The following is a 60948-nucleotide window of genomic DNA, read 5'->3' on the forward strand; positions in this document are numbered from 1 at the left end:
GCAGTCCACGAAGGGACTAACCGTGGTCCTACAGAGGCCGTAACGCAAGAAGAAGAAGAAGAAGTATTCCAGGGCTTTGACGGGATTGTACGGTGTACACGAGAACTTCGTACGTAAAATTTCTTTTATTATTTTATAGTTGATGATTTACACGGGCAACGGTGATATTCATCATAAAACAGGGGAAACAGTAATTTTCTAGGCATCTTGCGCACGTTATAAAACCGGCATTTTTTACAATTGCATGGCTGTTTTGAAGTTTCTACAGAAAAACAGATTTGGTTTAAATGAAACAAAAAGTTCGCTGTTACCAGTCACCGTTTTATTTATTTCCACGACGCGTTTCGAAGGTTTAAACCTCCATCATCGGGTGGATTTACATTAGTAAGTATTACATTTGTGTGTGTGTTGTGTTACGATTTTTGGAGGAACTTGTGACACTGCCTGGTGGGGAAAACAAGACACTATGTCAGAATATGGTTTAGGATTACTTTTGACAAAAAAAAATTAAATTGATATCTAATGGTAAATATTAAATGAGTAAACTACAGTACCTTCAGTGGTCACAGGTTCCTTTTGCTGTCGTAACACATCACATGTATACTGCCACATTTGTAAACAAATATGGCGTCAGAAATCAGCTGGGTGTAAGGATCGTATAGCAGAAGAGAAGACATAATCGCAAAGTGCAAAGAGTATACATCGTAACAACATTATTACACAACAATTGCTTTAAGCATTTGGCGGTGTTTGTTTTGAGGTGTCAAATATATGTGTGTGTACTTCAGGTGGTATATAAATCCAATTCTGACAAGTTAAAACCGCTAAACATTTATACTCGTTATACAATCAGGTGAAATGTTAAAATGGCTTAAACTTCTACTATGGAGCTGTTACAACCATTTTCAATAGCTGTTTGTTTTATTATTTCAAATTCTTGATCACATTTATCTTCTGGGAGTGGTAGTTGGATAGCTCTATTAATCATGTACCGGAATGCTGCCATTTTGTGTGCTGCGGGGTGGCAAGAGGAGTTGTGGATTGTGGTATGTGTTGTGGTAGGCTTCCGATAAATTTCAAACTGGTGTCTGTTGTTCTTTATTCTAATGGTAAGGTCTAGGAAATTTATACTATCATCTTTTTGGTGCTCAACTGTGAATTTTATGTTTTCATGGGAGTTCTTGAAGAACTGATTCACCTCAGTGATGTCATCTTTAGTGCCTTTGATTAAAATGATGGTATCATCTACATATCTGTAGTAGTACATGATATTTTTGAGGAGGTGGTGATTGGAATTCAGGATTTTGTCTTCTAGGTTACTTATAAAGATTTCTGCTAGCAATCCGGAAAGATTTGAGCCCTTTGCCAGACCATCTGTTTGTTTGTAGATTTTATAGCCTCACTTGCCTCCGTTTTCAGCAACTGCCTACACTCTTAAAAATGCACACACACACACACACACACACACACACACACACACACACACACACACACACACACCTAATATTTACCATAAATATTGACAGCTACCAAGAGTACAAGAGATTGACCTTATTCACAGATAATTCAAGACACCAACAGCTTGTACCCCTTGTCAGCTTAAAACTGTATGTTCATCAACTACTGGCACAAGTGTATATCTTTCTGCATATTTTATAACATTAACCGATGTATTACCCCAACCTTTAGGCAGTTAATATATGCAACTCCTTGCCTTGTAAATATTTGCTCTCATAATCACTCCCCTCCCCCCCCCCTCTCTCTCTCTCTCTCTCTCTCTCTCTCTCTCTCTCTCTCTCTCTACCTCTCCTTCTGCCTCCAGCCCCCCACTTCACATCTGTTTATTAATCCGAATCAAAGAGTGTAATGTATGTACGACTTTACTGTTGTAGCCAATATGATCATTGTAATTTAAGTCTGTAACATTTCACCTAATTGTTATCAACAACTATAAAGTTTAAGCCATTTTAACATTTCACCTGATTGTATAAGAGTATGGATGTTTAGCGGTTTTAACTTGTCAGAATTGGATTTACATACCACCTGAAGTATACACACATATATTTGACACCTCAAAACAAACACTGCCAAATGCTTAAAGCAATTATTCTGTAATAATGTTGTTACGATGTATACTTTTTGCACTTCGCGATTATGTCTTCTCTTCTGCTATACGATCCTTACACCCAGCTGATTTCTGACGCCATATTTGTTTACAAATGTGGCAGTATACGTGTGATGTGTTACGACAGCAAAAGGAACCTGTGACCACTGAAGGTACTGTAGTTTACTTATTTAATGTTTACCATTAGATATCAATTTAATTATTTTTGTCAAAAGTAATCCTAAACCATATTCTGAAACAGTGTCTTGTTTTCCCCACCAGGCAGTGTCACAAGTTCCTCCAAAAATCGTAACACAACACACACACAAATGTAATACTTACTAATGTAAATCCATCCAATGATGGAGGTTTAAACCTTCGAAACGCGTCGTGGAAATAAATAAAACGGTGACTGGTAACAGTGAACTTTTTGTTTCATTTAATGTCAGTAACAGTCACGGTAAAGCCTAACCTAAAAATGTTCACATTTAAAGATTTGGTTTATGTTGTGTTTCATCGCACAGCTTGGCAGTACACGACACCTAACGTCAGATGTTTTTGCCGGAGATAGCTGGTGATGTACAATGGAATGTGTTTTGCCGCATTCTTATCGGTATGTGTTCCCTTTCATCTCTCGTTGAGATAAGAGTAGCTTTGAAACTTCCTGATCAAATACCTTACCTGGCCGTAAATATGGATATCGCAGGTTTTTATTAGCTGCCGTAGAAAGGTCATTAGAGATGGAGTACAAGCTTGGAACATTCCACCGATTGGGAAGGAAATCTTCCACGCACTTTCAAAGGTACATCCCGGCATTTACCTGGGGGCGATTTAGGGAAATTAATGAAAACGTAACTCTGGATGGCGGGACACGGATCTGAACCGTCATCTTCTCGCGCAGTGTCCTAACCACTGGACCACCTCGCTTGGTATTAGCTGCCAGAGACTGCTCGAAAGTCAAAATGAAGCTAACGGAATACGAAGTCCGCTTAAATTGCAGTCTGTTCTTGGAAAGTTGTTTGTAGAGTCCTCGTTGACGCTATAGCTACTTCTCAGAAATTTATTTGCACTCCCAGTTTTCCTTTGCCTTTCCGTTTAATACCTTTTATGAAAATAGTAAATACAATATATTGAGCTTTACTTAGTTTTATTGGCAGTATAAGCGGCGTAATAACTGAAAATAAAATACATTTTCATACAGGGACTCGAACACACGACCTTCGGATTCTTCAGTCTTCCCTCTGCGCCACACCGCTGACTGGAAATTACGCTAATATAGATGGCTCATGACTCGCCCGACCCGCACCTAGAAACACAACTTTCTTTTTACACTTGGCCGTTTGGAACTTCTACTTCTGTGACTTTCATTTCTGGCTAAGTCATGTTTGCACCATAAATTTGGTCGAAATCGGTGATGAGTAGGCGTGGTCCCATTGTCAGATTAGCAGTTTCACACAATGATCTCAATTATTTGAAGCATATGTTTCAGTCCGTCTTCATCAATCACTTTTTACTTCTACGGCTTACCCTTGGACCGTGGTAGTTATTCCCTGATATCCTGTCACCAACTTCGTCAGCGTTCTCCTCATATTCCTGTCCGGGTCGGTGGAAACAACATTTTAGTAGCTCTAAATTTTCATCAGTACTATACATCAGATACCGAGATTCCCTTCTCTTACGGTTTTACTATAGTTCGTGATTCACATTTATACACAGTTCTAATCTAACTCTGGGGTTTCAGAAATTTCTTTCCTGTGTTTGATACTAACATACTTCTCTTTGGCTGTGCTAGTCTACTTCGTCAGTCACCTGTTGTTTTACTTCCGAAGTAACAGAGTTCCTTCGTCTTTTCGGTGTGGTTCCCAATTTTGATGACACGTCTCCGCTAATCTCATTGCGACGAGTCGTTAAACACTAATCTTCCTACCTTCTTTTGTGCTAATCTCATTTATGCTATTCCTCAGTGATGTCAACTTTCTTTGGCATAGACCAAATTCGTAGTCTGCACTCATTAGACCACTGCGTTCAACAACAAGTCAAATTCTTCCTAATTTTCACAGAGGGTAGCAGTGTCATAAGCGAATCTTCTAGCTGTCTTCATCTCATCTTGAATTTTAATCTCATTTCTGAACCTTCTTTTATTTCCTTCATATCTTTTCTTAGAATTAGATGTGCAAGTTGAACAATAGAAGACAAGACTACACCAGCCTTACACCCCTTTTAATACGAGATCTCCTCTTTCGTCCTTTCGTCCTTACTGTTCTCCCATGATTATCTACAGCGCACATCTATCTTTCTGAGAATTTTAAGCTTCTTGCACGATTTTGCATTATGGAACGCTTTTTTTTTGTCGACGAACCCTCGTTTTGCTTCCATTACGAAAAGTAACACCAAGGCATCCTCACTGGTGCCTTTACTCTTCAAGTAGGCAGGCAAACTTGCGAGGTGCTGGGGCTAGCAGTGTATTTAACACTAAATTCTTCTAGAGTCTATATATGTAAATGATGCTCTAAGCCTACCCTATTCTAACTCCGACTTTTGCTGTTGCACATGGATTAAAAAGATACGCGAACTGACTGTAATCGACGCTGAAAGTGGAGTAGAAAAGAGTTTGGCACCTGCAATAATTTAATTTGATAAATAAGTTAAATAAAGGAAGGTTTCATTAAGGTAGTGAGAAATGATAGGGTTGTTCTACCGAATAACAGAATGAAAGTTCTGTCCAAAATAACAATATGGTTTATTAAGAATAAACACAAAATAATAAACAAAAACACATGAAACATTTACAATACATCAGATTGGCTCAAGTTGGATACTCGAATAAATGCTGTGAAGGTGAAGTTGTCCCTAAACTAGATTGTGACGTTTATGACGAAGTGGTATGTGGAGCCAATTCCTTGCAACTCAAATCTTAAGAGAGACACACATCTAACCCAACATTAATTGCTGCTACATTAGTGAGAACTCGGACAATGAACACCCAAGACAGAACAAAGTTAGAGAAGACAAACAGGCGCGCCCTGCTGAGCTCTGATTATCAGCTAGCAAAATTGCCTGCTTTGCCGGTGCTGCGGACGTACATTACCAAGCTGTCTTCTTAACTGCACGGACACGATCTGGCGTACTGGAGGCGATGGCTGGTTGCTTCGACATCCAGTCGTGGTGATGATAATGTCGCGAGTATAGTCCGAAACAAATTATCCTGGTCTGGTTGTTCCAGACTAAAGACTTCCAGCAATACAAATACGCCTCTGAGGGAGACGAAGAAGGCTCGCCACACCATCACTGCCGGTACAGTGATTGATTTTAACAAGCGAAGTCACAGAGTAACTCCGATACAGTCAACTTTAGCCAAAACTGCTCAAGACAGACAACATAGGCCGCTTGTACGCAGAACGCTCAATTGCAAACTGTACTCGGAAAGTTACGTTGAAGTCGAAACTTCAGCAACTTCGTTAAACAGTTAAAATCAAATAAAAGTATATTAGACAGCCAACGGAAGGGAGGCTGTCCAGAGCAGCGAGAGCTCAGTCTTGTAACCTACTCCGGGCGAAAGGGGAGAGCCGACTCTCTCAAGAGCACCCGTACAAGCCGAACACAGAACATTCCCGCCCCCATGACAGTGGCCGTGGTTAAACGTTCCAATCAGCAACTCTAAAACCGGTGGAAAATTCCACTCTATTGCCGAAGCACTACCATTCCACCAACGGAGATTCTTGGCGGCGATTTCTGCGCCGATTTTGCTACGTCACGCAGCTATGCCCTGAGCAAGCCAATCACAGTTAAGATTTTGCAGAAAACGGGGGAATTTGCCCGCCGAGACTGCTTGGGAACACAAGTCATTCCCACGCCTCGCTGGTAGCCCGCCAGAAAGAGTTTTCGCTGAGTTTCTGCGAAGTAACGGAATCTCTAGCTCCGCCGCTATTATATGTCGGCGTCTGGAAAGCATTCACTCGACTCCCTCACACCCGTCGGCTTAACCCTCTCAAGATCAGCAGAGCCCGCCTGTCACCGGGGTGACGAGAGACGCTGCATGGGAAGTCCGCGTGTGAAGGAATAGCAACTTTTCACGGCATGCAATTAGAGAGGAAAATCGAATTACTCAGAGTAAGATAGAAATATGAGAGGGGGCTTCTGCCACCTCTCAAACTAATCATCACTTACAGATTGTCAAATTTCTACACCATTCTTTTTGTATTGTTTGGGTCCTTAACTAGCATAAATGAGAGATTTCAAGTTGATTTAACAACAGGAGTCGCCGTTACCTTCGGATGAATTCCAGTGTTATTCACTGACGAAGTAGTTCACTTATCAAGCCCTCACTCGACCATTTCCTGACATTAATCTGACGTACTGCGGTTCTTATCAAGTTGTTCTAATGCGAGAGGTGACATTAAAAAGAGTCCTACGCATCAAATTGCTATTATTATTATTATTATTATTATTATTATTATTATTTTGACAATCCGAGAGCACACACAGAAATGCGCAGCAAACTCCGCTTGGAAACAAAACAAGAAAAACGGTGTGTATGGTGGATAACTTTGCCCACAGTACGTCTTCACCGTGTTTCGCGTGATTCCCAAGAAGAGAAAACTAAAGAAAACATGCATGCAACATAGGGTACTGACGATCTTTTCCAGCTAACCTACCGTGCATGTAACAGGAAAGGAGGGAGAGAGAGAGAGACGGGAGGGTGGGTAATGAATCTGTAACGACAAGTACACTCCACCAAACACCATGTATTTGATTGTGGCTTCCAAGTTCAGATGTGGTTGCAGTATTTGGCCATATTTAACGAGGGTCACTCTCTCCCGCCTATAAAATTTGGAAAATGGAGAGGACGTCATTAAACCGTTCAATAACTTTGGATGAGTTTCAGTTTCTGAAAAATCGTCCGAAACAATAACTCTCTCTCTCTCTCTCTTTGAAAACGACTGAAAAGGATTTTACCATTGGAAGGGGAAGTCCAGCACAAAGGCTTTAGTGTGGGAGGGGAACCCAAGGGTAACACAACAGCAAAGCAGTTAAAAATTTGTAACTGAAACTTTATTTTAACAATTGACAAGCTTTATTTTATGCAGCAACCTTAGCTAATCGCTTGTATTTATGATGTTTAAATCTGAAGGAGAAACTTTTTTTTTCCCTTCAGATCTCATTCAGCTTGAACAATCTCAGAAATATTTAAAATAATAATATCTTAAAAAAATAAAGGTAAAACTTAACTAAGACAAAAATTTGCTTAAAAACACTTTATCATGAATATCTTTAACAAATTCCAAGAAAATAGTCGGAATAATGGTATTTTAAGTAAGATGTCTGATTTGCATATTTAGCAATTATTAAGGCAGTCAACATCTTGACTCTACTGACTCCCTGACCTCATGCCAAACATTAAGGCTAACAAATACTGACGTTAAGAAAATGACTGATTCAATTTATAAACTTTGGAGTACCAATACAAAAATGGCCGTTAGTCACCTCATTTAAGAAAAAAAATGATTTTTCGAGACATACAATTGGTTAAAATCGTAAAAGCAACATTCAATAACTGGCTAATAATAATTTACAGACATTGAAACGTGATGAATTTCGTGCAAAGACAAAATACAATGTCACAGATATTAACACCATGTCTATAACAATCCAATTACGTTCTCTCCTTTCCCTGGTAAAATGGACTACCGAAAAGTATAGGTGTCGTGAGGAAGTACGATGAAGCATTTTTTCAGTCCTCAGTGTTACGAACGCCTTTCAACTGTTGCCTGTTTCTTAATATTCTGTGTCAATTATTTCATCTCTGTGCATCCTCGACAATTCGTTTAGTATATCCTAATGTACGTTGCTATCCAACCAGTGATTAGACCCTGCCCCTGGTTTCGAAACTTTCAGACGGTCAGGAGGCTGATAACTACCTGGGTAGAGCCTGCCCGGCTAGCCACGCAGTCCAACGCGCTGCTTCCCGAGCGGGAAGGTGTGCCGGTCCCCGGCACGAATCCGCCCGGCGGATTAGAGGTCTGGTGTGCCGTCCAGCCTATGGATGGTTTTTAACGCGGTTTTCCATCTGCCTCGGCGAATGCGGGCTGGTTCCCCTTATTCCGCCTCAGTTACACTATGTCAGCAATTGCTGCGCAAACACTGTCTCCACGTACGCCTACATCATAATTACCCTACCATGTAAACATTGGAGCTACACTCGTCTGGTATGAGACATTACCGGGGGGAGGGGGGGGGGGTCCACTGGAGCCCGAACTGCGCAATAATCCTGGATTCGGTGTGGGGCGGTGAGGTGGGTGGACTGCTATGGCCTGTTGTGGGGTTGGGAACCACTGAGGACTATGGCGGGACGAAGCCTCTCCGTCGTTTCTAGGTCCCCGGTTCAATGCACACATACACACACCTTGATAGAAATGCGTACCAATGGTGATCAGCTTCTTCATTCCTATGGATAACCCTTTCTGCTGCTGCAAGGAGAAAGAAAACAGAGATTGAAACTGCACTACAGGCCATTAAAATTGCTACACCAAGAAGAAATGCATATGTTAAACGGGTATTCATTGGAGTGATATATTATACTAGAACTGACATGTCATTACATTTTCAAGCAGTTTGGGTGCATTGATCCTGAGAAATCAGTACCCAGAACAACCACCTCTGGCCGTAATAACGGCCTTGATACGCCTGAGCATTAGGTCAAACAGAGCTTGGATGGCGTGTGTACAGGTCAGCTGCCCATGCAGCTTCAACACGATACCACAGTACATCAAGAGTAGGGACTGGCGTGTTGTGACGAGCCAGTTGCTCTTCCACCATTGACCAGACATTTTCAATTGATGAGAGATCTGAAGAATGTGCTGGCCAGGGCAGCAGTCGAACATTTTCTGTATCCAGAAAGGCCCGTACAGGACCTGTAACAGGCAGTCGTGCATTACCCTGCTGAAATGTAGGGTTTCCCAGGGACCGAATGAAGGGTAGAGCCACAGGTCGTAACACATCTGAAATATAACGTAAACTGTTCAAAGTACCATCAATGCGAACAAGAAGTGACCGAGACGTGTAACCAGTGTCACCCCATACCATCACGCCGGGTGATACGCCAGTATGACGATGACGAATACACGCTTCACGCTTCCAATGTGCGTTCACCGCGATGTCGCCAAACACGGATGGGACCATCATGATGCTGTAAACAGAACCTGGATTCATCCGAAAAAATGACGTTCTGCTATTCGTGCACCCAGGTTCGTCGTCGAGTACACCATCGCAGGCGCTCCTGTCTGTGATGCAGTGTCAAGGGTAATCGCGGCCATGATCTCCGAGCTGATAGTCCATGCTGCTGCAAACGTCATCGAACTGTTCGTGCAGATGGTTGTTGTCTTGCAAACGTCCCCATCTGTTGACTCATGGATCGAGACGTGGGTGCACGATCCGTTACAGACATGCGGATAAGATGCCTACAATATGATCCTTATCAAAGTCGGAAACGTGATGGTTCGCAATTCTCCTCCTTACACGAGGTATCACAACAACCATTCACCAGGCAGCGCCGGTCAACTTCTGTTTGTGAATGAGAAATCGGCTGGAAACTTTCCTCATGTCGCCACCGGCGCCATCCTTGTGTGAATGCTCTGAAAAGCTAATCATTTGCATATCACAGCATCTTCTTCCTGTCGGTTAAATTTCGCGTATGTAGCACGTCATCTTCGTGGTGTAGCAATTTAAATGGCCAGTAATGTATTTGACGTTTTTCTACAGTTTCTATGAAGCACAGAAAAACAGTTCACTACTAAATCATGAGAAATTGACGGTTCCCATTCCAACAAGTACTCCTATTTTATTGCGTCACAAGGACCCTCAAATACACGAACCATTTTTTAAAATTTTGTACGAAGTGCTAAAGCACGTGTATAAAATTTGATATTCTATTTGTGATTGAGTAAAACCTCTAATAGCTAGATGTATGATTTCCAGTCTCCTTTGAGTTATCATTTACATTCTATTTTCTCTACAATTGATACATTTTTGTTTGGTCATCAGTCTACTGACTGGTTTGATGCGGCCCGCCACGAATTCCTTTCCTGTGCTAACCTCTTCATCTCAGAGTAGCACTTGCAACCTACGTCCTCAATTATTTGCTTGACATATTCCAATCTCTGTATTCCTCTACAGTTTTTGCTCTCTACAGCTCCCTCTAGTACCATGGAAGTCATTCCCTCATGTCTTAGCAGATGTCCTATCATCCTGTCCCTTCTCCTTATCAGTGTTTTCCACATATTCCTTTCCTCTCCGATTCTGCGTAGAACCTCCTCATTCCTTACCTTATCAGTCCACCTAATTTTCAACATTCGTCTATAGCACCACATCTCAAATGCTTCGATTCTCTTCTGTTCCGGTTTTCCCACAGTCTATGTTTCACTACCATACAATGCCGTACTCCAGACGTACATCCTCAGAAATTTCTTCCTCAAATTAAGGCCGGTAATTGATATTAGTAGACTTCTCTTGGCCAGAAATGCCTTTTTTGCCATAGCGAGTCTGCTTTTGATGTCCTCCTTGCTCTGTCCGTCATTGGTTATTTTACTGCCTAGGTAGCAGAATTCCTTAACTTCATTGACTGCGTGACCATCAATCCTGATGTTAAGTTTCTAGCTGTTCTCATTTCTACTACTTCTCATTACCTTCGTCTTTCTCCGATTTACTCTCAAACTATTCTGTGTACTCATTAGACTGTTCATTCCGTTCAGCAGGTCATTTAATTCTTCTTCACTTTCACTCAGGATAGCAATGTCATCAGCGAATCGTATCATTGATATCGTTTCACCTTGTATTTTAATTCCACTCCTGAACCTTTCTTTTATTTCCATCTTTGCTTCCTGGATGTACAGATTGAAGAGTAGGGGCGAAAGGCTACAGCCTTGTCTTACTCCCTTCTTAATACGAGCACTTCGTTCTTGATCGTCCACTCTTATTATTCCCTCTTGGTTGTTGTACATATTGTATATGATCCGTCTCTCCCTTTAGCTTACCCCTACTTTTTTCAGAATCTTGAACAGCTTGCACCATTTTATATTGTCGAACGCTTTTTCCAGGTCGACAAATCCTATGAAAGTGTCTTGATTTTTCTTTAGCCTTGTTTCCATTATTAGCCGTAACGTCAGAATTGCCTCTCTCGTGACTTTACTTTTCCTAAAGCCAAACTGATCGTCACCTAGCGCATTCTCAATTTTATTTTCCATTCTTCTGTATATTATTCTTGTAAGTAGCTTCGATGCATGAGCTGTTAAGCGGATTGTGCGATAATTCTCGCACTTGTCAGCTCTTGCCGTCTTCGGAATTGTGTGGATGATGCTTTTCCGAAAGTCAGATAGTATGTCGCCAGACTCATATATTCTACACACCAACTTGAATAGTCGTTTTGTTGCCACTTCCCCTAATGATTTTAGAAATTCTGATGGAATGTTATCTATCCCTTCTGCCTTATTTGACCGTAAGTCCTCCAAAGCTCTTTTAAATTCCGATTCTAATATTGGATCCCCTATCTCTTCTAAATCGACTCCTGTTTCTCCTTCTATAACATCAGACATATCTTCACCCTCATAGAGGCTTTCAATGTATTCTTTCCACCTATCTGCTCTCTCCTCTGCATTTAACAGTGGAATTCCCGTTGCACTCTTGATACATATAGATTCATTATTTATAAACGTTGTACGCAAGTGGACATTGGAAAACAATCGGAAATTACTGTTCAAACTATTTATAATAGTGATTTATATGTGCATATAATCTCATATTTTTAAAGCGAATTATTGACTCAGTAAACCCAGTCTAGATAAAAACAATAACATCCAAAATTTTGTCTGCTGCTGCAACAGCTGCTGGAAGCAGACATCCAAATTATGTTTCAGACTGAAAATTTTGACAGTCCCTGACCGCAGCAGACTTGCATTAGATTCGTGATTCCAATACGTGTCCACAGGTGCCACCGCAGTCTGTTCCCTGACAGCAGACACGGAACCGCAGACAGCGACCTCTGCCCGCCCTTATCTCCCCTGTATAGGCGGACCTCGGTGACGCGCGCTGCGGCCGAGTTTCGTGAGGCTCTTGGCTGGTGACGTCACGGCTCCGGGAGACAGCACGTCTGCTGGCGTGCGTCTGGCTCACGCGCGGTGACTCACCTCATCACTCGTCGTGAATGAACTGTGCGACTAATCTGTTTACACCGAGAAATACTCCGTGACTCACCACGGTCGATCAGCTGAGTGTATAGTGTTATTAAGCTCTCCAAGGAGAAGGTCGCGCTATCCATTTTCGACGTATGTATGTTTTGTCTGCGGAGAACTACTTCACAGTGCTGACGTACACTGCTGTGCAAAATGTAAGGTCGAAACTAACTGGTGTCACACTACCAAGTAACATACATTGGTGAAACTTGGTCAATATACACTACTGGCCATTAAAATTGCTACACCAAGAAGAATGCAGATGATAAACGGGTATTTATTGGAGAAATATGTTATACTGGAACTGACATATCATTATATTTTCACGCAGTTTGGGTGCATAGATCCTGAGAAATCAGTACCCAGAACAACCACCTCTGGCCGTAATAACGGCCTTGATACGCCTGGGCATTGAGTCAAACAGAGCCTGGATGGCGTGTACAGGTTCAGCTGCCCATGCAGTTCCAACACGATACCACAGTTCATCAAGAGTAGAGACTGGTGTATTGTGACGAGTCAGTTGCTCGGTCACCATTGACCAGACGTTTTCAATCGGTGAGAGATCTGGAGAATATGCTGGCCAGGGCAGCAGTCGAACATTTTCTGTATCCAGAAAGGCCCGTACAGGACCTGCAACATGCGGTCGTGCATTATCCAGCTGAAATGTAGGGTTTCCCAGGGATCGAATGAAGGGTAGTGCCAAGGGGTGGTAACACATCTGAAATGTAACGTCCACTGTTCAAAGTGCCGTCAATGCGAAAAAGAAGTGACCGAGACGTGTAACCAATGGCACCCCATACCATCACGCCGAGTGATACACCAGTATGGCGAAGACGAATACATGCTTCCAACGTGCGTTCACCGCGATGTCGCCAAACACGGATGCGACCATCATGATGCTGTAAACGGAACCTGCATTCATCCGAAAAAATGACATTTTGCCATTCGTGCACCCCGGTTCGTCGTTGAGTGCACCATCGCAGGCGCTCCTGTCTGCTATGCTGCGTCAAGGGTAACCACAGCCATGATCTCCGAGCTGATAGTCCATGCGGCTTCAAACGTCGTCGAACTGTTCGTGCAGATAGTTGTTGTCTTGCAAACGTCGCCACCTGTTGACTCAGGGGTCGAGACGTGGCTGCACGATCCGTTACAGCCATGGCCGGCAGGGATGGCCGATCGGTTCTAGATGCTACAGTCTGGAACCGCACGACCGCTACGATGGCAGGTTCGAATCCTGCCTCGGACATGGATGTGTGTGATGTGCTTAGGTTAGTTAGGTTTTTGTAGTTCTAAGTTCTAGGGGACTGATGACCTCAGAAGTTAAGTCCCATAGTGCTCAGAGCGTTACTGCCATGCGGATATGATGCGTGTCAACTCGACTGCTAGTGATACGAGGCCGTTGAGATCCAGGACGGCGTTCCGTATTACCCTCCTGAACCCAGCGATTCCATATTCTGCTAACAGTCATTGGACCTCGACCAACGCGAGCAGCAACGTCGCGATACGATAAACCTCAAACGCTATAGGTTTCAATCCGACATTTATCAAAGTCGGAAACGTGATGGCACGGATTTCTCCTACTTACACGAGGCATCACAACAACGTTTCATCAGGCAACACCTGTCAACTGCAGTTTGTGCATGAGAAATCGGTTGGAAACTTTCCTCATGTCAGCACGTTGTAAGTGTCGCCACCGGCGCCATCCTTGTGTGATTGCTCTTAAAAGTTCGTCATTTGCATATCACAGCATCTTCTTCCTGTCGGTTAAATTTCGCGTCTGTATCACTTCATCTTCGTGGTGTAGCAATTTTAATGGCCAGTAGTGTATCTACGAACTGTTTCAGTATAGTACAGAAGGTAATTTAAACAAATACGCTATGAGACCAACAGATATGACCCTTTTGTTCAAAGACAATTATTACATTGAAGTCACCGAGACTTAGGAGACTTGTCCCCTGGACATTACAGAAGGTGGGTCGTGCTTCTTAATAGGGTGTGTGAATCACCACAGATGGCAATGGACGCCTTCCAACATGTTGCCATGCTTGCCATAGAGTTAGTAACCAGTACTTGTGGTTTCGTGTTCCATATCTCCACCAGCGCGGTTGAGAATCACCACAGATGGCAATGGACGCCTTCCAACATGTTGCCATGCTTGCCATAGAGTTAGTAACAAGTTCTTGTGGTTTTGCGTTCCATATCTCCACCAGCGCGGTTGAGAACTGGTGGATGGTGGGTGGAGCAAGTTTAGAAGCCGAAATGTCTCCCCATTGCATCTCAAACGCGTTCGATGGAATTTGATTCGGAGCAACTGGAAGGCCAGTCCGTTCGTCGAATATCCTTTTGTTCCGAGAGTTCTTCCGCCTGCGCTGTTCGATACGGTCGCGCATTGTCGTCCATAAAAATGAAGTCAGGCCCGAATTCAGCCCTGAAAAGACGCACGTGAGGAAGGAGTACAGCGTCACAGAACTGCTGACCGATGAGGGTACCGTATTCAAATGTACGCCCATGCAACATTATGCCTCCCCACACCACCTGGACCACCTAAACGATAATGTTGCTGGGTGAACTGCGAGTTGCCACCTCTCGCTCTCATCCGAACACCAGAGCCCACTCTTCGTCGGTTCAGTCCCTACGCTCTTGGCACCATCGCGAGCGTCGCAGTCCTGTTAAATGTGGTTGCAATTGCACCTGCTGTTTGAAATGAGTCCCTTCTTGTCTGTTGCACAATGTGGCGGCCATCCGCTGCTGTAGTAGACGCCGGCGCAGGGACTCCATAGGGGGTGGACTCTTTGCCTAACGACCAGCAAGTTGTGTTGTGTTGTGTTCCGTGACATCGTATACAGAAGTAGTACGTACCTTTTGCAGATCAGGCAGTACTTGGTGTTTGACTGTATCACAACGGAAATGCCGTGTGGCTAGGGCCTCCCGGCGGGTGGACCTTTCGCCTGGTGCAAGTTTTTCGAGTTGACGCCACTTCGGTTACTTGCGTGTCGATGGGGATGAAATGATAATAACGACAACACCCAGCTCCTGAGCGGAGAAAATCTCCGACCCAGTCCGAGAATCGAACCCCGGGCCGTTTGGAATGATATTCCATCGCGCTGACCACTCAGCTACCAGGGGCGGATTGTATTACAATACACTAAGGACATGTCGTGCATTCAGATGCAGGAGGAGAGCTCTCAGATGTTCGACAGGCGTTTAATCTATAATCGAACCAGCACCCTGTGCCGATCCGAATGCTTGTGAAGCGACTTACCTAAGGCCAAACTGATAAAGGTAATACAAGGAGGGAATGGTTTCGTTCGTATTTTCTTAAAACGCGTAACAGCACAGACGTCAAAGACAGGGAGTGTCTCGAGAGGAGTCGGACATACCTTATCAATCAGTCTACAAAACACTCGTGCGACCCGTCCTAGAATATTGGCGTGGGTCCCGTAACTACGAATACTGAAAAACCTATACTGGTAGACGCTTGAAGATCGGTGACAAGTATAGCCTTCTCTCTACTCAATACTTTAGAAATAAATAAGCCTCACGAACGATTTAGACAACCAGTACATACAAAAGGCTATTAAATGCAAGTATCATTAAAATTTGTGTTCAGTGGTAACACCTTTTGAGATTTATTAATACATGTTCTGTTATAAGCAGCACGTACAACACATAGTTTCAGCCACAAACTTGATTCAAGACCACACTCCAAGGGGTTCTATAAGAAATTCATGGAACAATTATTTCATATACGGAGCGTCATACTTCCATAACACTTTACAACAAATTAATGCACGTAAATAAAAAACGGCAAACTTAAATATTAATAAACAAATTTAAATATTAAATAATATCGCATGTGCGGTTGAGTGATGCAACATAGCCGTCATTTACACTTTGGTAGCGGCCGACCGCTGTGACCGAGCCGTTATAGGCATTTCAGTCCGGAACCGCACTTCTGCTACGGTCGCAGGTTCAAATCCTGCCTTAGCATGGATGTATGTGATGCCCTTAGGTTATTTAGGTTTAATTAGTTGTACGTCCAGGCGGCTGATGATTTCAGATGTTAAGTCCCATAGTGCTTAGAGCAATTTGAACTATTTGAACACTTTGGTAGCCTACCTACGAAGTTAGAGAACTAGAGTATTAGGTATAGGAATCTGAACAACTTCCTGACAAGATCAGACTAATTGCAGGGTGCAAACAGGCATTTTAGCAGTCGCCCTTCCAGCGCTAACGACACGAACGTGGCAAAGTGGGAAGCGCCCTCTGCCATCCAGTTTACAGAGGATTGTAGATGTTGATGGATCTGTAGTATAGGCTAATCTGAAAGGGAGGAATCCTATAACCACATGCACTGTTTTGAACAATTAGCGAGATATATCTCTTTAAAACTTACTGTGTTCGTAATTGTCTGGCAAAATCTGTTACTGAAGCACTCTGAGAATGGGATCTCGCCGGCCGGTGTAGCCGAGTGGTTCTAGGCGCTTCAGTCCGGAACCGCGCGACTGCTACTGTCGCAGGTTTGAATCCTGCCTCGGGCATGGATGTGTGTGATGTCCTTAGGTTAGTTAGATTTAAGTAGTTCTAAGTTCTAGGGGACTGATGACCTCAAATGTTAAGTCCCATAGTGCTCAGAGCCATTTGAACCATTTTTTTTGATGGGATCTCCCTTCGACTTCCAGCGCTGGAATGTTCTGGCGACACACAGAAACTACTGCGAGTTCCTCGTAACCAGTGCCACAGTACTTCAACCATACTTACGCTCAGCGAAGAACCATCACTACGTTATTTCTGCAAGGCGCCGATCTGACTAGAAAAAGTCATCATTTTTTTGTATAGTAAGTTAAAGAGCTCAGTATAAACAACAAATAACTGACGAACTGTACGGTAGCATTATAGGCATCTCAAATAAAAATATTATACATCAGTTCCGATTAACAACACAGCATCTGCCTGCAGCACGTGCCACACATCGTAAGTAGGCTGTGGAATTTTTGAACATGGGGAGCAAAAGGACGTTGACAACACGGCATACTACACACAACCCAGATTCCCGTACAAAATTAATGTTTTTGTTTCATTCTTCCTGCACATCAGCTATGATATTTTTGAACTGTAATGCGTTAATTTCAGTAGTATTAGGAGACGCGGGTAGTCACAAATTAAACGTCAGTGTAGCCCAAACTCACGAATCAAGTATTGGAGACTACAAAGTCTCTACAAAGAAATACTTATTTTTCATATTCCTTTGTCCCTCATCGGCACAGGATCGGCACGGTTAGTAATGTCGCTGTGGGCAATGGTCTAAATGTTCTGGTTCATCGATGTATCCGCGCCTTGCGGGTGTATGTGATCAGTGCTCTTGCTGTCTAGTGTTGTGTTCCTGTTGTGGAGAGAGAGCGAAATACACTGTGGACACTTAGCCAACTCTTACCGAACAGCAGTGACGGTACCACCAAGTTCAACAGCCACGATCATCCGACGGACGCATCATCATTAATGAGATACCGTGGAGAGGCTTTGAATTTAATTCGGGACACTGAGTGCAAAGTCTGGTGATCGTTAACTGTGCGCCTACGCACCTCCTCCGCCTGCCAGCCGAGAACTAGCGATGAAAATTTCTTCTACATACTAGTGTTATGAGCGGCTACCTCAAGGACGTGCGGTAGCGGCTATCAAGGCGGATTTCATGGACTTTAGGGAACCTAAAGATGACCAGTATGTTATTTTCTTATTGTTTCTGCAATTTATAGCATTACACACGTTCTTATAAGAAGTAGTATGCGAACCAATTCAACAATGCAGCCGGCATTTGCCAGGTGCCACAACAGACCACTTGGCGAGCTGCTGTCGCTGTAACAGAAATAAGGAGTTTCGTGGTTCAAAAGGCTCTGAGCACTATGGGACTCAACTGCTGTGGTCATCAGTCCCCTAGAACTTAGAACTACTTAAACCTAACTAACCTAAGGACATCACACACATCCATGCCCGAGGCAGGATTCGAACCTGCGACCGTAGCAGTCGCACGGTTCCGGACTGCGCGCCTAGAACCGCGAGACCACAGCGGCCGGCAAGGAGTTTCGTGCTTGTATGTGTTGTGACTATTATTGACAGTAAAATGAAACAAGGGACGAGGTCTTAAATCACTATCAACGCTAACATTTCATATCGGGCTCATTTGAAAACTACTGAAAGCACAGGGAAGTAGACTTTCTGTGGTTTTTCGGAGATGGTGACAACTGATACGCTTTTCAGTGGCAGCCGATGCAATCGTTAAGTCGCCTGGAAACTCGTTACACGTACCGCCTAGGTACAGAGTTTACAAAATTGTCATTCAGCAGTACGTCCAAAATTGGAAAATATTTGTCACGAAGTAGTTATTCTTTGCTAACAGATGCCGGACAGGAAGTATCCTGCTAATCTCAGTGAGGTGCAGATCTTTCGAAATCGAAACAGATACACGCGAATTGGCGTAAGCAGCCACGCTGTACGAATCTGCGTCACGTCACACAGATAAGATTAAGATTGGCAGCGAACAGGAAGATATATATTGACATTTATCTGGCCGAGCTGCATAGACTTCCACAGAGGCTGCAGTGAGATTTCACAGGTGAGTTCAGGAAGCTGCACTGCCTGCTTAGTCAGCTGATGAATGTAATCTACTTAGCTGTTACGATTCCTTCTCCCTCCTTCTCTCTGTCTGTCTTTTCTGCTTCGAATGCAAACGCCGAGAACGTAATTCTAAGTTACAAATTCCTTCTGGTACAGTTAGTACATGCAATAAAGTCATTTATAAATTTGTGTTTCTCACATACAATTCTGTTTCCTTTTGCAGATACCTACAAAATGGCAGGCGGACTCTCAAAGTTTCTAAGGAAATGCATATGCGTCGCCAAACTGAACGTAAGTGCTCTAACGTCATAATTACTTCTTACACCTTCATAATTTATGGAGAGCCTTTACGTAAGCTACTGCATGTATTCTCACTGAAATCAAAAGTGCCGCTTAATATTACTTTGTTTTGATGCGATATTTGACACATCTCAAATGAAGAAACTTATTATGTGCTTCTTACAAACTAGTACACATGTACACTCTGTTCAACGCTGTAGGGGTTCGTTACGTTACAGTTAATTACGGTAAATAGCGTAGAAAACTACTAGCAGTTTGCCGTTAATATCAGTTAACATCAAAATGCATCAGACGCAATAGAAAACTGATTCAAATGCTAGCGGGAGTTCCGGAAATAGTAATGATACAAAGCAGACTACACTTTGAAAGCATTGTTTACAGTGGTTCCAGTAAGATTATTAAATGCTGAAGCCGATCGACTACAGTGTTATTCTTTAACTCCTTCCGTGCGACAGTAAATGCAAGATGAACATATTGGTATTTCGTGTCAGGCAATAAAATATGTATGTGAATTTATATAAGAAACTCCGCACGTGTCCAAACTCGTTATAGCATATCTGAAAAAATTATCGTGTTAAACTACAGCCTGTTATATTAGGAATTTAAAGTTATGAGAGAACCTACTACTGAATGACACGAACAAGTAGCTAAACCTTTATATCTACGTTTATTGCTCTTACTCACTCCACTTTTTTACACTTTCTGCAATATTATAATTATGTAGCTTCTCGGAAAAACTATGCTGTTCATTTTACGTGTCGCGTTATTGATCAGATAACTGTTGTATGTTTGCTTGTCTTCGAGCCCTGAGTTTTTAGTAGTTGGTTATCCGCGGAAATGAAGTATAATGGTAAAACTTTGGTGAGGTGCCATCAAAGTTAATAATGTAGCAACCTGCTGTATTTTGACATATTTCTGGATTATTTCCAGTGCCTCGACCGTTTATTTGTCAATTTCCTGAAACCAGTTAAGTGGAGGATTATAAGGCTAGCTTTTACTTTCTTCTTCTGCCTCGTTATTATTTTCCGAGAGTTTTGTTTCCATCAATGAGTGTATAGCTTAGTGTAAGTGCAACTTTATGACCACTAGTCTATTCCATTCCTTGAAGAAATGTAGCATCGGTATAACCTTGAAATGAAAGTAGACGCACCAGAGTTCAGATGTTTTACACATGAGTACTAAAAAGAACCTCTCAAATCTCGGTTACACGAGACATAATACAAATTTAAAGGTTGTCGAAGCAACAAAATGCCTAGGGATTGCAAAAATGGCTCTGAGCACTATGGGACTTAACATCTGTGGTCATCAGTCCCCTAGAACATAGAACTACTTAGACCTAACTAATCTAAGACATCACACACATCCATGCCCAGGGCAGGATTCGAACCTGCGACCGCAGCGGTCACGCGATTCCAGACTGAAGCGCCTACAACCGCAAGGCCACACCGGCCGCCTCTAGGGATTGCAATTACGAACAATTTCAACTGGAAGCATCACATAGACAATGTTGTGGGAACGCAAACCAAAGCGTTTTATTGTCAAAGCACTTCGGAGGTGCAAGAAATCTACTAAAAGGTCTGCTTGTATTAAGCTTAATCTTTGTCTGATGGAGTATAGCTGCACGGTAGGGGATCCTTAACAGATACGATTGATGAAGAACATTGATAATGTTCAAAGGAAGGCAGCTCCTTTTCACTGTCGCTAAATGGAGGACAGAGTCACGGATGTATGTTGAGCTGGGGTGGCAATCACTAAAACATAGGCGTTTTATGTTACATGAGAACTTTTCGTATACTTTCAGTCATCAACTTCCTCTTCTGAATGCAAAATATTGTGTTAACTCTCACCTACATAGGGGTAAATGACGACCGTAATAAAATAAGGGAAATCAGAGATCACACGGAAAGATTTAGGGGCCATTTTTCCCATGCGCTACTCGAGAGTTGAATGGTCGTGAAAGAGTCTAAAACTGGTTGTATTAACGTTCCCGTCGACATCGAGGTAGAGCACTGACTAATCAACACATCGGTTATCCTGAACGAATTATTGTAGAACCATTTGTGCGAAGTGGTTACAGGATTCTAAATCACAACGGCGGCTTGCAACTTTCAACTCCACTTTTTCCAAAAGGAGTCCAATTTCGAAACTACTGCACCACTTACTGCAGAGGAGAAAATTAAAATTTGTAATGCTTCTGATAACTGCACTCTTTAATCGTCCCAGTTGTAGCCTTTGAAATCCTGACAGCATACTGCAAGACTGATTAATCCCAGTGCAGTTCTGGGAACATAGCAGCCAGAAAAGGTGCTTGCAGGAATAGGAGTCGCCTCCAATGACGCAACTATCCTGTTATAAGAAGCAATCGTGCCACAAAGGCATCACTGGAGAGATCCGGTGGCCAATGAGGGAGTGGCCCTGCAAGCAGCTCCTCACGTGTGTTGCATCATTGTACTGTTTACGTGTCTAATTATATCCTAAGAGTCTTTGATGATTTATTATAGGTTTAGTTTTGTAATTTCTGCTTAATGGAAGTCCCTGGCAGATTAAAGCTGTGTAGCCGATTGGGACTCGACCCTGGGACCTTTGTCTTTCGTGGGCAAGTGTTCTGCTGACTGATCTATCCAAGTACGACACACGACTCTCACTCACAGGTTCAATTGCGCTAGTATTTCGTTTAACCCCTTCCAAACTTGAACAGATTTTCCTCTGGTTACGCTGTGAGAGTGGCACTTCTATCGACAGGGTACTGCAGAGAAATGGTGTAAATGCGTAGGGGGCAGTTGTGGATATTGTTTGGACGCCTGTTGCTCATGTGTTCGTTGACACACGGTTAAAGGCTCAGGGTGTCCACAGCTATTTCTACTATAGTAGTTTTCGGTTGTGAAGAAAACCAAGTGTGTCTGGAATTGATGTCTTTTTTTCGTGGATGTTGTGTGTACGTTACAATTACCACATGTGATGGTAGACTTTCACATTTATATACGTAGGCAACTCAAATACAGCTACAAGGGTGTTACGCTGTATGATGCTTTCCTGGCGTAATAATTGCCTGAAACGCTCTCGAATGCAACACGTACATTTACGGAAAGCGATTCTCAACAGCAAAGTCACTTTGGTACATTTCGTAACAACAGTGAATTTTCTGGTACAACATCGACTCTATCTGTGAAAACCATTCAAGCTACTAAACTGCTGCTTCCGCTATCTGCGAAAACAAATGTTGGCTGTGTACCAGGCAGTGTCCGTGTAAAGAAAAGGATTTATGACACTACTCATGGCACAACACAAAAAAGGACTTAGCTGCTGAAACCATTCTGTCCCTTCTATGCGTAAATTTCAAGTAGACTGCCTAAAGATCCGCCAAGAAAAATCGGCAGATACTACACAGTTGAAGCAATCGAAAAGTAAAACAACCTGAGGAATTAACCAACCACAACCATGTAGAACAGAGCATGGTGTTAGCGAGAGTCTTCAGCAAGTAGAGCACAGTCAGAAATGACAGTACTTCAATGGGCGGGGATTCCTATCAGCCGAGAGACGTCGTCTGTTCCGCCCATGTGATAGCCTTCTTTCACCGTCTGGCGACGATGTGTAAACGCTGTCCACAGGTAGAGATATTCCTGACTGAGTCGACAGTCGCGCGTCATACACCATCCTGTCTTTCTACTTCTCTGAATGCTAACGTTGTACTCTTGAACATTTTAGGAAAGTACTGGAGTAATACTGTGGATTCCACTTGCTTACACAGTCAAATGTGTGCCGCTGTCGTGTGGGTGACTAATGCTTGTGACGTATGATGCTTTGATTGTGTTGCGTGGCATGATAAAAAGGAATGGGCCTTCTGTACAAAATTTACTATTCTCGAATATAACTTTGTATTTTTTAGAGTCACAAACACGTCGTTATGGCGTTCAGTCCATAGATTGGTTTGGTGAAATTCTCCATGTTAGTCTATCCTGCTATCCTCTTTATTACACCATAAATACTGCAAGCTACATTCATTTGAATGTGTTTCCTATATTGATGACTTGGTCTGTCTCTACAATTTTTACCCCCTCACACCTCTCTCCATTATCGAATTGTCGATATCTTGATGCTTCAGGATCCATCCGCCCAATCTATCCCTTCGTTTGGTCAAGCTATCCCGCAAATTTAGTTTTTCCCCAGCTCGATCCAGTACGTCCTCATTAGTAATTCGATCTTACTTGTTAAATATTCTTCTGTAACAACACGTTTGAAAAGCTTCTCTTCTAGTGTGAACTGTTTATCGTCTACATTTCACTTCCGTACAAAGCTGGAACGCCTGATACGTAAATGCATATTCAATGTTAAGAAATTTTCATAAATGCTTTTCTTGCAATATCTAAAGGCGTTTAATATTGGCTCTATTTTTGCAATCATTCATTTTGCTGCCCAAATAAAAAAAACCTCACATATTAGTTTTAGTGTCATATTCCTTTATTTAATTCTCTCAGTATCGTCTGAATGCAGTCCACCGAACCTGTTTTACTTTCGTATAAGAAGCGATCAAATAGCTTCCGTTCCAATGCCTTCAAGTCCGAAATCGGTATCTATAGCCCACATAGACAGAATAGCCGTGACCCTTTAGACAATCATCCTAACGATGTCATGACGTGTGAAGTCCTTAACTGTCTGCTGCCATCCTCGTCCGGCCGCAATCGTTAACCTTCAAGACCTTTTCCAGGGACCGAAGGCGTTATAGCCTCCTGGAGAGAGAATCACGACTACAAGGCTGCTAAAAGGGTGTCCAAATTCCGTAATGGATGAAGGTGACCTCTGAGATGGACTGGAGTCTTGTTACGAACCACGACTAGCACGGAACTTGGCTCACCATTCCATGATGGTGGTTTTCGACAGACATACTGTCCCACACATTTTCTTCATTCTCCGATGGATGTCTACCAGTGCTTGCCAAGACAACAATTATAGCACGCTGTTTCTCACTGGACGCGTTTCGTAATAACGTCGCTACAGTCCACGTTTCCCTATTTATCACATGCACGTCAGAACGACACAAAAGGCTCTTATTCTGTTGCCTATACATCGTCCGTCAAACGAAACTTATAGACGTTCATCTCATAAGCTGGAGAGAAGTCTTCCGAAGTAAGAGTGATTTCAGGTGTGCCGTAGGGGAGCGTCATAGGACCGTTGCTATTCACAATATATATAAATGACCTGGTGGATGACATCGGAAGTTCACTGAGGCTTTTTGCAGATGATGCTGTGGTGTATCGAGAGGTTGCAACAATGGAAAATTGTACTGAAATGCAGCAGCATCTGCAGCGAATTGACGCATGGTGCACGGAATGGCAATTGAATCTCAATGTAGACAAGTGTAATGTGATGCGAATACATAGAAAGATAGGTCCCTTATCATTTAGCTACAAAATAGCAGGTCAGCAACTGGAAGCAGTTAATTCCATAAATTATCTGGGAGTACTCATTAGGAGTGATTTAAAATGGAATGATCATATAAAGTTGATCGTCGGTAAAGCAGATGCCAGACTGAGATTCATTGGAAGAATCCTAAGGAAATGCAATCCGACAACAAAGGAAGTAGGTTACAGTACGTTTGTTCGTCCAATGCTTGAATACTGCTCAGCAGTGTGGGATCCGCACCAGGTAGGGTTGATAGAAGAGATAGAGAAGATCCAACGGAGAGCAGCGCGCTTCGTTACAGGATCATTTAGTAATCGCGAAAGCGTTACGGAGATGATAGATAAACTCCAGTGGAAGACTCTGCAGGAGAGACGCTCAGTAGCTCGGTACGGGCTTTTGTTAAAGTTTCGAGAACATACCTTCACCGAAGAGTCAAGCAGTATATTGCTCCCTCCTACGTATATCTCGCGAAGAGACCATGAGGATAAAATCAGAGAGATTAGAGCCCACACAGAAGCATACCGACAATCCTTCTTTCCACGTACAATACGAGACTGGAATAGAAGGGAGAACCGATAGAGGTACTCAGGGTACCCTCCGCCACACACCGTCAGGTGGCTTGCGGAGTATGGATGTAGATGTAGATGTAGATGTAGAGGTACCATCTATTCCGTCACAGTGAATTATCTGAATGGTAACACTTCTGCCGTTTGTTCTTATACTTCCTTGTGGACAGTATTGCGTGACAGGCTCTGTAGTTCTCTTTAGGCGATTTATTACTGTCCCAGGGTTAATGGGATAATGAGTCACTTGAAATCGGCCACAGAGCCGATATTGCAGTATTGTCAAGAAAGGAAATAAATGATCAGTCATATGGTGAAAGTGTTGTATTGTAGAAAATCTACTCGAACAGCAGCAAGAACTCCACGGAGATGGATTCATACTAAATTCGTATACAAAATTACCACTACTGACTGATGTCTTATCCATTCTGGATTTGGAACACTGCGACTGCATTGTTAAAAGTTTCGGAATTACTGCAACCAATGGCCGTTTTTTCTTCAATTTTTATTTATTCATGACCGGTTTCGAATCACCTGGCGATTCATCATCAGATGATACAATTTAATTTGGAGTATTGTGCGTATCGTGTATTGTTTTTATTCTTGTTGCAAGCACAGCTCTGCAAAATATAAACAAACCAAAGAGTTTGGTTTGTTTTTATTTTGTAAAGTATGTGGCAGTCGCCAACGGTGGAAAAGTGCCTGCTTCGCTTGATATTAAACGATACTGGAAAGCATACATCATGTTTTCCAGAGCAGTGCATACAACAAGAATTTAAAAAAAAATGTACGACCCCCACAATACTGCAAACTAAATTGTATCATCTGATGATGAATCGATAGGCGATTCGAAACCGGTCATGAATAAATAAAATTTGAAGAAAGAACGGCCGTTGGCTGCAGTAATTCTTGAAACCTTGACCGGTAACTGATGTACGCAAGATACATTTGCGAGACTATAATTCTAGAGCGAATCTGCGTGTTATTTATGTTCTTCAGTGGAGAATACTGACTCTTCCTGACTGAACTACTGTTCGTTTATTGCAGGACTGCATCGGTGTGAATGAGGAACAGGCAAGCACTTCTGGTACAATAAAGGAGGAAACAGAGCCTCTGTCCCCGCACCAGCGAGAGGCGCCGAGGCATTCGGTGGGCGTGCAGACGGACGACGAGGCGCAGTGGTCGCCGGAGACGCGGCTGCGGCGCCACCGCGGCACTCTGACGCGCGAGCAGCGCCAGCGCCGCCAACTGGACTTCCTGCGAGGCGCGAACGACCTGAAGGTCTTCCTGGCTCGCCGCTCGCAGCCGCTTCCACCACGCACGCCCACGGACGACGTGTGAGCGCGCTACAGCACCATCTGTGGCGGAACCGGAAGCCGCCAACGATAATTAACCACTGAACAGCGCCGGCCGGCGCGCCTCCCTAGTCGCTGACGATGGAGAGCTGCGCCGCGGCCGGAACGGCCAGGGCGAACAGCGTGAGAGAAGACCCGTAACAGTGGTTGGCCACAGTGGGATGTATCACCTGAATCGTAATTTGTACGAGACGCTCTACTGGCTGTTGAACGAAGCATATAATAAATTATTTTAATTCATTAAATACTGTAATCATACTTTGTGAACCTCAAAGTATTCCTTCCTAACCACTAGCCTGACTTCACCTACCAATGAGAAAGTAAGTTATTATTGCAATTTTCCAACTTTGTCGCTTTCTCATTATGTTTAACTAGCTGCAGTGCCCGGCGTTGCCAGGTATTTTTAATGTTTGCACACAAAGTGATTGGCCCTGTGCCTTGTTAATAATCATTGCCAACGCAAGATGCAAGGGAAATTGCAGTCGCTTTAAATCGAAGAGCATATTTGAATCACTGGTTGTTAACAGAATGCGACGAATGTCTACGTCTTCACCTGTATCAAAAGACGATTACTTACGCCACTTATTGTTACATTTTATGATAAGTATCTCATTCTGTTTTAGGAGAATGCTGCTTCTGTTATTGCAAGATCAGTTTTCACTGTTTCAAGTACGGCTGTGTTTGAGGACGACTGGAACTGTTCGAGTAGTTTGTCACAGTTCAAAATGGCTCTGAGCACTATGGGACTTAACATCTGTGGTCATCCGTCCCCTAGAACTTAGAACTACTTAAACCTAACTAGCCTAAGGACATCACACACATCCATGCTCGAAGCAGGATTCGAACCTGCGACTGTAGTGGCCACGCGGTTCCACTTCGGCCGCCGCTTGTCACAGTTTGGGAAATTTCCGGTTCCATTAGATCTACTGATAGCTCCGCTAACTAGTGACGTTTGTTGCTACTATATCCATGACCTGCCTTAGCATTGGGTAACAACATTTCTCTTTCGCATATTTTATATGTATATATACAACAGAGCCAAAGAAACTGCAACACCTACCTAATATGGTATAGGGCCCCTGCGAGCACGCAGAAGGACACAACTAATGTATAAAGTAGTGTTGGAGGGAAATCACACTACGAATCCTGCAGGGCTGTCCATAAATCCGTAACAGTATGAGGGAGTGGAGATCTTTTCTCAACAGCTCGTTGCAAGACATCCCAGATATGCAAAATAAAGTTCACGTCTGAGGAGTTTCGTAGCCAGCAGATCTGGACGTGTGTGGTGTCGCATTGTCTTGCTGGAATTGTCCAAGTACGTCGGAATGCACCATGATCAGGAATGGATGGAAGTTACCAGACAGGGTACTTACGTATATCTCACCTGTCAGAGTCGCATCTACACACATCAGGAGTCCCATATCACTCCAGCTGCACATACCCCACACCATTACAGAGCCTCTACCAGTTGGAACACTTCTCTGCTGACAAGAAGGGTCCATGGATTCATGAGGCTGTCTCCATACCTGTACACGTCCATCCGCTCGATACAATTTGACACGAGACTCGTCCGACGACCAGGCAACATGTTTGCGGTCACCAGCAGTCCAATGTCGGTGTTGACGTGTCCAGGCGAAGCGTAAAGCTTTGTGTCATGCAGTCATCAACGGTAAGGAGTGGACCTTCGGCTCCGATTGCCCACATCGATGTTGTTGTTGAGGGCCCAGCACTGAAATCTGCAGCAATTTCCGGAAGGGTTGCTCTTACGTCACGTTGAATGATTCTCTCCAGTCATCGTTGGTTCTGTTCTTGCAGGACCTTTTGCCGATCGTATCGATGTCGAAGATTTGATGTTTTTCCGGATTCCTAATATTCCCAGTACACTCGTGATATGGTCGTACTGGAAAGTCTGCATCGCTACTTCGGAGATGATGTGTCCCATCGCTCCTGCGCCTACTATAACACCACGTTCAAACTCAAATGTTTTTTATTCCAGTCTTTGATCACAATATCAATTCCTTTGACGATGACCGGTTTCAGTCAGTAGTGACCATTTTTAGATCTGTTCTACACCATGTCCTAATGCAATAAGGCCGTAAGGGCATCGTCAAAACGTATAAATATACTCAGCATAGCATGTTTTGACGAGGCCATTATGGCCTTATCACATTAGGACACGGTTTAAAACAGATCTGGAGATGGCCATTACTGACTGAAACCGGTCATCGTCAAAGGAATTGATATTGTGATCAAAGACTGTAATAAAAAACATTTGACAGTATTGGATCACTGTTCATGTTCGCCACTATGTCGCAGCTGGTGAAACGTTCAAACTCACTTAAATCTTCATAACCGGCGTTGTAGCAGCAGAACCAATCTAACAACTGCGCCAGACACTTGTTGTCTTACATAGGCGTTACTGACCGTAGCGCCGTATTCTGCCTGTTTATGTATCTCAGTATTTGAATACGCTTGGCTGTACCAGTTTCTTCGGCGGTTCAGTGTATTTTTATACATTATGCATATTAAGATATATGCTATGTGCGCTCAAATGTTCATTAGGGGATCGTATAGAAATCTGAAATAATTCAACCAAGAACTTTTAGAGATTTGTGCAAAAAACTTTCGTCTCTATACATTACATACGTATATGTTTCAAGTCAGATTACGAAGTTTTATGTAGACAGTGCTCTTACTTTTGTCTTGAAGGTAAGGTGTGCAAAATTTCATCAAGAACAAAATTAAACAATAGATTTGTGTGAACTACAAACAAATATACTTTTAAGAGTTCCAGCATAAGCCGTCATTTTTCTCACTGTTCATTGGAAAAAACAAGTAGAAGTTGTACTGCAACATTTTTTTTGTAAAAACCGTGTGTATCGTTAAAAAAAAGCGATCAAAAGGGATAAATGCATTAACTGATTTACATTCCTAATCCCTAATTTTTTCCACTAATTCCATGAAACCAGTCAGTACGCGTGTAATTCACAGAATTTTCATTAAAAAACCGTCTTGTGAGTATACATGACTAAAACGTTCTTGTCAGTGTACATGACTAGGCACTGCCTTATACTGAACGCTCTAAATTACTGTGAAGAACCACTGTGCAGAATAAAAGTAGTATTCTGCTAGAATAGTTTTCGACTCGGATATGTAAATTTGAAATTTTATCACTTTTTTTGGATCTGCTGGAAGACCACCGAAAATGGAAGCTACTAGTTAGTGGCCTCCTTCGTATGCAGTGTTAAGGAAGTTTATCCCAATTGCAAGTCGTCTGTTCTCTCTGTTAGAGGACATTATTTGTATGCACACAACTCACGAGCGGATAGGTACCTATGGATAGCAGAACCCCTAGGCTGCCAACATTAAGTTACTTGACTGATATTAACATTCGTTCTGAACACATTGTTCTGAGATAAGATTATTCTTTCTGAATACACAGTTGCCTCAAAATATATCAGTATACAGTGTATATTCAAAAATAAGTGAACTAAACTAGCTTTTGTGTTTCAGTGACATTTCTAAGGTTTTTTTACTAGATTCAGAATGTGGTACTTCCGAAACTGCTCTTTATTTCTGTTCAATGTTAATAATTAAAATGTTGTGTTAACAATTTAAATGTTTCGTACTGTTATGATAAAGTATCACTGCTACAATAGCTATGTGTCTGAGCCTGTAGACGCCGTTTTTAGTTACAAACAAGCGATTATTCGTCCTATGAAAGAATCGAAACGATGTTACCGACTACAGTGTTTGATACATTGATTACATTAGATTCCACGTCCATCGTGGTCAGTGATGTAAGAATAACTGATTCATACCGAGCCCCGACAATATACCGAAAAGTAGCTGTACACACCACTTATTTTGACGAATTTTACTATACCTCCCACGAGTAGCAAATGACAAACTAGGGCCAGGGAGACATAACAAATTGATAAAAAAATGTATCTAGAATGTTTGTTGCCATAGACAGGCATAGATGAAACAGCACGAGATAAGAAAGTGCTGATCACCCTTGTGGCCCAATACATAGGGGACTTATTGAATGGAATTGATAGCTTACTTAACATAAGAAGGCATGCTGAGAAGTAGTGCCTCCAAATTTTTTTATTTTGTACTCAATATCTGTTGAAGTAATACATGTCATTCGTATTTCTCTGTCGACTTTCGCACTTCGCTGACTCAAGTTGCGACAAGATCGCTGCGACATCTGCAAGAATCCAACGTCTTGGAATCACTGTCAACGATCATCCTCCATACAGTCTCGACTTCGTCCCATCTGATTTTCATCTGTTTCCAAAACGTACAGAACACCTTCCTGGGCTGCGCGTTGATAGTGATGAAGCGGTGTAAGCACAGATCGTGGCTGCGTCATTACAGTTAAACATTCTACAGAGATGACATCAATAAATTGGTCTCTCGTTGGGAGAAATGTGTTCATCGGCATTGAGACTATGTTGAGAAAAAATAAATCGATCTAAAGGATTTATTTAAAAACGCTTTAAGAGTTTTCACATTAAAAACTCGGAGGCATTACTTTTCAGCACACCCTTCTAAAATGTGGATTTAGGGTAAACGAAGCTATGACGAAAGTTGAGAAGTCTAGCAGATAGTTGAAATGCGAGCTACTTAACAACATATTGGGGAAGAGATACTAGCAGAAAAAGGGAAGAAGGCTTCCACTTAATAAACAAGTTTACACCGAATACCGAAGCAAGGAAGGTATGAGAAGCAGACTACCAAACGCTAACAAAATTCCCTTCGATGTGTTCTCTCCAGTGGCATCCAGTAATTACACGGCGTTGAAGATGATGTTCCTGAAAATGTTTCTGTTCCTGAAAGAGCTGTGTAATGTTTGGAAATGTAACATGGGCGATGGAAAACCCGGGTAGGAAACTGAAAGCATTTGAAATGTGATGCTGTACAGGAATATCATGAAAGAAGTACAGTCAGAGTACAAGATAAATTGGTGTTAGAACTGTCAATACATAAAAAGATGGACTGACGCGTGGTAGCAAAATACTGCTTAATGCGTGACATTGCAGATATTCTGCGTAACTGCTTATCAGTTTGCGCATTATCGTTCGGCATTGATATTCGTGTTTGAACACATATGACGCAGCTGTTCTGTCATTGCAGCGATCATTATAGCTGACAAGTAATACTGAAAACATTGCGAGCACCTCTCCGAGTCTCTTCAGTTGACGAGCTACTGTGTAACATATTCAGATAATCTAGTGGTGACTTGGTAGTAAATCGAAACTGAGTACGACATCACTTGTATATCCAAAATTAAGTGTTATGCATACGTTGTAAAAAAAATGTTTATGACAATCTGTTTGTAAAGCACAATCTCTACATAAAGCTGGACCGTCTACACGTTGATGTTAAAGAATAAAGAAGTGCCACCCCTTTCTCGCTTCGCTTTAATGGGAATTCTCATAAACTGACGTGAAGTAGCACAAGGATCTGAAAATGGAGAAAGATAACGACAGTATACAAGTTTGGTATTGGTTTTGTGCCAATGTTGATGTTACATCGAGGAAACAGGAATATATTGCAAAGAGTTGAAAGTATGTTACTTAGTAAATTTTATAGTCTTTGACGCTGAAGATAAAAAATACCAGCGGTAAAGATTTCTTATTGTTTGTCTCAGAAATGGGCAAAACTACTCAAATGTTGGCCGTTACAAGGAAAGTGAATCTTCCTGTCAGAGAGATAATGTCGCTTCATGGGAATTCTTTTGTGAGGCGCGTGCCTGACTCTTTCCTTTCTGTAGATACTTAGAAAACTTGTAGAAAATACTTATACGGGTGTAACGTAAGCAAGAAACATTACCACCAACATTTGATTTCGCTAAACTTAGTTATGTGTTTATAAGAATTAGGAATGAAGAGACGATTATTGTGTCGAATTCAGGGCAGTCCAGTAGTCACGGCGAGTGGAACAGTTCGGTGACACATACGGACAGGCATAGTACTGGCTCCACGGTATATTAGTGACTGTCTATGGGCGGATCGCGGGTTCTCGACACATAAGATACTCCATCGATTTCGTTCTGGCTTTTGTATGGCCTTCGTATCGTTATTTATCTTGTGTAGCTCCAATGCGGGAAAACTGCGGCAGCTAAACAACATTAAGCGACAAATTGTTAATTATAGGAGTCGTCCTGCACGTTAGAGGATTTTTACAGCAAATAAGTGCATAATGCCGCAAGTCACTTGGGTGCTCGACAACAAGAACTGGTGAGCACCTATACCATGCTCCTCGCTATGGCAAAAGCAATAGTGTGAAAGTATACCGATGGTCACCATATTTTATAGGCCACAGATATCAGTATAGGTGCCAGAACACCGACATCTGACCCTCAAGGCGTGAGTGGAACGTCACTGAACTGCGGAGTTGTACTATTTTTTGTTTTCACAAATGAAAAAGTAAAACCTTGCATTAAAGTAACTAATGTTTAGCGTGGACAGTGCACAAGATGTACATTTTCCAAAATATGATCTGCTATAACAGTGCTTTCCTGACACTGGAACACTGCCGCTCTTCAAACGAGATTAGTTTTTAACATTTTAAAATATAAAATATGTACATTTTTGAGATATTAAAACTATGATTGCTTATTGAAGATCTGAGTTGAAATGTTTTTTAAACATAGAAAGTTGGAGGATTTGGTTGTCAGGTAGGAGAGAGATGGTTAACATTGTTAGGGGGTGGGCGACGTCATTTGAGACTACATGAACGTTGAAGACTGAAGAAGGCAGTGCACCCCGCTTTCGAACAGACACCTTTCGGGCAGACTTTGAAAGTATTCTCGTGTGGAGAATGCATACATTGACTAAATGGGGGCCCTTTTACGCCTCCATCGCCTCTCACCTGTGAACGATAGAGGGGCTACTGTACAACAGCGATAATAATAGCAGTAGAGTAGCTATCAGTCTCGGATAGCATGCTGCCCTGTTTGTATTTTAAGACGTCGAGGAATAGAGGGGGTGATGCTGGTGCAAACACGTATCCATTCCTTTCGAGTTGAACCGAGGTGAGCGCCGAGCTTTCAGTAGTTGGACTTCCAACAATAGTGCCACATGTTCTAATTTCATGAAATATTGAGGGTGGAAGGTTGGTGTTTAATTCACGACACGCGCATTACGTCCGCTGATCAGGAGTTTCACTTCGATTGCCGGTCAAGTACTAGTGGTGAAAGTTTTGCCGCCATGACGACTCGAACCAAGTACAAGGTCGATGGCCACCGCTCAGACGTTGGTTAGCGACCTCGCCTGCTGAGGCTGCTACGTAATATCGTGGTAATGCTGGACTATCACCTTCACAGGTGTTAAAACACTTCTTCAAGCGTAATCATAATAACTGCTATGTGTGGAGCGTCTTTACAAGGACGACACTGCCATTCCTATGTCGTTACAAAGAACGATGCAACATCACGTTTATCTGCCTATACCAGGCGTCAACTTTCAGTTCTGTGAACGGGAATGACATTATGTGCGTACGAGTACCGGTTGCGGTGCAGGAACGACGACATGTGGAAGTTCGGGACTGGTCTGAGTCGTCCACAGATAGCTAACCGAACAAAGTACAATCAATTTACTATCTTTTCCGAGACGGTACAATGGATGCACTCTGATGAAACTTTCACGATAACGTCAGCGTTTTGCCAGTTATTTGGGTAATGTTTCCACGGATCCCCCACCTCCCGCAGTTCGGGCGTACCGGGCAGAGGACATGAAGCTGCTCTCCTTGCGGACACTGCCACGGAACACGTAATTACGAATATGTTAATCCACGTGCCAGCCGTGTGCCGGGGATGTGCTACTCGGTATTTTTTTCTCTTCATGACAACGTGGTGTCCAATGGGAGATGGTTCGAAGAGCATATCCTTTACCTCATGTTGTATGTGTCTATTTTATTCATGTTTTATTTTCTGGACTCTCGAGATGACTGCATCTGAAGACATCAGAAACCTATGGAAAACTACATTCGTCACTCTCTCGCGGGAATATTTACATGCAAAATCATCTCGATAACGCAATGTATTTTTATTCCGAGTTTCCTGCACACCTTCAGATAGCCGACCAGTCAACAACGAATCAACTTCGATTATGGCATTTTCGTGCATCAAAACTATGTGCACTGATGTCGGCATCGGGCATTGTTACAGAATATTGTGAGTCTGGAGAAGCTGGATCCGAATTGAGAGAAATATACATTTTTCAAACTTCTGGATAGATATGTTTTAATACTAGAGTCCTTTGTACAAAATTTGAATAGTTGTGCAGCATTTTGCGAAAAAACGTTAGAATGCTCGAGGAAATTTTATTCTTGTAAAAAACATTATGATCACATTCCCGAATAGTTTCCCAAGAATTGTTCAGAAAACACTTGTGACTTTTTTCCTGCTTTATGCCGATAGCAATTTATTAGTTAATTGCAATAATGAGTAATTCATTTTTACTATTTGACACTGCCGCACGGCAGAAAAATGGCCTTCACTAAAAAGTACAAACATGTGCACGAAAATACATTTGAACTTGTTAACTATAAAATGGCTCTGAGCACCATGGGACTCAACTGATGTGGTCATCAGCCCCCTAGAACTTAGAACTACTTAAACCTAACTAACCTAAGGACATCACACACATCGTGTCCGAGGCAGGATTCGAACCTGCGACCGTAGCAGTCGCACGGTTCCGGACTGTTAAATATACTACTGAGGTAGTAGAGAACAACACAGAAGAAATTCTGTAGACAACGGTTTGGGATAGTATCAGTAGTAGTTTAAGCCTATGTACCTTACAACACCGGTTGAAAATGTTACAAACACAATCGAGACGACATAAAGAAGCTACAGGACAGCTCCCAACGCTCTTTCCAGTTTTCAACTTGAAAGCGTTAACGGCTGCAGGCAAAAGCAGTGGACATCTACAGAGCTGTGACAACACTGAGCCGTTGCCATAGAGACGTTTACAGAATCGCGGTTCCTTATTGGATGAGGTTGACCAGCGAGACTGTCGCTCCCTGGCCCATGGCTACTGTCACAGATCAACTTAACGCCGACTCAACTGCAGGCAGGATCGCTGTAATATATTAAAAAGGCCACACAAACAATATCTGAAAACTGTGTGTCATTGTCCTATTGACTGTTTACTGTCAATTGTCACAGATCGTATCATATCGGCTGAGACTGGAATGACGCCGCAGCGTTGGGCAAATGCACCAGTGGAATATACACAAGATTTCACGGGACTTAAGACAGAACGTACAACATTTTTGTCTATTTTATCCAAGATTTGAAACGAGTTGGCCCACTGTGATACGATACAAAAACGTAAACATGGTAGCATTTTTGGAACATCGTCATCCTTACAAAAGACATGAAAAACTCTTCTACATAAACTCAGTAGCATAAATAAACTGAAGGGTTTTCTTTGCACTCCGAATGTGCTAGTGCGCCTGTAAAGTAAGGCCTACATAACATGTACTTGCCTGTAGTGTCGTAGGTACGCTGTTCTGCTACCGCGCTTCACGTCTGACGTAATATTTATTGATTATTCTGTTGACGTAGAGCTACTTTAAAGGCAAAACTCAAGAGGTACTTGAAGAAAAAGCGAACTATTCATTAGAATGACAGAAAGTGAGGGATGTTATTTACATCCTTAAGCAGCCATCTCACAGATAATTCGTCATAGATCTAAGAAACATTTTAAAAAGATATACAGCTTTAAAAAGATAATTGAAAGGAAACTATATTGCAACAAATCCACAGTAACCACGGGCGAACGTTTTATGTTGACAGTTTATGAAATAGAAAACAGAACAACAACAGGAGAATGTTGTCATTCCAGTTTAGCTGAATATGAATCATGGAGCAATATGGAGCATATCTTACATCAACAAGCTGCGAAAGAAGGTTTAGAGCAAGTGTGGAGAGTCACAACAGAAGGTAACGGCAAATAAATGCCAGATAAAAGCTACGTGTAGTTGGGCAATAATAGCCACTGACACTTAAGTACTTCCTCTAGAGATAATGGTATCGTAATTTCTAAAGAAGCTTATGTTAATCAACAGTCTGAAAGCAAGTGTCACGAGCTGTGCTTCGAAATGTCACTTCGAGGAATTACATACTTGTGAGTGCATTTTGTTTGCCCATAATCTTTCTTAATACTTTAATAAGACAGATCTTGTGAAATTGAACTGCCATTCTTCATAACTTGGTATCTGTGTTATAATCACGAACAATGCAATTCGCGTACTTACGGAAACTCTATCTGATAAAATAAGTCAGCAAAACTGAAACTGCGTAGCTGTTTTTTTAATTAATTTTGCCACGCTGATTAGAAATCCGAAACTGTAAGCTAAATAAGCTATCACGTGAAAATATATTGCGCGGAATAGGGAGGAGTGCTACAATGAAATTCTGTATAAAATTACCAATAGAATTTTTAAAGAATAAATAACCAAAATGTTTCATGGAAAGAGCCCTCAGAAATTACGTACATAATATGACTGAACAAATTCCAAAATCTGTGTAATGCACACGCAAATGTAGCACTGCTCTGTGAGAATGTCTAGATATGAAATGAAATCTGATGTAAACTTTACTTAATCTGACTCTGACAATGAATTCTGAAAGACAAAGTTATGTGTAAACGATCTTATTATCTTGACTGTAATGTAACTGGCACTAACAGTTTTGTGTTGCTTCTCTGTGTCAAGGGAAACTTGATAGTGCTCGAAGTGATAAACATAAAATATGCAGCGCTGCAGCAAGAAAGCTGAACAGGAAAGAAAAAGCCTTGTGCAGTGCAATGCAAAGAAATGCAACTATTCTGAACAGATAACGGTTTGCTTTGACTTTGTGCAGCTGTGCCCCGCTCCGTGCAGTGAGGCGATGCGCATAACTGGAAAATCTGAAATTCTTTCGTGAGCAGACGAAGCCGGAATTTGAACTTTTTAAATGACATTGTAATTTATCATTTATAAAGCAGTATTACGAAAACTTATAGCCGATCCTCAACAATCACGGTGACATTTACAAAAATTATTCTTTTCAAAGCCGTGCGGGATTAGCCGAGCGGTCTCGGGCGCTGCGGTCATGGACTGTGCGGCTGGTCCCGACGAAGGTTCGAGTCCTCCCTCGGGCATGGGTGTGTGTGTTTGTCCTTAGGATAATTTAGGTTAAATACTGTGTAAGCTTTGGGACTGATGACCTTAGCACTTAAGTCCCATAAGATTCCACACACATTTGAACATTTTTGAGCACATTCTTTTCTAACAAATACTACTGTGCCATGAGTTTAAAAATTAATTTGGTAAGGGAGTGATAACACTATAGCTTCTGAGTGTAAGCCATGTGAACTGGTAACTTTACTTAATCACTTCTGAACAATAACACAAACCAATAAAGAAAAATTCCACTAAAACACTCCGTTGCTCAAACACATCATAACTATGTGCATGCAAGCAGAACAGCAACATTGCCTCATAATCTTCACCTGTTCAATTAATCCTCACAGATCATAATTCACAACACCTCTCAATGTATCTTTATCTTTGTGATCTGCAGCAATTTCCATCCTCTCAACACCGTAGGTGACACCCGACTCTCTCACTAGCTTAGCTTATAAAGCTCACATCAGTTTCTTTAAGTACCTAAAATAAACTAGAAACCTTACTATATTAACTGCTGAAATCAATAATCGTTACAAAGTTTGTTTGTGTGTGTGTGTGTGTGCGTGTGTGTGTTTGTGTGTGTGCACGTCGAATAACGATGTGGTCTTCCTTTCTTCTCTTCCCTCAGTGTTTCATTTTTGATGGCTTTTTTTATCGTTTTGGATAGCGGTAGCTCCTTGAAAAGGAGGGCTGGAGAGTGGTAAGTTACTGGAGCCACTAAGTAACATGCACGCCAGCAAGGGGCTCACAGTCACAAGTAGTTAACAACGAATTAACCCAAGAGCAATCAAATAAATGGCTGAAGGGTAAATAACATGTGCTTTACACAACAAAACTTAAATTCTGAATTCTTGCAGCGACAAGCAACGAATCACAAATCAAATTGCAGCTAAGTAGCTTATCGCCATGTGGCTTTGCTCATAGTCAAGTAAAGGAGACCGAATGACAAACCTAGGGACTGAAACATTGTCGAAGATCTAAGTAAAGGTATGTTTTACAGGGAAGCAAAAAAGCATTTGTTTAGTTACAAGCAGGTCCAATTAACAAAATTATTCCTAAAAACTGCATCAGCGTCTTAAGGTCCAATGACAAAGGAGCATGATAAAAAGATACGCAAGTACAAGTTACAATTACAGATCACAAACATAAAAGCTGAAACCAGTGATTTTCTTTCGACATTTTCATAAAAGGACGTCTAGCCCAATAAACATAGTAATCACGAAGTCATAACTTGTACAGGTTAAATGAATTAACGGTACGTATCTACAGAAATAAGTTTACAGTTGGTGAAGGCGCTTTAAAGTTTACCTGAAATTCCCATAAAATGTAACGAGATTCACAGCATAATGATCACGCTAACAAATAGTCGGAACTTATATTACAGGTCACTTTTAAGTGACTTTTCTTTAAGTAAAAATTTTTTAAAAAGCGAAAGTTTGTCATGTAATCACACACTATTTATGTAACTGAAAAATTCAAGTGAGTTAGGCTGTTGCAGTGAAAAAAAAAAAAAAAACAGTTACGGAATAAGAACACAAATATTAAAACTGCAATTATGGAGAGAATCAAATTTTAAGATCTTTAGCCTACAAGGAATTTTAACGGTACCTTAAAAGACACACATACATTGAATTAGTGGCCAGCGGTCACTTAAGCAAGTTATACAACTGGCGGAGATGTCTTAAAATGGTGACATGAAATTTGATGAAAACGTAAGAAATCCTTAAGAAATCATGTAAGAGGTTCTTACAGCCCAGCCGACAAGCACAGTAATACGATAAGTTTGCACTACAGGACGTCCTTCAGCGCAACCAACGCTTAACCTCATGAAACAATGGCACTATCCGCTCTGATCTATCGACAGACTTGACAGGGCCCAGGCAGCAGAACCGAATACAGAACTGGAAATAATTAACAGATAGAGGGCTGGTTCACAAAAGTAATAAGCGGCAAGTTATACGGATCTAAAATGGAAGATGTTACAAATCATTTGTGCAAAGTAAACTTAATAGTAAACGTGAAAAAGTTTAATATCTTACAGAAATGTTTGGTACAGCACTGAATGCAGTACATCTTCACGTTTTATTTACAAACATTCAATATAGCTACCTTTTAGACTTGTTCAATTCCCGCATCAGCTTCATATGTGGTACGCAGTCAAGCTCAGCGAAACGATTGTACCAATTAATAACAGTTTGTCTTTGAGGTGATGGTTTACAATATTTAGTCCTGAACTGTCTTTGAACTATAGTAGCGGATTTTGATTCATGAAACCATAAACAATATTGTGCACACTCTGTACCGTTATACGACTCCATGAAGACTGTTTGAATAAATGATTCAAGCATGCCACCTAACGGAAACGCCAGGAATTGACTGTGTTAGGAGGGAATAAAACTTGAAGATATATTGCATCCAGTGCTGTACCAAAAAATTCTGTGAGTTATTTATCCTTGTCACATTTAATGGCTACTCTTGTACAGCTAATTCATGAACACACTGTACTCAGCTGGCTAGCTGTCTTACAAAAGTACACTCAAGAGCCAAAGAAACTGGTACACCTGTATAATGCCGTGTAGGGGCAACGAGAGCACGAAAAAGTGCCATAACACGAAGTGGCATGGACTCGACAAATGTCTGAAGTACTGCTGGAGGGAAGTGATATGATGTAACCTGCAGGAGATCTCTTTTGAACAACATGTTGCAAGTCATCCCAGATATGCTCAATAATGTTCATGTCTGGGGAGTCTGGTGGTCAACGGCAGTCTTTAAACTCAGAAGAGTGTTGCTGGAGCCACTTTGTAGCACTTCTGGGCGTGTGGGAAGTCGCATTGTCCTGCTGGAATTGCCCAAGTCCCTCGGAATGCGCAATGGACATAAACGGATGCAGATGATCAGACAGGATGCTTAGGTACATGTCACCTGTAGAGTCGTATATGGACGATCAAGGGTCCCATATGACTCCAACTGCACACGCCCTCAACCAGCTTGAACAGTCCCCTGCTGACTTGCAGCGTCCAGGGATACATGAAGTTCTCTCCATAGCCGTACACGCCCATCCCCTCGATATAAGTTGAAACGAGACTTGTGTTACCAGGCAACATGTTTCCCCCAGGCGAGGCGTAAAGGTTTGCGTCGTGTTGTCATCAAGGCTACACGAGTGGGCCTTCGACTCCGAAAGTCCATGTCGATGATGTTTCGTTGAATAGTTCTCACGCCGACCTTTGTTGATGACGCACCATTGAAACCTGCAGCAATTTGCGGAAGGGTTGCACTCCTGTCACGTTGAACGAGTCTCTTCAGTCTTCGTTCGTCCAGTCCTCACACGTTCTTTTTACGGCCGCTGTGGTGTCGGAGATTTGATGTTTTACCTGATTCCTAATATTCACGTTACACTCGTGAAATGGTCGTACAGGAAAAACCCACTTCATTACTGCCTCAGAGATGCTGTGTCTCATCGCTCGTGAGCCGACTAAACATCACGTTCAAACTCACTTATATCTTGATAACCTGTCATTGTAGCAGCATTAACCGATCTAACAACTACACCAGACATTTGTTGTCTTATATAGGCGTTGCCAACAGAAGTGCCGTATTCTGCCTGTTTGCATACCCTCTGTATTTGAATCCGCATGCCTATACCAGTTTCTTTGACGCTCCAGTGTAGATCAGAACGATTTTCGCTAACAACTTTTGACTCGTTTGTTTCCGGACTCATACCTCAAATTGATATGTTTACCCTTCTCCGTCATTCCTGAAGGTTTGTAGCCTAATGGAATCACCTTTAAATGCATACACTTGCAGGAGCCGTTGCTTATATCTTCGAGCTTAGTACTGTCGTTGGAAGACGTTTCCGGACATGGGTTCCAATTCTCATTTTGTTCCTCAACACATCTTGTACATCTCTTCGAAGTTTGTCGGCCCAGTTTTGAAACACCTTGTATGTACCAATTATGGCTACACATAACGTTATTTATAGGTACTTGTGTAGCCAAATATTGTACTGTATATAGCAACAGTGTTAATTTGTAGAGATGAGAGAAAAGCTGAAGCTGATGCATGGGAACAGGATGGGAGAAAGACAAAACATGGAGCGGTAACGCATTAGTAAATGTCATAATACATGAACCTTCGCTAGAAGGAACGCTCGAACTGCCCTTGTGTCTAATAATCTCCTCAGTGTATGCATAATGTAGCGTCCAAAATTTTACACACATTAGACCACTGAGAACGGACACACAAATCGTAAACAGGTCACTAACACGCAAACAAAGAATTACAGCTTGCGTACAACTGAATGCATTTTATAAGCATTCTGTGTGGTAGACATAAAGCGACTATTGTTTTTAGGTTAAAGTATTGCAAAATTTATATTCAGTCTTTAGTCTCTGTTTTGGTTAATTTTTTAGGGACATGTTGCGGAATGAAATGCCACATCTATGAGTTTCCTGATTCACCATCGGTGTTGGAATAAAAAGTAGCTACACTGATAGAATCTCGGGAATAGTGCGTGATACTGAAAATCTAATGTCTGACAGTTAATTAACTTCGAAAGTAAATTCCGAGGCAAATAAATAAATAAATAAACGAGGAATACGAAAATAACAACCGAACTAACTTATTGCGTGATTTACCTCCAGCTACATTTATCTGTTATAGTCTCCACTCTTCAGACATTTGTCACATCCCGAAATTAATGTTAGCACTACCCAGAGAAACATGGGTCCCACTGAACGTTCTAATACTGATAGCTATGGTGCGGTAGACTACTTGCCCGTGCTTGTAACCGACACTGCATCTTTTGTAAAACTCCTTTGTAATTAATTTTAGCCTCTAGAATTGGTTTATTTATTACCTAAGAAGTACTTTATTGTCAACGCAACGTCTGTAACACTCAAATAATAGTTACCTTCATTTTCGTACACTATGTGATCACAAGTATCCGGACACCCCCGAGAACATTTGTTTCATGTTAGGTGCATTGTGCTGCCACCTACTGCCAGGTACTCCATATCAGTGACCTCAGTAGTCATTAGACATCGTGATACAGCAGAATGGGGCACTTCGCATAACTCGCAGACTTCGAATCTGGTCAGGTGATTTGGTGTCACTTGTGTCATACGTCTGCACGCGAGATTTTCATCTTCCTAAACATCCCTAGGTCCATTGTTTCCGATGTGATATTGAAGTGGAAACGTGAAGGGACACGTATAGCACAAAAGCGTATAGGCATACCTCGGTTGTTGACTGACAGAAACCGCCGATAGTTGAAGAGGGTCGTAATGTGTAACATGCTGACATCTAAGCAGACCATCGCACAAGAAACTGCATTAGGACCCATTTGCAAGCACAATTTCAGTTAGGCGGGAAGTGAGAAAACTTGGATTTCACTGTCGAGCTGCTGCTCATAAGCCACACATCACGCCGATAAATGCCAAACCACGCCACGCTTGGTGTAAGGAGCCTAACCATTGGACGATTGAACAGTGGAAAATCGTTGTGTGGAGTGACGAATCACGGTACACAATGTGGCGATCCGGTGGCAGGGTGAGGGTATGGTGAATGCCTGGTGAACGTCATCTGCCAGTGCGTGTAGTGCCAAGAGTAAAATTCGGTGTTATGGTGTGGTCGTGTTTTTCATGGAGGGGGCTTGAACCCCTTGTTGTTTAGCGTGGCACTATCACAGCACACGCCTACATTGATATTTTAAGCACCTTCTTGCTTCCCACTGTTGAAGAGCAATTCGGGACGGCGATTGCATCTTTCAACACGATCGAGCACCTGTTCACAATGCACGGCATGTGACGGAGTGGTTATACGACAGTAACATGCCTGTAATGGACTGGCCTGCACAGAATCCTGACCTGAATCCTATAGAACGCATCTGGAATGTTTTGGAACACCGGCGTCGTGCCAGGAATCACCAACCGACATCGACACCTCTCCTCAGTGCAGCACTCTGTGAAGAAAGGACTGCCGTTCCCCAAGAAACCTTCCAACACCTGATTGCACGTACGCCTGCGAGAGTGGAAGCTGTCATAAAGGCTAAGGGTGGGCCAGCACCATACTGAATTCCAGCATTACCGATGGAGGGCGCCAAGAACTTGTAAGTCATTTTCAGCCAGGTGTCCGGATACTTTTGATCACATAGTGTATAATTTGGTACCAGAAGTCAGGCTAGCTTATCTAGTGGTACAAATCGTGATTGGAAACCGGAAGGATGCGAGATCTAACTCCTGTTGCAGGTTGGAATTTCCAGCTTGCCTTTAACCAGGCAATAAGGTGGTGGAGTTTCGGGTTCCGCTAAATGGGTCAGGAGTCCATTACAAGCAGGAAGCGACCTCAGGGTAGCACGGGCTGTGCGGCGTGGACTGCGTGGCTTTTTAGGTTAGAGGATCTCGGGGAAACACAAAAAGGGCTTCAGTCTCAAAGGGTGTAGGTGGAACACCGGAAGAACGTAGATCTAGGAACAATCGGTATAACAGTTGTAAATTGTCGTAGCTGTGTTCGAAAAGTACCAGAGCTCCAAGCGCTAATAGAAAGAACTGATGCTCAGATCGTTATAGGCATTGAAAGCTTGCTAAAGCCGGGAATAAGTTATGCCGAAATTTTCGCGAAGGACGTAAAGGTGTTCAGAAATGATCGGCTAAACACAGTTGGCGTGTTTGTTGCTGTTAGAAGCAGTTTATATTGTAGCGTAATTGGAGAAGAAAGTCCCTATGAATTAGTGGGAGGTAGAGGTCATTCTTGGCAAACTGAATAAAATAATAATTGGATCCTTTTACCGACGTTCCAACTCAGATGATACAAATTTCTGAAAGGTTCAAAGAAAACTTGAGTCTAATTTTAAACACGAACTCGACACACACAGTCACAGTTGGTGGTGACTTCAATTTATCCTCTGTACGTTGGGGTAAATACATGTTTAAATTAGGAGGTACGCATAACATATCATCCGAAATTGTGCTAAACGCATTCTCTGAAAAATATTTCGAGCAGTTAGTTCATGAACCTACGCGAATAGTAAATGGTTGTTTAAACACACTTGAACTCTTAGCAACAAATAATCCTAAGCTACAAATGAGCAAAACGGATACAGCGATTAGTGAACACAGGGGTTGTCGTAGCGAGACGGAATACCGTGACTCTCAAATCCCCCAACAATAAAGGAAACATACATCTATTCAGGAAAGCAGATAAAAATTTGCTTGACGATTTCCTGAGAGACAATGTCCACTCCTTCCAGATGAACAATGCAAGTGTACACCAGATGTGGCTTGAATTTAAAGAATAGTATCTACAGCAACTGAGATATTTATACCAAATAAATTGACAAATGACGGAGCTGATCCTCCTTGGTACATAAAATGGGTCAGAAAACCGTCACAGAAACAACGAAAAAAGCATGCACCAACTTTCTCCTCCGAACGCGAAAATATTTTGCTGACGCCTATATAGGGAGAAACAGTCATCATAATAAAATAAGGGAAATCAGAGATGCACAGAAAGATACAGGTGTTCTTCTTTTCCTTGCACTGTTCGAGAGTGGAATAATAGGGAATTAATGTGAAGATGGTTCGATGGCCAGTATGCCAGGCGCTTAAGTGTCATCTGCATAGTATCCACGTTTATGAAGATGTAGATGTACACCTGTTAATCATATGAATGTTCTCCAGGAACGACACGTTGTTCTTGTTCCACATTAAAACAATAGTTTTTTGGGCGTAAGTTAGGACCACTCTAACTGCGGAACTGGCTTCCAACTGATAGCCTTGCACCAGGTCGATGAGCAAGTTGTACTATGGTATCAAAAGGCGTAAATCTGGTTCTTTAGAGGTGGAGACGATTTCAGTTTCACTGGAGATTCCATTGTTGTTGTTTATGTTGCTGTTGTTGTTAGTGAGTTAACGCTGGACTCCTCGGAGGTTATGAACGTCTCAGGATAACATCAGAAAGATGTTTTCTGTATACAGTGCAGTGGTAGGCAAAGCTGGTCGAACTATCTAAGGAATTTACGTCTGTTTTAAACATGCGCTGGTCATTCAGCATTCGGTTGTGAGGCCTTGGTGGTAACACTGGTTCCTCCAGATCACCGAAGTTAGCCGCTGTCAGACTGGACTAGCACTTGGATGGGTGACCGGCCTGTCTTCCGAGCTTTGTTGGCAAGAGGTTTGCACTCGGTCCTGTGACGTCAACTGAAGAGCTACTTGATTGAGAAGTAGCGGTTCTGGTCACCAAAACTGACAGCGGCCGGGAGAGGGTGTGCTGGCCACACGCTCTCCATATCCGCATCCAATGCAGTCAGTGGGCTGAGGATGATACGGCGATCGGTCAGTACCGTTAGGGTCTTCCGAAACCTGTTCGGAGGGAGTTTTAGGTTAGTGGGTATGTGTTAATGTCTGGGTGAATTCACATTGTTACTGGTGGACAGCAAGAGAAAGATTTTTGATTTAGTATAACAGTGACTGCTAACTACATGGGAGAAAACATATAGGGTATGAATTTAAATAGGGTTGGCTTCCTGCTACGTGAAGCACTGCAAAGATGTTGCGTGATTAGGGCTTTAGACAGGGCTAGCAAACACTGTAGACATGTCTGGATGGTACGAGAACAACTTCTATAATTAACCCAATTTACCATTGCTGAGATGGTGTGACTTCCTTGCCCCGACGAGGCAAGTTACCTTACCGCAAGTGCAATCACAACATAGGGCTGCATGTGCAGAGGCCAGACTAACCTATGGTTCCTGCGGCCTTCTTCGCAGTTGTAGGGGAAATAGTCTGGATGATTGACCGATCTTGCAACATGGTCTTGATGGATTTAAGACGAAACAGGGGACCTCACAGTTACTGAGATCCTTGGAAGAGCCACCCATGACAAAACAATTCCAAGACTGAGGGGCGAAATAGTCACAGAAAGAACAATGTAAGTATACCAGTTCCAAAGAAGGCAGGTGCTGACAGGTGTGAGTATTACGAACTACCAGTTTAATGTCATGGCTGCAAAATACTGAAACGAATTATTTACAGAATAATGGAAAAAGTGGTAGAAACCAACGTCGAGGAGGATCAGTTTTGGTTCCAGATAAACGTATCAACACAGGGGCATCACTGACCTTACGACGTCAGACAGCCTGGTGAAAGATAAACCTATGTTTACTGAATTTGTAAATTTAGAGAAAGCTTTTCATAATGTTGAAATTCTGAAGGTAGCACGAATGAAATACAGGGAGCAAATGTTTATTTACAACTTGTACATAAAGTAGACTGCGTTCCAACAGTCGAAGGACGTGGGAAGGAAAATAGTAGTTGCGAAAGCATTGAGGTTTGTAGCCTGTCCCAGGTGTTAATCATTCTGAACCTTCATCAAGCAGTACGGGAACATAAGAAAATATTTGAGAATGGAATTCAAGTTCAGAGAGAAGAAATAAAGACTCTGAGATTTACCGACGACAGCAAAGGGCTCGAAAGAGCAGTTAAACGGGATAGAGAGTATCCTAAAAAAAAAAAAAGATTATAAAATGAACATCAACATCAACAAAGGTAAAAGTAATGGGATTTAGTCGAATAAAGCTAACCGATATTGAGAGAATTAGATTGGGAAACGAGGCACTAAAAGTAGTAGACGAATTTTGATACCTGGGCAGCAAAAGAAGTGGCCGAAGTAGACAGGCTGTATAATGTAGATGATAATAGCAAGAAAAGCATTTCTGAAAAAGTGAATTTGTGAACATCGAATATAAATTTAATTTTTTCGTAAGGTATTTGTCTGTATTGTACCCTTGTATGGAACTGAATCGTCAGCGATAAACGTTTCACACAAGGACAGGATGGAAGATTCTGGAATATAGTGTTACAGAAGGATATGAAAATTAGGTGGGTGGATTGAATAGCTAATTGGAGGTACTGAATCGAATAGCGACAAAAAAAAAAATTAATGCACACCTCGACTACAAAAAAATGGCTCTGAGCACTATGGGAATTAACATTTGTGGTCATCAGTCCCCTAGAACTCAGAACTACTTAAACCTAACTAACCTAAGGACATCACAGACATCCATGTCCGAGGCAGGATTCGAACCTGCGACCGTAGCGGTCACGCGGTTCCAGACTGAAGCGCCTAGAACGGCACGGCCATCCCGGCCGACCTCGGCTAAAAGAAGGAATCGGTTGATAGGTCATGTCCTGAGGCGTCGAGGTTTCGTCAGTTTAGTAATGGACGAAAGTGTGTAGGATAAAAATTGTAGGGGGAAACAAAGGCTTGAATGCACTTCACAGATTCAGCTGGGTGTAGTTGTAGTAGTTAAGGAGAGTTGAAGCCCGCTACAACGACAACAGCTCAGTTTCACTGCCGCCGTATTATCGAGTTCCAACAAACCATATGTTTTTTCTGTAAAAGTTCCCAAAACGTTTGACTTGAGGTGGAAATATTTTGTAAGTGTCAGTACCAAGAAATGAATCGGTACTCCTTGTCCCAATTTTGGGTGGCAACGGTGCTCAGCTTCATAACCTGTCACTGCATCGGACGAGTAAACAATACTATCGTCACCGCACAAATTATGAGCAATGTTCCCTGCAGAGTGTGAGCAAGGGTCATCAGGAAACGTCTGTGAGAAGGTGGGCTAAGACCGTCGGTGACTTCTATATACATGATAGGTAAAACAACTGACCTGCATAATTATAGACCAATATCCTTAAAATCGTGTTGCTGCAGAGTTGCTGCGCACATTCCGAGTTGGAATATAATAAATTTCCTTGAGACGGAACAGTTTTTGTTCACGGGTTTAGAAAGCATCGCTTGTGCGAAACGACCTACCTTTCCTCACATGATATCCTACAAACCATGGCTGGAGGGCAGCAGTCAGATTTCATATTTCCAGGTTTTTGGAAAGCATTTGACGTAATGCCCCACTTTAAAGTATTGACGAAGGTCCGAGCGTTTGATTTGGTTTTCAGATATGTTAGTGCCTTGAAGACATTTTAAGTAATGGAATCCAGTTCGTGGCCATAGACGCAGAGGGTTAGTCAGAGTTATTCTCTCTTTATGTAAATGACCTGATGGGCAGCAATTTTCGGTTGTTTGCTCATGGCGTTGTGGTGTCGTGATTGAGTGACTGACTGCAGGAATATACAAGATGACGTAGATCAAATTTCTGGTTGGTGTAATGAATGGCAGCTTGCTTTAACTGCAGAAAAATGTAAGTTAATGCGATTGAGTAGGAAAAACAGTTCATAAGGTTCGAATACAGCAATAGTAAAGTGCAGTTTGAAGAAGTCACTTCGATTAAAGATCTAGGCGTAACGCTGCAAAGCGATGTGAAATGGAATGAGTATGTCTGGTTGATAGTAGGAAAGGCGAATTGTCGACTTCGCTTAATTGGAAGAATTTTGGGAAAGTGTGGCTCATCCATAAAGAATTCTAGTGCAAACTATTGTTGAGTAATGTTCGAGTTTTTGGGATCCCCACTAGACAGGAATAAAGGAGGATTTCGAAAGAGGTCGGAGGCGGGGTGCTACATTTGTACACTAGTAATACGGAGATGCTTCTTGAACTCTAATGGGAATTCCTGGAGGGAAGACAGTACTCCTACCGCCAGGCACAATTGCGCAGATTTAGAGAACCGAAATTTGATATTCTTTTGCCACCGATGTACATTTCGCGTAAGGAGCCAGAAAATAAGATGCGAGGAATTAGGACACCTACAAAGGCTTTTAGACAGTTGTACGGTGGTTTGTGGAGTATGGATGTAGATATATATGAAGGCAATCGATAGGCTTCCTCTCAGTCCTTATATGTACAGCGTGTATCAAAAGGTATGTTACAAGGCGTGGTGGTTGGTAGAGGAGGCCATGTAAATATATCTTGCTGGTATACGTATGTTCGAAAGCGATTCGTTTACGTACTAGCGTCTCTGAAATGTAATTCATGAAAAATTCGTTACAGCTGACAAAATTTAGCATTAATATTTAAGTCGTATGACTTCAGCATCCTACTGTTGCGACGCTCTTTGCACAGATGATTAATCTAGAACCAATATTATGCATCTGTAACTCTTTACTTTGATTGTTGCAAACGATTTTTTTTTGTACATAGTGTTTATAACACTGGTAAGAACTTGTTATGTGTATTTCGAACTTCGAGAATAACATTTCCAGTAAATTTCTAGCCCACTGTAAACAATGTGTACTAACAATTACTATCCTTTCTGCATGCATTTGCTTAATATCTCATATCCAAAAACTCGTTTAATCCGTAAATCAGTTCACAGGTGGCGTTTTACCCAATTTTTCTAAACTCTTCAGAAACATACTTATTAACATAAAAATTATGTTTAACATTGAAGAAATGTAAGACTCTCAAATGTTCAAGAGCCTTTCTTAAACTCATGCCACGTGCAAATTCGAAGTAGAACCTACAGCTGGTTTCTAGGCGATGTGTGGGAAATACGTGTATGTCTTACACTGGTTCATTACCGTATGTAATTTATTGTGACACTATGGATCTGTGCCACAGCTTAGTAATTTTATGACAAGTGCCACAGCTTAGTAATTTTATGACAAAATGTAGGAATATATTATGAACATTAAATCAAATGTGAAATAACACAAGACACGTCAACAGTATGTTTACGCATGATATTAAGTATTTAAAATCCGAACCTTTGTAGAAAACGATCATACTCCTAGACGAAAAAGCTTTCAGCAATAAGCATAATACATTCTTATTTTTATACAAGTCATTCACGCGATCCTTCACTCTCCTTACAACCGTATACACGACAATAGTAAGAGGCCACTGTTTTCTGTGAAGAAAGACTATTATGCTGGTACCAAGCAAAATTATAACAGTATTTATGTTTATTAATTTGTAAAATGAAGATAAACGGTTTGGAAGCGGAAAGTACGAGACCTGTTGGTGAGGGAACTGGGTTAATCAAGGAAGACGCCAAAGACAGTGCCTTTTGATGTTGGTAGCAGTGATAACGATGGAAAATGGCTGATCTTATGAAGTAACCTTCATTAGGATGTATCTACAGAGCTAGTAATCTACTTTAGGTTGCATCATACTGAAGGCGTCATCTGTGAAAGTTAAAAAAAAAAATTACTCGCGTTTCAACCAAAAAGAGAGAATATCTCAGTTCAGGGCCACTACAGAAATTCGTGTTAAAACATAGGAAAGTGGCTAAGCTCCCGAATGTGTGAACTTAGGAAGATACAGTATTTCTAATAAACTGATATTAAGGAACTCTAATGCACCCGCCAGTTATGGTATTTAGTGCGGTAGGACAACAGCAGCAAATTACGAAGCAGAACGCTGTACCAGAGAGGAAATGGGGCTAATGTCAGGTGGCCAGGCAGATGAGTATTCAGCAATGCAAATAGAAGTTCACCGCTCGCAGTCGGTCACCGTGCATCTCCCGACGCCAGAACGGACACGTCACGTAGGGCCGCCGTTAAGTCACGTCGTTAGCGGCCTTATTAGGACGACGGCAGGAGGCGCGGATTACGCCAGCCGCTAAACAGAAGAACCACCGGAAGATTATGCGTGTCTCCAGGCGCCGTGGCCTTTCCTGCGGGGATAACCCGTTCTCACGGTGGGCACCCGGCTGCTCCATATATTGACGTGGTCAGAGAGGGGCGCAATCAGCTCTCCTCCAGCAGGACGTGAGAGAAGACGGCACTCATCCGTTCTCTGGATCTGTCTGCCTTGCTGCTGTCCCCGTCAGTAACACCTCGCGCTTGGTAAGTGCTGGACGGTAACGGAGATCACCGAAGATTACTTTTGCCGTACTCGTAGCGTATCTAAGTGCTGTTAGTGCTTTATAGTTTGTGCCAAGCTCGACAGGGAATCCATGTAGTATCGCGAGAACAATTCAGTTGTTAACTGAAGGCGCACTGGGTCTTCGGTTTCGAAAGTAAACATTAGCGTCAAGGAAGTGATGCGATAACCAAACGACCCTCAGTACTACAGTTCAGTGCCTTATTTGGGTGGATAGAACGGTGGTTGGTTAGCTAATGCAGTCCCGTTGGCGCAATGGCCTTATTAAACTCTTTTGATATAAGCATTGTATTCAGCAGTTTGTGTAGACCGGGGAAGTTTGTACGATTTGCATCAGTGTGAGTATAAACTGTTCGTTAGAAATCTGTACCCTGTCACAAGTTAAAAATTCATTTCACGCTTCATCATCTAATCGTACATACGGAGCAGGCGACGCTTTTATCTGCAGCGTATTTTTAATTTGTCCTCTGCTTTAAAACATCTAACGTGTTCTACAGTTGACCAGACCTCGAAGTATCAAATAGAAACAGAATGACTTTGGTAGCTCTGGTAGCCGTCACTTGACTCGAATTCGGTATCACGGTGGTTCAGATCCTCGTCTGGTTAGAGATTTAGATTTTATGTGTGGTTTTCCTAAGTCTCTTCAAGCCAATTTCGGGGGGAAGTAACGAGGCAGATTTCTTTCCTCAACCCTATATTACGTTTTTCTCTAATGACCGTGCCTAATTGTCCTTCCTTACGATACGCAACTGTCTCGATACAGCGGTTCGACTTCTGATCGTCGCCAAATTCTTAGTTTTACTGCGAAAATATCGGGGAAATTTTAAAGCGTTATTTTTCACACTAGCCTATCTGTATAAAATTTCTAAGGTTTGTCTGGAGAGGTTGGCTGCTGGTACATTTCAACGGCCAACCAGGGGTCTTGGTCCGATTCTGCAAAGATATCACAATTACAAATGTACACCAATGACTTCTTGTTGTATTGTACAACTCATTGTTTATGTAATGTCTGTGAACCTTTACGCCGGCCGCTGTGGCCGAGCGGTTGTAGGTGCTTCAGCCCGGAACCCCGCTGATTCTACGGACGCAGGTTGGAATCCTGCCTCGGGCATGGGTGTGTGTGATGTCCTTAGGTTAGTTAGGTTTAAGCAGTTCTAAGTCTAGGAGAATGATGACCTCAAATGTTGAGTTCCATAGTGCTTAGAGCCATTTGAACCATTTTTTGAGCCTTTACCGGGAAGTCATCATTGTCTCGTATTCCTTATCGAGATATGTGGAGTGATTTTGACATACTTTTGGGACTATTCCATAGTGCTTAGAGCACTATGAAGATAGCCAACATTTTCTAAAGCCCACCTCTGCTCCATCACCGAAAATCTCGCAGTAAATTAAATGATCATTCCTTGTAAGCGTGTGGAAGGTAGGGACGATGGGAGATGACAGGGAAGGGCTGGGAAGTGGGGGGTGGGGGGGGGGGGGGGAGGAGGGCGGAGTGGGCTGGGATCGACCACATGAGGTCTGTTCATGGCGTCCTAAACACAACCAACCAACCGGAAGTCGACAAGAAGGGACCGTCAAGCAAGAAGACACTCATTTGTAATCACGAAATTCCATCGTGCGTCACAGTATTCGTAAGAAGGGGAGACGAGAAAAAAAGCACTGGACCACGAGCTACGGACATAGCTCCCATCCACCAGTTCTGACTAATTTTTAGGGAAGTTTCTCTTGATTATAAGGCTGTAACTGAGAATTGTCTCTCAAATATTTTCAATTTGGAATATCTTTGTCCCCATACTCGCTAGCCTGGTGCCCGGCAGCAGAAAAAAAAGGGACTACACTGGTCAGAATAACAACTCGCTGTACCTTACGAAAATAAATCGCAGTTCCACATTAGGTAAATGGCACTTGTCAAGCACGTATCTGCTCCACTACACACGAAACAGATACCCGGGAACGCACGAGGCCTTCGTATTTTTACCTAAGACGACCTGACCCAGAAATAAAAGAATCTCCAGGCCTCGTCCCTTAGTTCGAACTAAGGGCTTTGGGAGGTTACATGTGATTTTAAAACAAATGCTGGAGTTGCAAATTCGCCCCCCCCCCCCCCCCAAACATTCCCAACGGGCATTTCATTTGTCCCAGTCCCAGCCGTTGAGTGGGTCAGATCTGAAACAGCCAGCTCTACTCTTGGAGTTAGAGAATGAAAGGCAACAAGAAAAAAAACCCCTGTTGGGAAGTTTATCCTTTCTCGCTCTTAATTCGTTGCAAATTCACTGAAAAGAGAACAATAGGCTACTGCAAAATGTCTGCAAATGATTCTTCTAACTGCATAGCTGTTATTATACAATTTTCAGTGCTCAGTCCTAATATTATCTAAGTGTTTGCATTTTTTGTACATTATTTACAGAAGACAAGGAGGAAATACGCAGACTTCAGACATGAAGACATCAGCAGTTATTGTGATGGCTGTTCTTCTCACCGTTGGCTCTTCACTGCCAGTAGAGCAGGTAAGGTGTTATTCTAGAGAAGGTTTTTGGTTTCAGATGAAAGAGGTCAAGCTTCTTTTATATACTAGGAAAATAAGAAAATTACGCAGCCTTGGACAGAGATAGCGTTGAGATTAGTTAAAAGTTTCGTTTTGACATGTAGGTAAATGTTGCTCAGTAACATACGTGAAGTGCCAGTATGATCTGATAAGATTTACTTGTACGGATTTTCGGAGTAGTATTGTGAGCGATTTATTGAAATTGATAAACTAGAAAAACTTTTCCTTATAAAATTCTCGGCACTCAGTACGAGAAGTGGGAAGGCAATGAGGATTTGCTACTTAAATTTACGGGGTATGGAGCACTTCATAGGTTTGAGATACAAAGTTTGGACAGACGGGAAATTCAACCAACATTGACAGATGTAACAATATGTAGATTGACAACTTTGTGCGTTTCAGTGATAGTCGATTGGTACAATTATATTCTTCCTGTCAGTGGTCTTGACTACTTTCGTGGGTTTTCTGCTCAACAGTTTGTAGATTAGCTTCCAATATGCACGGTCCAGTCACTTTAAAGTGACCACCGTCTGTGTTCGACGTCAGCTTGCAATAACCACTCACATACAATAGATGTCAGCACTAACAGTGGAGGCTATATGAAACCTGCCGAAAGCGGGGGGGGGGGGGGGGGGGGGGGTCGAAGGAAACAGTGCAGTCGTTGAGGTAACGCGGAAACGGAACGATATATCTGATGCCCAAAAGCGCACGATCATTATCTTCTGGGGCAAGGGTGGAAGCATTTTCGGAACGGATAAGTTTAAAGATGGCAGTCTGAACTACAGTTACGGAGATGCGCACCGGTGTAAAGACATGCAACTATTAAGCAGCTGATAACCGAGATGAACCAAGAGGCTACCATCAGTGCTGCACATGGATCTCCTCAGCAGGCACCTGGTTAATACACCCATGCTGGCTGCTGTTCATCGTTGATGAAGGCTGGAATTCTGACGTCAGTACCGCAACTGTACGTCCATTGATTGGTGACAGGTGGTCTCTTCAGATGAATCACGTTTTATGCCCCGTCGGACAGGTGGCAACAATTATCGAGAGGGTCCAGGCGGAAGAGAGAGCATTACCGTCTGGGCAACGTTTTCGTGGCATTCCCTGTGCGATCTCACCATCCTGGAAGGCACAATGGAAGAATGCCTCTATCAGTGGGGACCATGTGCACCCTCACATGCTGTTTGTTTTTCCTCGGTACGATGGCATCTACCAGCAAGACAACGCAACCTGTTGCACAGATCGCTGTATACGCGAGTGGTTCAGACAGCACCAGGATGAGTTAACTGTACTCCCATGGCCATCAAACACCTCGAATTTAAGACCAATCGAGAATCTGTGGGACCACTTCGATCCGGCTGTTCGCGCTGTGAATTCTCATCCGAGAAACCTAGCGCAGGTGGATACGGCATTGGAGTCAACCTGTCTTAACATGCTCGTCGGTGCCTTCCAGAACGTCAGTGACTATCGTCCTGCATGTCTCGCAGCGGTAAGCTCTGAGAAAGGTTGTTGTTTAGGCTTTTTACAGTTGGTCACATTAATGTAACTGGACGGTGTAGTTAGTTTGTTAGTTTTATAATGATTCATTGGGAATTGATGAGAATGACTTTTGTTAACGTAGGTTACACCAAGAAAAGAAATCATAGACTCGAGCATAAGTGGCATCTTAGGATTCGAATGTAAGACATGCACCTGTGTAGAAAATGTGTGGTTCTTTCTGATGTGCAGAATCTGGTTCGGTTGACACTAATATATAAGTGGGAGTAATACAGAAGCGATTCAGTTGTCTGACGTAATTAGAAATGTGTAGGTTTAGAGTTTAAATGCGAAAAGGAAATGCACAACATGTTCGAAAATTGTTTCCAGGTCTAGAGAAATAGAGATGGCAGAATGCCATTTGTTCATTTGCCAGGACAGGGGATACTTGAGACTGGTATTTGGAAGTGAGCTTGTTGGCACCTTTCAGTATCTTCTATTCCAGTGTGCGTAGCACAAAAAATGTCTTTAGGTGATAGCCACTTATTAGATGTGGTGACAACTTTACAATCAGTGTGGAGTAGCCACAAGGTGTTAATTATGACTTCGAAAAAATCAACTCGTGATCATGAAAAGCTGATGGACTTAGTACTTTTCTATATTTCACCCTTCAATATGAGACATTTTTGGAATGAAAGATATTTCTGGTCCGCTAAAGACAACAATGGTAATTTAATTATACGGTAAAGTCACATTTATTGCTAATGAAACTGATGGTTTTGGCCATATCGTCAGTCCTCAGATCATAACGTACAGGTCGTGGTTCAGTCCCACAAACGTGCTTTCCGTAGTGTGAGGCTGCACCAGGTCCCGTATTTTGTGATCTGACGACAGTCGATGTGGACGGAATCGGTAATTTCGTTAGAAGGAAATGTGATTCTCCATCTACATCTACATCCATACTCCGCAAGCCACCTGACGGTGTGTGGCGGAGGGTACTTTGAGTACCTCTATCGGTTCTCTCTTCCAGTCTCGTATTGTTCGTGGAAAGAAAGATTGTCAGTATGCCTCTGTATGGGCTCCAATCTCTCTGATTTTATCCTCATGGTCTCTTCGCGAGGTATACTTAGGAGGGAGCAATATACTGCTTGACTCCTCGGTGACGGTATGTTCTCTAAACTTCAACTAAAGCCCGTACCGAGCTACTGAGCGTCTCTCCTGCAGAGTCTTCCACTGGAGTTTATCTATTATCTCTGTAACGCTTTCGCGATTACTAAATGATCCTGTAACGAAGCGCGCTGCTCTCCGTTCGATCTTTTCTATCAACTCTAACTGGTACGGATCCCACACTGCTGATAAATATTCAAGCAGTGGGCGAACAAGTTTAGTGTAATCTACTTCCTTTGTTTTCGGATAGCATTTCCAACGAATCTCAATCTGCCATCTGCTTTACCGACGATCAACTTTATATGATCATTCCATTTTAAATCACTCCTAATGCCTACTGCCAGATAATTTATGGAATTAGCTGCTTCCAGTTGCTGACCTGCTATATTGTAGCTAAATGATAAAGGATCTGTCTTTCTATATATTCGCAGCACATTACGCTTGGCTACATTGAGATTCAATTGCCATTCCCTGAACGATGCGTCGAATAACTGTTATTGACACATTTTTCGCAACGTTGGATGATTTGGCAAAGACTTTTGTAGACGATTGCATCATGGTTGTTGAGGAAACATTCTACCTACAATATCACTTTGTCATCATTCTGGAAATTTCTGACATACAATGGTTTGGCCATACGAGTAAAATGTCACTGGGTGTCATACCAGGAGACAAGGGGCCGAGCAGAATTTTTATGGCCCAAAGAGGCAGTATGTGCTCTGATGAGAATGATTTACGGTTGCCCTGTGACAGCTTTCTGCGACGCTATTTGTCAGCCTGCCGTAATCACTTCATACGATATCGTAAGTATATTCCTGGATGGTTTTTCCCTTAAGAGGATAGTCTGTTAGCACACATGGCGGTCCCAGAAACACACTCAGCATTGTCTCGACCGATCACGATTTGGTCGCCGCCTCTTTTTAGGGTGCTGACTACACATGTTTGCACATTTTGTACCTACATTCAGAAGTGTCGTCTGCATGCTCATTTGTCTGGTATTACTCCCTTTGAGCACTGAAAGACCTGAGTCGAAACAAGGCCCCCAGAGTAGACAATATTCCATTAGAACTACTGACGGCCTTGGGTGAGCCAGTCCTGACAAAACTCTACCATCTGGTGAGCAAGATTTATGAGACAGGCGAAATACCCTCAGACTTAAAAAAGAATATAATAATTCCAATCCCAAAGCAAGCAGGTGTTGATAGATGTGAAAATAACCGCACTATCAATTTAATAATTCACGGCTGTAAAATACTAACGAGCATTTTGTACAGACGAATGGAACAACAAGTAGAAGCTTACGACTTATCTTAGAAACTAGATTAACAAAAGACAAACCTACGTTTCTAGCATTTGTAGACTTAGAGAACGCCTTTGACAATGTTGACTGGAATACTCTCTTTCAAATTCTGAAGGTGGCAGGGGTAAAATACAGGGAGCGAAAGGCTGTTTACAATTTGTATAGAAACCAAATGGCAATTATAAGAGTTGAGGGGCATGAAAGGGAAGCAGTGGTTGGGAAGGGAGTGAGACAGGGTTTTAGCCTCTCCCCAATGTTATTCAATCTGTATATTGAGCAAGCAGTGAAGGAAACAAGAGAAAAATTCGGAGTAGGTATTAAAATCCATGAAGAAGAAATAAAATCTTTGAGGTTCGCCGATGACATTGTAATTCTGTCAGAGACAGCAAAGGACTTGGAAGAGCAGTTGAACGGAATGGATAGTGTCTTGAAAGGAGGATATAAGATGAACATCAACTTAAGAAAAACGAGGATAATGGAATGTAGTCGAATTTGTATAGAAACCAAATGGCAATTATAAGAGTTGAGGGGCATGAAAGGGAAGCAGTGGTTGGGAAGGGAGTGAGACAGGGTTTTAGCCTCTCCCCAATGTTATTCAATCTGTATATTGAGCAAGCAGTGAAGGAAACAAGAGAAAAATTCGGAGTAGGTATTAAAATCCATGAAGAAGAAATAAAATCTTTGAGGTTCGCCGATGACATTGTAATTCTGTCAGAGACAGCAAAGGACTTGGAAGAGCAGTTGAACGGAATGGATAGTGTCTTGAAAGGAGGATATAAGATGAACATCAACAAAAGAAAAACGAGGATAATGGAATGTAGTCGAATTAAGTCGGGTGATGCTGAGGGTATTAGATTAGGAAATGAGACACTTAAAGTAGTAAAGGAATTTTGCTATTTGGGGAGCAAAATAACTGATGATGGTCGAAGTATAGAGGATATAAAGTGTAGACTGGCAATGGGAAGGAAAGCGTTTCTAAAGAAGAGGAATTTGTTGACATCGAGTATAGATTTAAGTGTCAGGAAGTCGTTTCTGAAAGCATTTGTATGGAGTGTAGCCATGTATGGAAGTGAAACATGGACGATAAATAGTTTAGACAAGAAGAGAATAGAAGCTTTCGAAATGTGGTGCTACAAAAGAATGCTGAAGATTAGATGGGTAGATCACATAACTAATGAGGAGGTGTTGAATAGGATTGGGGAGAAGAGAAGTTGGTGGCACAATTTGACTAGAAGGTGGGATCGGTTGGTAGGAAATGTTCTGAGGCATCAAGGGATCACCAATTTAGTATTGGAGGGCAGTGTAGAGGGTAAAAATCGTAGAGGGAGACCAAGAGATGAATACAGTAAGCAGATTCAGAAGGATGTAGGTTGCGGTAGGTACTGGGAGATGAAGAAGCTTTCACGGGATAGAGCATGGAGCATGGAGAGCTGCATCAAACCAGGCTCGGGACTGAAGACCACGACAACAACAACAATATTCTCCTTGCTAATATGTACAAAACTGGTACAATATTTAATAGTGTTTTTACAGAAAATAATTACGTAAATTTATTTTTTGTAGATGATAAGTAAGGCCATACGTTGTGTACATAGTCCCGCGTAGTTAGCGCGTACACAAGTTTCCCACTAGAGCGCCCCCCGCTAAGCACAACAGCGCAGGCGCAGCGCTCGTCCGTCTCCGCACTAAGAGATGGCGCGCCCATAGATAGGGACCGCCGATCCGCGTATTAATATGTCACGCAGTCAATGAGATTACTGCTAACGTAGAACCTTTTCTCCTCGTGGATCACACTCGCGCAGTGATACATGAACGCGCGAGGTATTATAACGAGTGTACAGACCCCCGATTAGTCAGTCTGCATTTGTTTGCACCAGTCTGTACCAGTCTGCATTAGTCTGTACCAGTCTATACGAGTTCTACATTTGTCTGTACCAGTCTATAGTCAAGTTTCAGTAGGCGCCTAATAAGATTACCATATTCCTGTACATAGCCATGAAGATAAATGTATAGACACTTTGTCAAGTATCAGAGATATGTGAGAATAAGATTAATGTACCAAGACCAAAGGAACTTCAGATTGTCAATTGTAAACAGCATCCAGAACCAAGTTAAGTAATTTTTATGCTTGTTATTATTTTAATAAATGTGTGTGAAAATAATCAAGTTCTGTTTAATGTTGGTCACCGTCAATGTGCTACTCTAGGCGTGCAAGTGCCATTTCTGTCGTCTGACCTAACGGTAGAAGATAAACACGCCACAATAAGACCACAAGACATATTGCTGACACTCGACTACTTCGTTAGAGCGAAAAGTCAAATAATCTGAGGTGTGTGTACCGAAGGTCTTATAGTACGCACACCACACCATATTACAACCCCTCATAGCTGCCAATCTCCTTAGCGTTTTATCTCGTTGTTGCAGGAGGCAGTTCGTGAGCCGCGCTCGCCTTTGCCTCGCCACCATCACCTCCACCTCCATCACCACCACCACCACCATCACCACCACCACAACAACCCGCACGGCGACGTGTCGGTGGGCGTTTCCCAGCAGCCGGGCGTGGGCACCTTGGTGGGCGTCAGCGGCCACGGCTCGTGGACCAGCGGCGACGGCCACACGCACGTGAACGCGGGCGGCAGCTGGGACCGCGTCTTCCACGGGCCCGGAGCCACGCACCCGCACGTGTCCGGCGGCATCTCCATCACGCACGAGTTCGGAAGGCGCCGCTAGTCTCAAACACCTGCCACATGGCCTGCCCAGCAACGATCGTTTCAGTGTCCGCGTGACTGAGTTTTATCAGTCAAAACGGGCCCACGACAAGAACATCTTTCACCAGATTTTGTGATTTTCATATTTAGTGCGCCCTAAGATAAGCAACCCTACTTACATCACCTGCACTTGGTCAAATGGTTCAAATGGCTCTGAGCACTA

At 42.5% G+C, this 60948-nt stretch overlaps 2 protein-coding genes across 3 annotated transcripts; both read left to right on the forward strand.

Annotated features, from left to right (window-relative positions):
• The first annotated feature begins 19140 nt into the window (after positions 1-19140).
• On the forward strand, positions 19141-26802 carry LOC126336169 (uncharacterized). Its single transcript, XM_049999664.1, has 2 exons — positions 19141-19230; positions 26250-26802. The coding sequence occupies exons 1-2, from the start codon at positions 19174-19176 to the stop codon at positions 26541-26543; spliced, it is 351 nt and encodes a 116-aa protein (XP_049855621.1). The 5' UTR covers positions 19141-19173; the 3' UTR covers positions 26544-26802.
• A 24602-nt stretch (positions 26803-51404) lies between these two features.
• LOC126336170 (transcription cofactor vestigial-like protein 3) lies at positions 51405-60747 on the forward strand. Of its 2 annotated transcripts, none has more exons than XM_049999666.1 (3): positions 51405-51489; positions 53934-54033; positions 60442-60747. In XM_049999666.1, the coding sequence occupies exons 2-3, from the start codon at positions 53965-53967 to the stop codon at positions 60745-60747; spliced, it is 375 nt and encodes a 124-aa protein (XP_049855623.1). In that variant the 5' UTR covers positions 51405-51489; positions 53934-53964. The 2 variants fall into 2 exon arrangements, with proteins under 2 accessions (XP_049855623.1, XP_049855624.1); XM_049999667.1 differs by having other exon boundaries at positions 51414-51489; positions 53937-54033.
• Positions 60748-60948: the final 201 nt, after the last annotated feature.

The sequence above is a fragment of the Schistocerca gregaria genome, chromosome 2 (assembly GCF_023897955.1).
Source record: "Schistocerca gregaria isolate iqSchGreg1 chromosome 2, iqSchGreg1.2, whole genome shotgun sequence".
NCBI classification, from domain to species: Eukaryota; Metazoa; Arthropoda; class Insecta; order Orthoptera; family Acrididae; genus Schistocerca; species Schistocerca gregaria.

Coding starts and splice junctions, on each gene's coding strand:
- LOC126336169 (XM_049999664.1), top strand. CDS start 19,174: ATGGCAGGCGGACTCTCAAAGTTTCTAAGGAAATGCATATGCGTCGCC. Junction 19,231..26,249: donor TATGCGTCGCCAAACTGAAC/GTAAGTGCTCTA, acceptor CGTTTATTGCAG/GACTGCATCGGTGTGAATGA.
- LOC126336170 (XM_049999666.1), top strand. CDS start 53,965: ATGAAGACATCAGCAGTTATTGTGATGGCTGTTCTTCTCACCGTTGGC. Junction 54,034..60,441: donor CTTCACTGCCAGTAGAGCAG/GTAAGGTGTTAT, acceptor TCGTTGTTGCAG/GAGGCAGTTCGTGAGCCGCG.